This window comes from Gossypium arboreum, chromosome 13 (genome assembly GCF_025698485.1).
Source record: "Gossypium arboreum isolate Shixiya-1 chromosome 13, ASM2569848v2, whole genome shotgun sequence".
Taxonomy (NCBI): Eukaryota; Viridiplantae; Streptophyta; class Magnoliopsida; order Malvales; family Malvaceae; genus Gossypium; species Gossypium arboreum.
In genome coordinates, this window is record NC_069082.1 from 96676322 (window position 1) to 96748410 (window position 72089).

The 72089-nt window shown below is 35.0% G+C and overlaps 2 protein-coding genes, 1 long non-coding RNA gene and 1 other non-coding gene across 8 annotated transcripts; 3 read left to right on the forward strand and 1 right to left on the reverse strand.

Annotated features, from left to right (window-relative positions):
• Window positions 1-22785: 22785 nt before the first annotated feature.
• On the forward strand, window positions 22786-26771 carry LOC108467618 (pentatricopeptide repeat-containing protein At3g61360). 2 transcript variants are annotated; one of them, XM_053023840.1, is made up of 2 exons: window positions 22786-23011; window positions 23126-26771. In XM_053023840.1, exon 2 carries the CDS (start codon window positions 23735-23737, stop codon window positions 25271-25273), a length of 1539 nt encoding a protein of 512 aa, XP_052879800.1. In that variant the 5' UTR covers window positions 22786-23011; window positions 23126-23734; the 3' UTR covers window positions 25274-26771. The 2 variants fall into 2 exon arrangements, with proteins under 2 accessions (XP_052879800.1, XP_017623814.1); XM_017768325.2 differs by having other exon boundaries at window positions 23642-26771.
• A 1710-nt stretch (window positions 26772-28481) lies between these two features.
• Window positions 28482-34204, forward strand: LOC108470109 (uncharacterized protein C630.12). 4 transcript variants are annotated; one of them, XM_053024166.1, is made up of 13 exons: window positions 28482-29049; window positions 29867-29926; window positions 29994-30172; window positions 30638-30773; window positions 31406-31502; window positions 31965-32024; window positions 32121-32221; window positions 32415-32449; window positions 32540-32597; window positions 32876-32950; window positions 33020-33177; window positions 33272-33522; window positions 33760-34204. In XM_053024166.1, the coding sequence occupies exons 1-13, from the start codon at window positions 28903-28905 to the stop codon at window positions 33771-33773; spliced, it is 1371 nt and encodes a 456-aa protein (XP_052880126.1). In that variant the 5' UTR covers window positions 28482-28902; the 3' UTR covers window positions 33774-34204. The 4 variants fall into 4 exon arrangements, with proteins under 4 accessions (XP_052880126.1, XP_017626815.1, XP_017626816.1 ...); XM_017771326.2 differs by having other exon boundaries at window positions 28487-29049; window positions 33272-33535; XM_017771328.2 differs by having other exon boundaries at window positions 28968-29049; window positions 29862-29926; window positions 33272-33535.
• Window positions 34205-34487: 283 nt separating this feature from the next.
• Window positions 34488-36661, forward strand: LOC128286706 (uncharacterized). The gene is made up of 2 exons (XR_008277333.1): window positions 34488-35246; window positions 36126-36661. It is a non-coding gene; the product is annotated as an uncharacterized LOC128286706 (long non-coding RNA).
• Window positions 36662-38137: 1476 nt separating this feature from the next.
• On the reverse strand, window positions 38138-38244 carry LOC128287032 (small nucleolar RNA R71). The gene has a single exon (XR_008277732.1). It is a non-coding gene; the product is annotated as a small nucleolar RNA R71 (small nucleolar RNA).
• Between the last annotated feature and the right edge of the window lie 33845 nt (window positions 38245-72089).

The following is a 72089-nucleotide window of genomic DNA, read 5'->3' on the forward strand; positions in this document are numbered from 1 at the left end:
ACTCCTTCATGTTCAACCCAAAATCCTCGTTCTCACCACTCTTAACTTGTCAAACCAAGAGCTAATGAATCGTCCTTCAACTGCTTTTTCCTTAATCTTTCCACCAAGAGTAGGCCTTACTTGCGCTTACACAACAAGCTTCCATTGTCGCATGCAGACTTAATCGTGCGAACAAGGCTCTCAAATCAAGAACAACCCTTCGACTCAACGATCCGCCACCACATTAGCCTTTCTGGGTGGTACTCTATCGAACATCGTAGTCTTTAAGCAACTCCACCCATCTTCGTTGCCTAAGGTTCAACTACTTCTGAGTCAACAGATACTTTAAGCTCTTATGATCTGTGTATATGATGCACTTTTCCCCATATAAGTAGTGTCTCCAAATTTTTAACGTAAAAATCACCGCTGCTAGCTCCAAATCATGCGTAGGGTAATTCACCTTATGAGCCTTAAGCTGTCGCGATGCATAAGCGACCACCTTGCCCTCTTGCATCAGGATGCAACCTAACCCTACATGCGACACATCGTCAGATACAAGAAAGTCCTTCCCGCACACCGGTTGAATCAACACCGGCGCTTCGTCAATACCTTTTCAACCGATCAAAAGCTTTTTTGTTTCTCGGTCCGCATAAATGGTACTCCTTTCCTTATGAGTTTTGTCAAGGGTGCCGCCATTACCGAGAAACCCTCCACAAACCTTCAGAGTAATCGCCAACCCTAGAAACTCCAAATTTTCGACATCGACCTAGGTGGCTTCCATTCCGAATCGCTTCAATTTTACGAGGATCCACCTTAATCCCCTACAGAGACCACATGCCCTAAGAAGGTTACCTCTCTCAACCAGAATTCACACTTGATGAATTTCGCATAGAGCTCCTTTTCCCTTAACACTTGCAGCATAATACGGAGATGCTCATCATGCTTCGCCTTTGTTTCAGAGTATACCAGGATATCATCGATAAAGACGACTACGAACCGATCCAAGTAAGGTTGGAATACTCGATTCATCAGATCCATAAAAGCTGCAGGTGCGTTCATCAGCCTAAACGGCATGACCACAAACTCATAATGTCCATATCGAGTTCGGAATGCTGTCTTATGAATATCCCCTTCTTTTACGCTTAGCTGATAGTATCCAGAACGAAGATCGATTTTGGAGAATACCGAAGCTCCCCTCAGTTGATCGAACAGATCGTCAATCCTTGGTAGTGGATACTTATTCTTAATTGTCAGTTTGTTCAACTGGCGATAATCGATACACATGCGCATCGTTTCGTCCTTTTTCTTCACAAACAGGACCAGTGCTCCCCAAGGAGACACACTAGGCCTAATGAAGCCTCTATTTAACAACTCTTGAATTTGAGCCTTCAGTTCCACTAACTCCTTCGGTGTCATCCTATAGGGTGCAATAGATACTGGAGCTGTTCCAGACAACAAATTGATTCCAAACTCAACTTACCGATTCGGAGGTAATCCAGGAAGCTCTTCAGGAAAAACATCCCGGAATTCCCTAATAGTTCTGATGGTCTCCACAATCGATCCTCGCCACTTGGCTTACCAAAGCCAGATATGCCTCGCATCCCTTGCGCATCAGTTTCTCAGCCTTCAATGCCGATACTACATTGGATAAGTAATCCCTCCGTTCTCCAACAATCATTACCTCTTCATCATTGATAGTCCTTAACACCATCCTCTTAGCTGCACAATCCAAAGTTGCCTTATGCTTGGTCAACCAATCCATCCCTAGTATCAAATCGAATTCTTCAGCGGTAACTCCATCAAATCCCCACGAAAACCCCACCTTGAATCTCCAGAGGCACCTCCTTGAAGAGTTTCTCTACCTTAACCGAATGACCTAAAGGACTTATCACGACACCCCACATACGGTCTCCTGAGTGCACACCCAAGGCTCGTAAATGTTATATGCCACATATGAATGGGTTGATCCCACATCAATCGAGCAAGATAAGGTACACCATAAATAAAAACATACCAGTTATGACATCAAAAGTCCACCCTCCTCATGACGACGAGCAAGATACACCAAAGTCGGCCGACGAGCATCTGCGTTACCAATACCCTACCGGTGCCCCACGCCCACGGCCATTACCACCGCGACCTTGTCCACGACCTCTTGGCAATGGCGGTCCATCTCTCACAGTTGAGCCGGTCAATGACCCTTGTTCGCCCCCTAAGCCCGAGTGGCCCTCCTAGGACAATCCTTAATCCTATGCTCCTTAGACCCACAACGAAGACAAGCCCCAGAATGCTTCCAGCACTCTCCTTGATGCATTCTGCCGCAATCCCTACAAGCTTGCGGTCTACCTGTGTTCACTGGAACTGCTCGAACCGGTTCCTCTATCCTAGCTCTCTTAACATTTCGATTTGCAGCACTCGCTGGTTCAGCATCCCTCCTGAATCGATTCCGATCCCTATCACGATTCTTCCATTCAGTTTGCTTTACCTCCTCGACTATCTTAGCCTTCTCTACCAAGCAGCAAAAAATCTCGCTCTCTCGCAGAGCTATGAGCACCCTTAACTCATCTCGAGGCCATCCTCAAAACGAACGTTATGCCAGATTCGGTGGAAACGATGCCATTAGCATACCGACTCAATCGTAGAAACTCCGCCTCATATTCAAAGAATGGTCTTATTTCCCGAGTCGATTCAAGAACTCCTTTCTGCGTGCATTCACATAGCTAGCTCCAATATATTTTGCGTTAAAGGTCTATTTGAACAGCTCCCATGTTACCCTCTCACCGGGTACCCTCTCTCACAAGAATCCACCACCGATAGGCTTCATCCCGCAAAGAACGACACCGCCCTTTCAACTTCGTTTCTCTTGAAAGCCCAGTCATCCATGATCCGCTCTGTGGCATCCAACCAAGATTCACCACATTTGGGGCCACTCCAGATACGCCCCTAAAATCTCAGCTCCGTTGGCCCGAAGTCGTTCAGAAATGGACCCCCTATTCATGGGTCCGATGTTAGCTCCGGCCACTCTTTCCAAAACCCTCAACATGGCCTGAGACAAAGCGTCATCCCCTGCGGCCCGGTCATACAGCCCATTTTCATTAACCGGTGGTGGACGTGCCTCGCCAGCTGGCATGTGTTCAGATGACGCAGATCCAGCTTGAGTGCTACCCCGGCCTCGACCACGGCCTCTTCCTCGACTAACCCTTGTACTCATAACGATTTATCTGATTACAAATTTTATGACATTAATTTACTGGTTTCACTGTTTATTACAGAATGTCTTATGAACAGATAGAGTTTCAGAGTTATTTTCACGCAATCACAATTTAGCTACGGTCCCAGTTTTGTGGCCCTAATACTACATTATCAATAGCACTATCTCTAAGGCTCAAGATTATCTACATATTATTTCCATCCAGCCCATATAAATATTTAAAGCGTAAAAGAACACTTACAAACTTGGTGCCGGGATTCAAGCAGCTACTTCCTTATCATCCATTTAAAATTTTTTTAAAATACCCATGTTTTCGTTTTCCGAAAAAGATTTGATTTGAAAACACTTTTATTTTAAAACTATTGATTTAACCCCGTTTAACAATAGAAAAACTTTGAACATCTTCGAAAACTTATAGAAAAAACCTCTTTTTTTTTTAAAAGACTTTTGGACCCGATCCACAGCCAAGTTGTTGCAACCAGGCTCTGATACCACTAAATGTAACATCCCAAACCCGGCCCAGACGTTACGGCCGAATTTAGTATGTCACATGGAGACGTTTCAAAAAAAAGCATGTGTTTATCTAAATTCTTTGTTTAGAGTTAAGCAAAAATCTGTTCTTGTTTTAAGTTAAAGTGAATGGAAGTCATGCACCGTAGGAAGCCGTAAAAGAGGAGGTGAGTCTTATAGGACCGCTAAGTACCAAGCTCTTCCGGATCCAATCCTAGACATGCACACATCCATTGCCACACTTTAAGCAGGTTACGTGTCTACGAACATTAAAACAAGTTTAAGTCTGCTTAAAATATTTATTTTCTTGAGAAAACATTTACTTTGCGGAAACTTTGCGCGTCATCGTGATCTTTTAAAAATAAGTAGTTTTATAAAACGAACCCTAGTGCTAACCAGTTTAATAATCTCCAAAACAAAATTAATTAAAAAGAGCGGCCTTATTACAACTTTAAGCATAATAAAATAATCCAAATTAAATGCTAAACTTATTAAATCCGCAATCAATCTTCATGGCCACTCAATCCCGCCACTCCAAGTCCACCAACTAGGGCTCACCGCAAGGATGGAAGAGGAAGGGGTGAGTTTGGGAAACTCAAGCATCAGAAACCCATCCAAAGCCCAAATCACTCGAGCCCATTGGGCCTAAGCCTTATTCAGATAACAGACACAAGGGACCAAAGCCCTTTTCGTAATCACATAGCAAGGCCTTAGCCCTTTTTACATAACAAATGTGGCCCATAGGCCCGGTTCAAGAACATAGGTAACAATAGTAGTAATGCATGCAAACCCATCCGGGAGACTACTCGACCCACCAACCACTACACCGCCTGCACCAACCCTACACTCCATGTGGGGAATATCTCAACCCACCCAAATTTCTACACTCCACAGCTTAAAGAACGCACTCAAATATCAAGAATTGAGGCAAAGCCTCCAGTACATGGATGAACCACTTTCAATACTTCCTTCATCAATACCCCAATCCCATGCAACAGATATTAATAAAAGCATATCATGTAAAATACAGTATTAATCAATCATGCAGTTTAGTCAATTTAAACCCTAGGGGTATTTTGGTAATTATGCTCTTTAGGGGTAATTTTTGTAACTTAGAAACTACACAAGCTACTTCAGTAATTTCCAACAGTTTTATGCCATTTGGTTCCACCATCTAACTAACAGGCTAATTTGCCCATCTCTTACCCATATTGGTCCGTAAGCCCATTGGGCCCAGTTTTGGCCCATCGAGGCCCTTTTTTTGAAGTACGTTAAAACGTCACACGAATTCACTTACCACCTTGGGGTGCTAGATCTAACAGTTACTCTATGTCTTGAGAGCATTCGCATACTCACAAGCCCATGAAATGCCGAAATTTCGGCATTTCGCTTTTTAATTGAACTAAGAAAGGGTGTTCTTACACACCGATTCGCGATGACCGCTATCGAGATCTCTTCCGATGTCCTACAATTGATTAGCACAGTTCTTATTTACAAACCATAATCACTAAACCCACAACCTACTTATCCATGACCGAACCATGTCCCTAAAAGCCTTTGAAACCTTACATTTTGCCAAAATCGATAGCTAGCTCAATCCGATTGTCGCAACAACCCACGCCTTCAATCCAACACTTAAGAAGACACTAATCATTGATGAAAATGTCGGTTAAAACCCTTAGAGCCACATGCCCAAATCGATGACCTCCCTAGATTTTAGGGACTTCGGCTTTTCCTAACTTTGTAAAATATGACCAGACCTGAGATGATGAACACTTACCCCTTACTCTTTTTTGATCTCCATGCAATCTGATGCAGATTTATCTTTCAAACGACGGTAGAACTCGACTCCTGGAGTTTTGAAGTTTCGGCTATAAGCCCCCAAATCTATGGTTTTTCGGCTTTTGGGTGATGAAGGAGATGACAATATGAAACTATAACCTGGATGTAGAATTGCCGACAGGTCTCTAGAGTTTAGAAAGAATAATCGCTGATTAATGGAAACACAATGTTAAAGGGTTTGGCTTTGAAGAGATCGGTACCTGTAATGCGTGTTCAAGATTTCGGCTTTTATGGATTCGACAAAAGTATCGATGAACAGCAGAATTGATGAATGGTTTTGAAGAAGAAAAATAGAAAAAGAAGAATAGGGGAAGTGGTAGTTTCCGCTAGAGAGGAAAAAGAGATAAAAGAAAAACCTTGTGATGTCTGAGCAGAAGAGAACGGCACCACTCATAACCCTAGGTGCCGAAATACTAACCTCACAACCCTCTGTCGATTTTTCCCTCTTCAATTCCCAAAATTCGGCCAACTCCTAGCCTGTCTCCTAATCCCTTAAATCTCTCCCCTTATCACTCCTTAATCCAAGCATTTAGACTGATTCAAACTCTCCTCTAGCAGAATCCACCTAGACTCCAACACTACCCCTCCTACACTTAAAAAAAATAAATGCATCTATTTGTCACCACAGGGAATCGATCCCATGCCTTCCCCAATGCTCCACACGCCACCTTTTTAGGATCCTAGTGGCGTCACCCTTGCCACTTTACTAAGGCTCTTTTTGTGATGCAATTTGCCCATACCTCTATACAAGGGCCATCTAGCCAGAACCCCTAACTCCTAAGTCCAAAAATTTAAAAATTCAACCGGGTTTTGTGTGACACCCCTAATGTGACCCTAGTCGGAAAGTGGTTTCGGGACCGCTAAACCGAGTCACTGAAACGTTTGAATGTAATATTTAATGTCTAGAATATGTATTTATGAATGTGTGAAAATTTCAAGTTCTGATTTAGCCGATTGCATGTGCATTCAGTTAGTAGGACTTGTGTGACACTTTTGAAAAGTGAAAGGCTAATCTATAAGGACCTAATAGTGCATGTAGTCAAAGGGGAGGACTTGCATGTCAAATTTCCCCCCCAAGTTATAGTGGCCGGCCATGACAAGGGAATATGGGCAAGGAAAACATGTTATGACATGTTTTGTTAATGCATGATGTAATAAATGATAAAAAAATTAAGCATGTAGGAAGAGAAACAAAAAAATCAAAAATTTGCTCATCCTTTCCCCCCTTTTTTTGCCGTGAGTGAAAGAAAAGCAAAGAAAAAAATTTTGTTCATCCATTTTTCACTTCTTTGGCCGAAAGTACTAAGGAAAAAGGGAGGATTTTGCTCCATTTTTGGTTTAGAAGAGATCTAGAAGGAGATTTGGCTATACTTGCATCAAGATTAAGGTATGTATGAGGTTGTGTCATGAGATTCATGCATGTTTTAGTTGCTAACTTGATGTTCATGTTAGCCATGGTTCAAATCTTTGCTATGTCATGGGGATGAAATTCGGCCAAAGTAAATGTGGTGCTAATGCCATTGCATGCTAAATATCAAGCTTGATAATGATACATGTGATGGGGGATTGAGGACTCTTAGATTTTCTTTTAGCATTTTTGAATGAGATACTAAGTTCTTTGTTTAATCATGACCAAAATGATGGTGTTGTGATGTATTCGGCCATGGTACATCCATAAGTGTGATTTATGCTCATTGCATGGAAAGTAAGATTTGTGTATTGAAATTTTGTTCATGTTTAGTTACAATCAACTTGAGGTTCGGCTCTAGCATATATATATGTATATATGTTTGCACACGGTGTATTGGTATGACATATATGCTATTTCAAGGTGTATATTTGCTTGTGATGATGTCTCGATTATGAAGTAAATGAGAGATGTGCATTGAGCTACGATATGTAATGCGTTAGTAGTAAAATGTATGCTGTTTTTGTGTGGTATTAAGTGTATAATTGGCCTCAACATGGACATGTATATTCGCCACATGAGGGAAATTATTGTGCATGCATTCGGTTAGAGGCAAGCTTAATGGTGCCTATTCTTGACTTAGGTAATCGGCTACCTTGTTGTGAGCTAAGGCCGAATGTGAGCGTAATTAAAGAAAATTGACTAAAGTGCTTAGTTATGTGATGTTGAGTCAATGATATGTGTATTCGGCCAAGGCTAGCAAGCAAGACTTTAATAAATTGAATTTGTTTGAATTAGCTCAAGAGCTTAGAGGGCCACAATTGGATAAGGGGAAGGAAAAAGTGATCGAATAGCCGTTGAAGCCGTTCGACAACATCCGAGGTAAGTCTTCAAGTAATGACCCTACTTGAATTATGTGAAATGAAATTATGGATGTGTAATGATTACTGATATACGTGTGTATGAGTATTTGAATGGTACCCGGGCTAAGTCCCGAAGGCAATTATGCTAGTGATTATATTTGTGTTTGAACCTTAGTAACGAAAATGAAACATGAATGTGTAATGATTATTGATGTATGTGTGCATGAGCAATTGAATGATATCCGGTTAAGACCAAGGCAATTGTGCTAGTGACTTTATCTGGCTAAGACCAAGGCATTCGTGCAAGTTGTTATATCCGGCTAATACCAAGGCATTTGTGCGAGTCGGTATATCCGCTAAGACCAAGGCATTCGTGCGTGTGGTTATATCCGGTTGTATCCGAAGAAGCTTGGGTTGAAGGTGAGCATTGGTTGCTGTAATAAATTTAATTAGTACGCTCGAAAAGCCCAAAGGATAAGGTATGTTTACATGTGCAATGGAAAAGTCGATACGTTTGAATAATATTCGTCAATCGACTAACGAATTTTCAGCTCTTGAATTGGTTGATATCTTGTGAATGTATATGTTGATGAAGTGTGAAGTAAGTATGATTATGTGAATGTGTATTAATGAAATGATTCATTTGGCTATGTGAATGTAATGCTTTAGTTAAAGCCGATTTCATTGCTTGAGATTTACTAAGCATAAACATGCTTACCCCGTTGCTTTGGCTCTCTGTTTTATAGATTTTGCTCGCTAGCGATCGGATTCGGGATCATTGAAGTGAAGTCATCCACAATATCAAACCCCTTTGGTACTCTTTTAGTTGAACTTTGGATATGGCATGTATAGGACTACCCTCGGTTGTTTTCAAGTGCTTTTGTGATGTATATGTGTACGGCCATGCGAAAATGGTTCGTAAAAGTGGAGTACGGAATTAGACCATTTGTGGTTTGTAATTTTATATGGTTTCATGATGTTACTATGGATTGGAATGGGAGTGTTGGTCACATGATCAGCCATTGGAATGGCTAAACATGATCATAGGTGGACCTATGTATGACTAGACTATAGTTGGTCCATGGAAACTACAAAATAGGTAAGGCCTACCTTAAAAACAGATGCTGCCAGTTGCAGTGACGTAGATGTGAAAAATCACCAAAATTTGTAGGAAGGGTATTAAATTGTGAATAAGTTATGTAAACGAACCTTGACGAGTCTATTTTCATATGAAAGTAACGAAACGATCATATGAACAGTATACCGAGAGATATTAAAGTTCTCGTGAGACAGGGCCAGAACGGTTTCTGGGTCCCCTGTCGCGACTTTGAAAACTTACTATAAATTATCCAGAAATAATTAGAAGTCATGCCTTATATGTGCAGATTCCATTTTGAGTCTAGTTTCATTAGAAACAAACGGCACCAGTATTAAAGCCCTGTACAGAGAGATATTCAAGTTGTAACGCGCGAAGGTCAGTGTAGTCGACCCCTGTAACATGGGTGACTTTAACTAATAAAATGTACCAATTGGCCTGACCAAAAATTCTAGTAATAAATCCATGGATGGATATATGAGTCTAAATTCAGGGAAAATTTACGGAATCAGTTTCCGAGTTTTGAAACTCGAGATATGATTTTTAAGGCGACAGTGACGCAGTTTTCCAGCCTGTCTGAAAATGCCAAATTGGTCAGTACTTTAAGAGGATTTGTCTCGTTAACCCCTCGTGTCCGACACCGGCGATGGTCTCGGGTTCAGGGTGTTACATTTTGGCCAACACATGGGCCTTCTATAAGCCCATTTACCTACTCAAAATATTAATTTCACATCCAAATGCAAAATTTTAAAATCTTTACAAAATATTGAAAACCGCGAATAAATCCGAAAATCAGGATGTTACATTATCCTTCTCCAAGTTGCCTTCTTTGAATGTTGAATTGTGGATCATTTTATCTTGACTTTATTTTTAGTTTATCTTTTACACTCAATTCATTATCAATTTTTTAGAGATAAATTTGTATATAAGTTTGTTGCACAAAGGCACTAAAGGTATAATTGTCAAATATGATTATTATTATCATTGTGGATGGGATTTCAGCTTAATCAAAACGATAAAGTAAAAGTGGATTTTGAGTTCTTAGATTTAGGTCTTATTAGAGTGTATTCAAATTTTCTTCAATGATCGAACTTGAAATCAATATCAATTAAGAACTTGATTACTATTATTTAAAGTATTTTCTCTGCCTTTATTAGTTCAGTTAAAGTATTTTCCTGAACTTAGTCTTGTGTAGATTCTAAAGTTGAAATATTTTTAAATTTAGCCACTTGGTATGCATGGATCAACTTTATACAATTGTATATTATCTTTATTAAAACTTGTTTTATGTAGTTGATTTTGTTTTGGAGATGATGTTGATTGTGGTTTAATTGCGACATATGCATCCCAAGTTAATAGTTGAGAATAGTTCAAATCTGAGTGCGGCATCTCAGGTACATGTGCAAAACTTAATTCCACTATGCATTCACCAATCTGAAATTATGCATATGCATCTAACTGCTTGGGGTTTAATAAATTTAAATAACATGAATTAATATATATTAATGTCAATTTATCTTATCATTTATTTATTATGTTTTTTTTATTGAAACAGTGAATTGGATCCCTACAAAAGAAGCATTTGATAGGCTCATTTGAATTGCCTAATCAAACAACTCTATTTTAAGCTTTCCTTAATTGCATTTGTAAATGCCTCTTATTACTTACTTGTTTTAATTTAATTGAATTAAAATTTGAAATTTCTTGTTTATTTTGATTTGGTTGTGGTAAATTTATTATGTATATGTTTTAATTAGAAAAGAGAATTAGAAAACAACCAAATTAGATACTTGATATATAATATCTATTTTAGTACAATGACATGATTTAAATCTATTTAGAACACTTAAGTAACTGTAATTTATTGTCAACTTTAGACTTTAAGAGCTACAAAATGGATAAGAGTTTGATGGATTTGTCAAGGGTAAGCAACGACTATCCAAATGGAGTACAAACTTTTCTAAATTTTGCATTTCAAAATGCAAGCCAAGAGAGTATGATTCTTTGCCCGTGTAAGAAGTATGGCAATATCAATTGGCATATTCATGAAGTTGTCTACAAACATCTAATTGTTGATGGCTTTATTCGGGGGTATAAAAAATGGATTTTCCATGGAGAGTGTACACCTCGTAGAACCTCTTCAACGATTAATCCGACTTATCCTCATAATGCTCACCATCAGTCTGTTAGAGACTATGACATCAAAGGTGTGTTGTGGGATGCATTTAATATGCATAGTCATGGTTTGCAATCGTTTCCACCTGAAGTTATTGCATCCGATGATTATGATATTGGTGGAAATGTTTTTACCAAAACGAGAAGAAGTGCACCTGATCAAGCGCCAAATGGAGAAGCGGTGAAGTTCTTCAAGTTACTTAATGAAATGAATGAAGAAATTTATGAGGGATCGAAATTTTCAAAACTCTACTTCTGCATTTGTCTTTTTCACTTAAAATGTTTGGGAGAGTGGACCGAAAACTCTTTTATGCTACTGTTAGATTTTTTGAGAGATATGTTTTCATTTGCAAAAATCCCTCATTCATGCAAAGATATGAAGAAAATGATAAAGGATTTAGGCCTTAGGTACGAAGAAATTCATAATTGCCCAAAATAACTGCATGTTGTATTGGGGTGATCAGAAAAACCAATAGTTTTGTCATATTTGTAGTAAATCTCATTGGATGAATAGGAATACAGAAGATGTGAATGAGGATGACGGTGAGGCACAGTAAAAAAAGAAGCCAGTAAAGGTTTTGCGATATTTTCCACTAATACTAAGGCTTCAAAGGCTTTTCATGTCATTAAAGACAGCCGAGTCTATGAGGTGGCATCATGATGAACGAACCGATGATGGATTATTAAGGCATCACGGATTCTTTAGCTTGGAAATTATTTGACAGTAAATTTCCAAGCTTTGCAAGTGATCCTCAGAATGTGAGGCTTATGTTAGGATTTGATGGATATAATCATTTTAAAATCATGAGTACTTCGTGCAGTACTTGCCCTGTAGTGTTTGTTCCTTACAATTTGCCTCCGTGGATTTGTATGAAACAATATTCTTTTATCTTATCTATGATTATCCTTAGAAAGAAAGGTCTCGTGAATGATATTGACATTTATATGCAACCACTTATTGAAGAGTTGAAACAATTATGGGCATGTGTTGAAACTTATGATGCCTTGAAAAAGGAGAACTTTTATTTACGTGCAGCTTTGTTGTGGACTATTAATGATTTCTCGGCTTATGCCAATTTATCTGGTTGGAGTACCAAAGGACATTATACTTGTCCTTATTGTGCTGCACAAACATGATTGAAATGGTTATATAATAAGAAGAAGTTCTCTTATATGGGGCATTGTCGGTGGTTAGATGGAAATCATAGATTTAGATTTCAGAGGACTCTATTTGATGGTACTGAAAAGTTCAGAGAAGCTCATGAGCAGACCATTGGATCTAAAATCTTGTTCATGTTAAAAGATATCAATTTTAGTTATGGAAATATGAATCAACCACCAAAAACGCAAACAAATAAAAGACCGAGGGAGGCATATGTTGGCGATATTGACCGGCAGAGTGATGATGAATCTGATGAAGAAGATGATCCTATGAGGCGAACTTGTGGAAAAAAGAAGTATTTTTTTAGTTGACTTATTGGGAGCATCAAATTTTGTGACACAATCTTGATGTCATGCATATTGAAAAGAATGTTTACGAGAACATCATTGAGACAATTCTCAATGTCGATAAAAAATTGAAAGACAATCTTAAGAGTCGACTAGATCTAGTTGACATGCCCGTGTAGTCTTTATGACATGGCCGTGCTGATGGCTCGTGTGACACACATAGCCTAAGCATCTAGGGACACGCCCATGTCCCATACTGTGTGAATTTAATTCCAAATTCAAACCTACAGGGGTTTTCACATGGCCTGACACACGTCCGTGTCTATGGCCCGTGTCCCTCACACGGCCATGACACGCCTGTGTCCCTCACACGGCCATGACACGCCCGTGTCCTAGCCTGTATCTAAAAATCTTGACATTCTATTTCTAATGTCCGATCCAATAAGGGGCACACGGCCAAGGTACACGCCCGTGGCCAGAGGCCGTGTCCTTCACACAGCTGAGACACACGACCGTGTCTCTACCCATGTGTTTACTACTATGCATACTGACTTAAAATTTTTACGTGTAGGGGACACACGCCTGGACAACATGCCCATGGGGCTGGTCATGTGTCTCACACGGCCTAGACACATGTCCGTGTGTCTACTCGTGTGGACAATATAAGGCTATCTACCAAGCCCTTGCCACCCTGAGACACAAATTTAACACTAACCAACACATCAAAGTCTAAATTAATACGATTTCACAACCAAAAAACATAGCTAAGGCCTAAATACAATCCATGAACTCAACCATACCAACAATTTCACATTCATGAAAGACTATTTTGCATTCATACAATAACTTTCAATTTAGCCATATTTCATGGCCTTATACAAAATGAGTCAAATATTGAAGCAAGCTAACACATTTGGCCCCAAAATAATGTGACACTAAAACAAAATCAAAGAGTCCTATACATGCCATAATCAAAGTTTAAGAACTAGTTATACCAAGTGCTTCAAATGATAGTGTGATCGATGCCTCCAACGTCTGTTGATCCACGAGCTAATTAGGCGGCACTATAAGAAAATGGAAAGGAGAGGGAATAAGCATAAAGCTTAGTAAGTTGCATGCAAATAAACATAACAACAACTTTACCATTCATCATCATAATGCTCATAATACAAAAGTAGGCATAAGCACAACTTACTCATCACTATCCAATACAATTCACATAGCATATTTTGAGCTCACATCTCATACCTTTCAAATAGGTACATGTACCACTCACAACATGACTATACTTTTCTCATTTAACTTAAATTGTAACTCTCACCGTTGGACCATTTAGAAAGCTATTAAATATTCATTAAGTCTCAAACATAGGGTGTAATACCGATGCCATGTCCCAGACATGGTCTTACACTGGCTCATCCATCAAGTCGATGCCATGTCTCAGACATGGTCTTATACTGACTATTGAAATCGAGGCCGACGCTATGTCCCAGACATGGTCTTACTCTGGCTCTCACATCTCCGTGTCGATGCCATGTCCCAGAAATGGTCTTACACTGACACATCTCATAGCCGATGCATGTCCTAGACATGTCTTACACTGGCTTACATCTCGAGGCCGATGCATGTCCTAGAAATGTCTTACCCTAGCTCTTGTCTCAATTCCGATGCCATGTTCCAAACATGGTCTTACACTGGCTCTCATAATGTGGCCAATGCATGTCCTAGACATGTCTTACACTGGCGCACAAATGACCTAAATGTCATGGCACGAATATCCGATTTGTTCCTAAGGTTCACCCGGGAGTTCTATTATCTCAATTATCATTATGTATTTTCATTACCACAATTAAGCAATTTACGCTATATCAATTCAAACACATATAATAACAATGTATTTGTATTATTTACATACAACTTACCTCGGTACTCAAAATGTGGCGCTAGCTCGGCTTAGTCCACTTGCTTCGTTTTTCCCCGGTCTAGCCCGAATTTTGTAATTCTTGATCTAAATGATAAAAATTCAAAAATTTAATCATTTTATTAATCTATATACTCAACAATTTAAAATTAGGCAAAATAACCATTTTGCCCCTAGACTTTTACAAAATGACCATTTTACCCCTAGGTCCAAAAATCAATTTTTATCACATTTCCTCACTAACCTAGCCTAGATGATCACTTCTTATACTAAAATAATCCCACAATTCTCATAATTTCACACATTTATCACCTATTTTACAACTTATGCAAAATGGTCTGCGTTTTCATGGAAACTACTTCACAAAAGTTGTTTATTACACTACCATAACTTATTTTCTTCCATAAAATCTTAGAAAACAACATGAACACACTCATGGTAAAACCCTAGACTTTCAACCATTTTGCAAAACAGTCCCCTTATTTGAAAGCTCATGTTACAAGGGTTCTAAGAGTACAAAAATCATCAAGAAAAACCATCAAGATCACTTGCTTGTAAAGAGATTAAGTGGCTGAAATTTTCAAGCTTAAAAACTCTCCTATGGCTAATATTTTCGGTCAAAAAGAAGATGGGAAAAGGTATAATATCATCCTATGTTTATTTTATTTTCTTTTTAGTCAAATAAGTCACCAACTTCACCTAACATTTGACTAAATTAAAATCCTTGTCTCATGGCCGGCCAAGCATTATTTTAGGGCTTAATTTCACTTTAAAAACCCCCAATTTATGGTACATAGAAATTTAAGTCCCTTAGCTATAAAATTAAAACTTTTGAACTTTATGCGATTTAGTCCTTTTTCGCGATTAAGCTCACAAACGCTAAAATTAATTCACCAAAATATTCATGCATCTTTATAAGCATGCCATCATACATAAAATAATATTAAAAATAATTTCTCTGACCTCAGGTTAATGGTTTCAAAACCACTATTTCGGCTAGGCCCAAAATCGGGCTGTTACATGTAAAAGCCCAAGAGACTTGTTTGACATGGGCAATAGAAGTAGAGATGACATCGATGAAAGATCAGAAACTGTCTTTTCCAAAACAAAACTTAAATGAAACTATCCCTAGTACTAGTACACAATTTCAATGGGTTCACCAAGATGTGGATGAAGATATTTATGAATCATGTAGTAAGATTTAACCTTTTATTAATTATATGTAATATTATAATTTAAATCTTGATCTTTGTTAAATATATCCATTCTATTATTTTTGTAATTAGTTACTAATATTTCAACTATTTTATGTGTATTGCAGATAATATGCCTAGAAAAAGATTACGAGATCTAAGTATTATTCAAATTTCTCCAAATTCGGAAGAAACAAATAGTGATCAACAGACTGCTAATGGATCTTCAAATGTTCCGAATACAGTTGACGAACCTAGAAATTCAAAGTAATGTTAACTTTAATTTACATGCATGTTGACTTTTATTATTGATTTTTGTTTCAAATTCTTATATTATCATATACAATTTTTTTAGCTGAAAATGGTGAGAGGCGCAAAACTCGAGGACGTACGCTATTAAAGGATTTATACAATCTAAATTCTGTGAAGAGTGTTAAAGTATCTAAAAATAGTCATGGTCAGCCTATTGGATCAGAAGCTCGAGTTTTAGTAGGATACTTGGGCATTATAGCACGAAATGTCAATCTGTTGCCAATTAACTACGAGTCATGGCATCATATACCTGATAGTAACAAAAATCATACTCTGGATAATATTAAGGTAATAACGTGAATGTAATTTATAATACTTTGGTTTAATTTTCATTTATATTTACTTTCTAAACTTGTGTTATTTACAGGAGAGATTTGTTTTAAGGGTCTCGAATACTTATGTGAAGAAAGCATTAGCAAAGAAATGGAGAGACCATAAAAGTACTTTAAAAAAAAGGAATATTTTAAGAAAAATATAAGCCTCAAAGAGGAATTGTGAAATGTCCTGTCGGGAATGCTGAGGTACCAATGGGAAGATGCAGTTAGATTTTGGAATTCAAAGAAAGGAGAGGTATTACGTACTTCAAAAATCTTATAATTATTTCGGTTTATAGTATTTACTATACGTAATAATAATTTTATAATGTAGGATCGTGAGCGAGTTGGAACTATTAGGAAAAAAACAAAAATTCACGCACACAGCTGGGTCGAAAAGTTTTGCTTGTATAGTTGATGACGAGGTATTTTAAATTTATTAATTGTGTCAAATATTAATTACTTTCTACTAAATAATATTTTTCCTACTATATTGTAGGAACTGTTGTCTAGTCAAAAAGTTGGACGACTTCAGCTTTTTGACATTACACATAGAAAGAAAGATGGATCTTCTATGACTACTGAAGCTGCAGAAATTATGGTATATTTACTTAATAAAGTTTGAATTATTTTAAATATTTATCATGTTTAGTTATAATGGTTTAATTCATCGTTTGTAATGTAAATAATGCCAAGTTATGTTGCATTTGCTTGATTATATATTTTGTTTCTAACTCCTTAATTGATTTATTAGGAGAAACTAAAGGATAAAGGGGCGGAGTATGAAGCTATGGCTTTAAGTGATAGTTCTGTTAATCTAGATGACATTGATAATCGAGTTATTACTGAAGTTTTGGATCCTGAAAGGTATAGTCGGGTTCGATTTTAAGGATCTTTCAATAGCCCAACCTAATAATTTGGATCCATCTCGTAGCAATACGTGCCTTCGGCGAATTAGGCTCAAGCTGAAGTTCAAAAGTTAAGAGACCAGATGGCTCAGATGCAAGCGAGTACAGTTGAGCAAATTGCTAAACTTAAAGCGAAGGAAGCATTGAGAGAAACAAAGGCTAAAAGAAAATATGATGAACTCCAGCTACAACTTAAAGCGGAGGCGGCAGCAAAGGCAACAAGAAAATATAACGAACTTCAACTACAACTTCAAAATATGATGAAAATGTATTGGTAGAATCAATCGCAGCATCCGCCATCTTAGACTTTTGTTTTCTTATTGTGAGAATATCTTAACAATATAACTTTTGAATATATTTTGTTATTTCAATTATTAATTTAGATAATATACATAATTTTTTCATGATAGTATCATTTAGATTTGAAGTTTTTTGTTAGATTTGAAGTTACAGGAAAATATATTGAAAATTCGGGTTCTATATGAGATAAAATGGGTTGGTAATATCTGTTAATGTTAGTAGCATTTTCCTACAAGCGTCGCTATAGAACATGATCTTTAGCGGTGATTTTACAACAAGCATCGCTAAAGAACATGATATTTTGTGTCGATTCTAGCTACAAACACCAAAATTTGCTCAACTCTCTTGTAGCATTTGTAAAAAAAAAAAAAGGCGCCGCTAAAGATCATGTTCTATAGTGGCATTTTCCCACATAAACGCCACAAATTTTAGCGGCGAAAAAAACACCGCTAAAAACATGTTTTGTTGTAGTGCTAAAATGTAACATTTTAAACATAAGTAATTAAACATAACTTGAGACAAACAAAAGTGACAATTTTAATAATTATAAAATAGTTTTCCATTTCTCCATTTCTTTTAACATAGCTTTTCTATATTTTCCATTTGTTAAAACTAGTCCCTATACTTTTATTTTTTAAAACAATTTAATTTTTTCTTTTATTTGTTTATTTGTTAAAGCCAAATATATTTGATTACATACTTTGTGTGTAAACCCAGAGATCATTTTCAATTACTGCAAGATGAATAAAATCGATCCTACTAAATTAATCAATATCGATTCTTCTTCGATATATAATAGAATATCGAGCTAAATTCTACCAAAGACATTGATTTGCTTACCATATTAATGCCAAGAACTAGAAACCATGCTAACCCTAATAAGATTAGAAGGGTTAACCAAATTTATAAGAATCTTCATTGAAATACCAAGTCCAAGCAATTTTATAAAATCATCATAATAATCCATTTTTGGATTCTTTGTATAGCTTCAACAATAATTGTAAAAGATTAGAAACCCCTATTCACAATTTTCTATAATAAGCAAAAAAAAAGATTAAAAAAGAATCTTTATTCTAGGTTTTCATTGAAGATCAATACAAATTTATTATCCTAAGCTGAAAACATATTAAAAACTAATCAAAAAGGAAGATTAAACAGAACGTACAGGAAATACCCAATACCAAAATAAAAGTATAGAGACTAGTTTTAGCAAATGAAAAACATAAAAAAAAAACTATGTTAAAAGAAATGGAGAAAGGAGGAAAATAGAGTGAGAAGCAGAAGAAAATAGAAAATGGAAAATAAAAAAAAAGTTAAATACATAAAAGAAAAAACTAAATTGCTTAAAACGAAAAAATATAGGGACCGATTATATAATTAAACCTACAATTTTTGTTTAAAATGATTTAACGTACAATGTTAACTTACTGTTACACTATTAACAGCAATTAACGGTTTAGTTACTAAAATGTTACAATACGATAATATAAATGACTAAAACGTAATATTTCAAATATAAATAACTAAAATATAATTTGAATCAAACAAAAATAATTTTTAATAATTTATCCAAAATTCTATAGCAGTGGGACCATAATGAGGTCTACCTAAACTTATCAGTATCCCTTTTTCACAAAAACCAATAGTATTACAACATGTGAAACTCTGACAGGAATACTAATGGAACTTAAAACAATTATTCTGAAACTTTTATTTTATATAAAAATTAAATAAAACATAAAATGAAATTCAAAATAAAAACAAAAGTTCATAAAATTTGGCGTTGTTTAATTTTCCTTCATAAAAAAATTTAAAACACATTAATCAAAATTAAACAAAACGTAAAAAATAGAAACTAAAAATCAAACAAAAAAAACCCACAAATCATTAAAAATCAAACAAAAAACCCATAAATCATTCAAGAATTTTCACATTGAAAAAAATGAATCCAACGAATTCATCTTCATGCTCCCACGACTCTCCATTCATTTTTACAAGAAGCAAAGAATCACTTTCACCCTCTCATGCTTTGAAGCATGTTTGGTTGGATGTATGCAAGGATAGATCCGAGGGGGACGTGGGTCGTTTTTTAGAATTTTTAAATTTTTAAATTTTATATATAAATTATCATATATTTTAAATTTGGTGTCTATATTATTTAACATTCGTTTTTCTTGGCCAAATTGTATTTCATATAATTTGCCCTCTTAAGCCATAAGGATATACTTTATATTAACAAAGTATTTTTCAATTTTTAATTATATAACTTTAATAATAATAATCAAATATTAATGTATGATGGGTTTTGAAAGATTAAACTTAGAGTCCAATATTGACTTTAAAACCAAATTCAAAAATTAATTGGTTTGGCTCATAGCCCCCCTTGGAGTAAAATCCTGGATTTGTCGTTGAATGTATGACCATTCCATTTAGGCCTTATTCAATATCCTACAGTAATTCTAAAGTTCGGTTCACCAAATTAGCTATTCGATGCAATAACTATTACACCTCTATTTCTGACAATTCTATCATGAGCTCTTAAAAGAAAAACTAAGATAAGTTTAGGCAAATCTTCAAAAAATAGTCTTTAGATTATGTAAGAGTGAAACCTCATGTTAAAATCGAAATAATCAAATTTAAACTTAAAATTGTAAAGTAGGATCTATCATGTCAGATCATCAAGAATAAGAATATATGCAAAAGCGTACCTAAATCCATTGTTGGAGATTGCCCAGAAGATTTTGATCTTCCAAGAAAATAGTTTTCTTCTAGTATATCTCTCTGATGGGGATGGAAAAGAAATATGAGATAACCCTATTTCTTGGGGACCATTACCTTTTTAAATAACAAATTATTAATCAATTTTGAGTATTTATAATTTGGCCCCTCATCAAATTATAAATACAACTTATGGTATCTATACATTATTTCTATGACACTTATAACATAACTGGTCATTTTATTTTGTATCACACTTTATAATAGCATTATACATTATACATATGTGCCCATAATTGAGGATTTTAATCCAATAATCTCCCACTTGGGCAACATATATTTCCAGATAAATGTACAACCGTATGAGCTCAAAATTGCTATCATATAACGTGTATTTTGTAACAATCTCGTCCATCAACTATATCCATATAGGATAAAAGTAGTTTTTTTCATATTAATCATAAATAAACTCAGCAATGGTCACATATACAAATATAGTCAAATGACATAGATTAATCATGGATGCATAGCATGGAAATTACATGCGATGTGAATCAAACATGCCTATTTCCAACTAGTCCTCCTTAAACTTAAGTGAGGTCAGTATCAAAATAAGAAAACAGAGTGAATAAACTGAATACTTCATTTCTGATCAGAAAATAACTAAATACATAAATGTCTGAAAACAAACATAAAGTAAATAAAATATAAACTCTCATTAAACCATGATGTCTTCAATTAATAAAACACCCATACAAGCAGTGTGCTCGTGAAAGACCTTGGGTGGTAAACCTTTTGTGAGCGAATTCGCTATCATGGAGTTTTTCTCATTGTGTTCTATTGATATTTATCCACTTTGCACTCTTTCTTTCACAACTAGGAAATTTAGTCAATATACTTTGACTCAAATAAGCTCCTTTTGTTGTTGGGATACAACACTGCTGACTTATTATCACAAAATAATTTGAGTGGTCTTTCTACATTCTCCAAAATGCGTAGCTCGTGACAAAATTTTGCAATCGTATTCCATTGTTGCCTCATAGTATGCTACAAGCTCTGTTTCCATACATAACTTTCAATTTAAAGCCTAGGATTACAGTCCGATTTCACCAAAACTCATTAGGGACCTTCAATTTCTATTCTTACCAACAATTCATGAAATTTTTGCATTTTATTCAACTTGGTCCCTAATGTATGAAACTAATAACTAAGCTTTACAATTTAGTCATTTTCTTATACTAAGCTTAATTTCTAACAATTTCACACTAATTTCACTCAATTTTCAATAATCACAACTTCAAAAAACTTTAACAGTTTTACAAATTGGTACATGAGTTAGCTAAATCAAGCTCCCATGACCTCAAATCTATAAAAATAATGAAAATGGCTAGGGACTTACTTGGAATTAAGGCTGAAAGCTTTAAACCTAAGTTCATCATAAACGTGATTTTTCAAATAATTATAAAATATAGAAAATTATTTAAAAAATTAAGAATGAAAAGATATTGTAGAAAAATATTAAACTTATTAAAATTAATAAAATTATTTAAAATTAAAATAAATATTCAAATTGTAAATTCACTATAATCGAGTTACAATTTATTTAAATATTTAATAATTATTATGATGACTTACTATAAATGTAAAAAGTTGAAATGAAAATAACTAGAAAAATAATGTAAAATTTAATGGAAGTGAAAAGTTTTGTTCATTTGTCCCATATCTTATCCATTGTTAAGCTACGGATGACAATAGAGCGAAGCAGAAGAGGGGCAAATATTGCTAAATTCACCGTTTCACAGTTAGTACGTTCAGCTTCATTACTCGTCCTGCTCTATTATGAATGTATAATTTTGAAAATCATTACCAATTCCATGGACGTTAGATACATCCATCCAGGCCCTATCCTACACCACTTCAATTTATGATTTACTACTTATTTTTAATATTTCCAATATTACATTATTACATTTTTGCCTTTTTAAAAGTTTATATATATAATGATAAAATGATACTTTCATATAGTGGAGTGAGTTGAGGTGGGATAAGTAATTACCATAACTGCTTTATACTCACTATCCAAAAGAAAAAAATCCACCTCACATCCACTTTTCAAAAGCAAAAAAATTGTTTGAAGCGGATCGGTTTGGAATCTATTTATCGATTCGAGTTTTGCAATCCATATGCTAAGTGGATCAATTTGATAAAATATGTTACAGATTTGGATAAAAAAATGAACATTTAAGGAAATATGGTCAAAATAAATGAGGTGAAATATAAATACGACTCACTGAAAAATAAAAAAGTAATAGATTTTATTATTTTGGATTTGGGTTTTGTGAGTGTTATTTTAATTTTAGGTTAAGATTAAAATTTAATTTTATATTAAATTTTTAATAATTTAATAATTTTTCAAAAATTATCATTCTTATTAAATTTTAAATAATTATCTAAATATAAAAGAAATAAAATACTATCAGACTCCTCCATAATATTTAAAAAAAACAAACTTAATAGGTTAAAATTAAAATTCTAAAACTAAAATTTAAATTTCAAAAAATACAAGCCTCCGTAAATTTCAACCTAATCAATTTTCTAACCAGTGTCCTGCAGCACCCACCCGACCCACAACCCAACCCTACCGACCGCCCATACTCAAAATCTCCAAAATTATCTTCCATTCCCCGTTTCTTCCTGAAACTTCAAATAACTTCTCCTCTTTCACAATTAACAGCCCGCCCAGCATTACAACATCGAATCCTTTTTCTTTCCATGGAAGATCAATCATCACTGAACTTTAACGACCTATCAGGTTTCTTACTTGTTCTTTTATTGTTTTCTCTTTTTTGCTTCTTTTTCTTTCCCACTGCACTCCACTTTAGTTGCTACTCATCTTGAATCTGTTTAAATTTTCTTCACATTTCAGATATGAGGTACTTTCCAATTTACTTGAAAAAAGAAGAAACAACTTGGATTCCCCTTTTGTCAATTCTGCGTAATTGTAGTGCTTTCAGAAACAGCATTTTGCTTCGCTTTATCGTTCTATGATTGACTCGCCAGTCTTGGTTTTCCTTTTGGATTTAAATCATGACAGTAATGGGCCATTTGCCCATTCGGTTTATGTACTTTCTAGCAGTGTGCTTATTAGACAACTGGTCAATTGTGAAGTGGAAATTACATATCCCCTTTCACTTATAATTGAACCTTTTTTATTTGTAAATGTTTCGCTAGCAAGGGATTATGATAAATCCTAGTGAATATGCATTCAAGCTTCAATGATTCGGTAGTTTCAGACTTGAATTCACAATAGTTGATTCCGTTAGGAATGCAGTAAGCTACTGGGGTGGAATATCTCTTTGTGAGCTTGGTCTTATCGGTTTGTCATTTGAATTTTGAACAAAAATATCTTGATTACCTGATGTGCTTTGTTTTGTTTATGCAGGCAAAGGGATGAAAAAAGTGACCATTTTGGCACAAAATGAAAAGGTCGAATTGGGTTAAAAATTTCCTACCCTAGTTGATTTAGGAGAGAAAAATGATCTCATTATTGCAAATGATGAAATCTAGTCAACTTCTTCAACTTCCAAGAACAAATCTATGCCGTTTTCTCTCCGTTGCCTGCAAATCTTCCAGCCTCTCTCCTTTTGCCTCTGAAATAAAAACTGAAGTTGACAGAATCACTAGAATTATCAATGACCATTCGTTTCCAGATGAACCACTTGAACCGACCCTTCTCCGGCATATCCCACCTGTTTCTCTTTCCTCATATTTTGTGGAGAGTGTTCTTGGTCGTCTTTTTGCGGCACACTCAAATGGATTGAAAGCCTTAGAGTTCTTTAAGTACTCCATCCACCATTCTCAGCATGCTCCAAGTGTGGGTGCTTTTGAAAAAACACTCCATATCCTCACACGTATGCGCTATTTTGATAAAGCTTGGGAATTGATGATGGATATGCAGTGTTCGCACCCTTCCCTGCTTAGCCTTAAATCAATGAGCATCATGTTAGCAAAAATTGCTAAATTTCAATCCTATGAAGACACCCTTGAAGCATTCAAAAGGATGGAGACTGAAGTTTTTGCTGGGAGGAATTTTAGTACTGATGAGTTCAATGTTCTGCTTCGAGCTTTTTGCTCGCAGAGGGAGATGAAAGAGGCCAGATCAGTATTCCTGAAGATGTATTCTCGATTTCCAACTAATACCAAGACCATGAATATTCTGCTTTTGGGATTCAAGGAATCGGGCAATGTTACTGCAATGGAACTTTTTTACCATGAGATGATTCGAAGAGGTTTCAAGCCTAACAGTATGACATATAACATCCGAATCGATGCTTACTGTAAGAAGGGATGCTTGGGGGATGGTCTGCGGCTTCTTGAAGAAATGGAACGGGTCCACTGCTTGCCTACACTTGAAACAATCACTACTTTGATTCATGGAGCTGGTGTTGCTCGAAATATTCCAAAGGCGAGGCAGTTGTTTGATGAAATTCCTAAAAGAAATTTACAGCTTGATGTTGGAGCTTATAATGCTATGATCAGTTCCCTTATTAGGTCCAAAGATATACATTCTGCCATTGAATTGATGGATGAGATGGAGAGAAAGCAGATTGAGTATGATGGTGTGACGTATCATACAATGTTTTTAGGAATGATGAAGTTGAGTGGCATTGAAGGAGTTAGTGAGCTTTACTGTAAAATGCTAGAGAGAAATTTCATTCCTAGGACCCGGACAGTGGTGATGCTAATGAAATTTTTTTGTGGAAACCAGCATTTGCATTTTGCTTTAAATTTATGGGATTATTTATTACAGAAAGGGCATTGTCCTCATAGCCATGCACTGGATCTTTTGGCAACAGGTTTGTGTTCTCGGGGACGGTGGCAAGAAGCATATCAATGCTGCAAACAAATCTTGGAGAGAGGAAGGCATATGAGTGAATCAGTTAATCATCTGATGCAGAGAATTCTAAAGCAGTATGATGAAATGGAGAAGTTGATGGAGCTCAACAGGATGAAAATGAAACTGCAATCTGTTCTGCCACAATCTGGCAAGGAACCAATCTGCTCTACATGCTGAGTTATGGAAGTAACAATATTTCTTGCAAAATATATAGAAGCTGGATTCATTTTATCCAAGTTGATTTTGGACCTTTTTGACATTGAATTTGATGATAAAAAATTTCTTTAAAGATGCTATGTGAGTCCTATTTGATAAGGTTACTCCCAAGTCCTATTATGGTAATTGGACAGGCAAGCGCCCAGACTCAGCAATGCAGAAAGGTGTGCTGGGAGAGGCAAAAAGACATCACTTCAGTGAGAAGAGCGCAAGCAGATTCACAGGACCTCCCTAATCACCAAGTTGATTTTGACATCATGTTTGGTTGGTTAGGAGGGAGAATGGTTGCAGTATAGCTTGGCAAATTCGGAGAATGGATGGCGGATTATTGTCACGAGATGCACTAGAATTGTTACTGATGATAAGCACTTCATTGAGCCTTTTATGATTAGGGAGATTCCTTTAGAGACAATTGTCAGGAATCTGTGTGTATTCTGGGGTGAGGGGAAGTGGACCCTTAGCTTGGTTAAAAGACCAATGAATAAATCAAACTGGAGGTTTGAGCCCATGATATATGACTTTAGATCACTTGCAGGAAGGATGCCAGGATTGGGGTTTAGTGAATGACAATGTTAAACGCAGAGAAGGCTTAACAACCTGGCAAGGATGATAACTTTGAATGACAAGTATCGAGTTTAAAATGGCTCTTTCTTTTACTTTTGCTTATGCTTATAAGTTTATCTGCTGTTTAGTTTCTTGTTTTCAGAGTGTGACCCAGTGAAAAAGAGTTATTGAAATTTAAAAGAAGAATTCCTATCATATGTTACTAGTTTCAAAATAATTATCATTCCCTTATCTATTTTCCTTTCCTGCACACATTTTCACCTCATCTGCTTTAATCATGATCAACACTGAGTTCCTTTGGCCATTTGCCGTATCTAAGGATAAATTTTGTTATTGGAGGACATAAATGCAGTTCAGTTGAGTGGTGAAGTTCTTTTCACTCGAGTTCTCTTTGTTATTTTCTGTTTTTGCCCGTCTGCAAAATCACTGTAATCCTGAGTTCCATCCTCACCATTTTGGTGTTTCCTCCTACAGAGGCAAAATTTGTAGAATTGATGCTGTTTGTTTTTTTCCTTATTTGCTGATGTTTCTGTTGCTAATTTCCTATGATTTTGGAATAGGAAAGCTAACAAAATTGTTATATTAGTTGATGCTGGTTATGGAGTCAAGGCTTTTGTCATAAAATGGCTGGTGCTGACATTTCTATCGAAAATGTCAAATGCTATAAAATTTTTTTAGGATATTAATGTACCATTGCAAGAGATTTGGTTCCCAAGGATTTGTCATAGGATTAGATTTTGAGGAGTATGCAACGATGCGAATCCTGCTGTTGGAAGGACTTTTGGAGGTATTTGTTGAATGGGTGGTAGTTTATTTTATTTGAAAGACGTTTTGGTGTATAAGAATTAAGATAAATTTGCTATTGTGGATGGAAATTTGATTAAGCTATTAACTACACTTATTTTTAATATTCAATACCTTTATTATAACCTTTAACCATATCTTAGATACGTGTATGATTGGAGGGTTTCTTTAGGGATGACAATGCATCAAATATAAATAGTACTGTCCATTAAATACCTGCAATTATTAAGTAATAAAATAAAAATTTATATTCAATTTGTAAATTTGTTTTAAGATTTGAATCCATTTTTTTCGCATTAAATCTAAATTGTATTGTACATGAAATATCTGCAATTATTAAGTAAAAAGTAAAAAATTAAAAAGTATTTCAGATATTCAAATTCGAACAAATAAAGAGGATTTATATATCCATTATCTAAATTTGTATTTGTTATCTGCAAAAAAAAAAAAACAAAAACAAAATAGATTTACATGATGGATATCCAAAGGTTAATATTCATATTTTCTTTGAATCCTTATTACTAATAATTTGAATATCTAAATCTAAATATTATCCAAATTTATAAATATATGAATTTGTACTATTTATTTCCATCCCCATGTTTTCCTTGAATTACTGTAAATTGAATTGGTTAAATGCTCAAATTTGGAGTCAAATATTAAGGTTTTCAAATAAGTGCTTTTTTTTAAACAATGTTTTGTGAAAAAAATGAAATGATTAATAAAGCCTTTAGGGAGGGTAATAATGACACCCTTAATACACTTACTCCTAACATGTTTGAATTAGTTCTTTAGTACACCAAGACTTTTAGTGGCCCAAGGAAATGAAACTTTATGTTGGAATTTAAATCCTATAAATAGTTTCACTATGGCTAGTGCTAACACTTCTATTGTGAATAGAAGGAATCCTAGTGTTGAAAACCACTTGAACTCTTTACCCTAGTGAAAGCTTATTGGGAAATCTAAATACTTTCCTAAAATACGAATTTTTCTTTAGAAATGTTTCCTTTAAATTGTTCCAACTAGAGCATTCTTTGGTAGTAGGGGAATAAATATAGAAGACAAGAGTTCATTATGCCTAACACACTAGAAATACTTAGCCACTTACTAAGAGACTATGCAGTCATGAAACAATGATAGAATTGAATTTGGCCAAGGGAGACTAACTAAAGCGTAAATAATATTATACTTCACGAATGATTAGAGAAAAATGACAAGAATTGGCATCATCCCTATAGAATTTCTTAGAAAGTGATTTTTGCTTCTATGTTATGATAAATTTAATTGTCTCAAAATATCGTCATTTTTCATGAAAGAGTCGATACAAATCAAGTAGCCCCATAACTCTTTCTAAAGTTGTAGAATTTCATGCTTTATCTACACCTCTTCATAGATATAAACTACTCACAATAATAGATATCAAATAATAACCATCCCTCTCAAGATGATTTAAACTAAACACAGATAGTTTTGTTCTTGCTAATCTTGGAAAGGCAAAAACACATATGATCATTGGAGATAATATAATAAATTAGGTTATTAGAGCTTATAGTTACATCTCACATGTTATGAGTGTTCAAGCGGAGTTTTAAACTTTTAAAAGTAGTCTAATGCTTGTTAGGGACAAGAAGATAGCTAATATTATTGTAGAGCTTGATAGTTCGGTTATTATTAGTTTGATTTGTAATAAAAATTTGATGAATCCCTTTTTGTATACCCTTAAGTAGCCTAGTTAATATCCTCTAATCGTGGACTTTTCACTTTTGTTGTCGACAGCCACCGAACTATTTATTACCCATTATGCGTGCCGAGTCCATCAGAGTTATGTTTAATTAATCTATCAATGTTCTTTATGACAATAAAAAAAGCGAAGAAAATCCTGAGCCTGAGGGGTTGGTTTACTGTTAAGTTTTAACCGACAAATCTTACCATAGCTGACGAGCATCCCGCATACCTGCCCAAGTCGTAACATAGTCTACTGTGTCTAACAAAAATAAAGGGAAAAAAGAAGAAAAAAAAAGCGTATCTGAACGCTTGTTTATGTCTTGACTCTGTGGTGATCTTGTTAGGCTTAGGCTTTACTGCACTGATCCGCCTGATCTCGTGGCCGAGTCTCTTTCTCTCTCCATCGTCCCACCGAAAATCTTTATTATCCAGTTGTAGATCAAACATTCAACGCCAAAGGGTTTCTTAAGTGAATCCGAGCAAGAAAGAAAGAGTAGATGAAAGGGCACGAGAAATTGACTCTGCTTCTATGCCTAATATGGACTGCAACCATCATTTACGGCGAGATGTTCTCCTTTTACATGCCCTTTCTCTTCTCTTGCTCTTGGCCTCACCTTTCCTCATCCTCTTCTTCCGATTCCACTGTAATTTTCTTGTCGTCTCTTTTCACTAATTTGATCTTCATTTTTATTTTTGTTTTATTGATATTTGAATTGATCTCATTTCCATTACTATTATTAACATGTTCCAAGCTGAGAATATGTTGATTTTAGAAGATGCAATTATAAAAGCAAATTTACTTTTGAAAGGGTTGAAATATGCAGAAATTTGAGTTCTATTTAGCCACAACAACAACAAAAAAAGACTGAAAGCAATCAGTGGTGGGGTTTAGTATCTTTTTAATAAAATTTACGTTTTAACTTTCAGCATTGGGATATTTTTGGTATTAACAATTGTGCTGTCGATTCCTGAGGCTTTTTGCTTTCAGAAGATATGGTGAAACCCAAACTTCAATGATTCAAAGCTAATTCCCTATATTTGATTAAATTTTAATTACCCTAAAAGATTACTTATTTATCTGTGAAATGCTCTACTCATTTTTATCTTTCCGAATGAAAGAAAGTAGCAAAAGCATCAAATTAACATTTGTTATCAGATCATTTTTCTTTTGGTTTTTTACTTAGATAAACTGGAATGATGCTTATTTAGTGCTAATCTGTTACACCTAGTACAAAGGAATCTAGTGTTTGAACTACACTCATTATACATTTCAGGAATTCTTGGCACCTGTTTAAGTTCCTTAAAACTATAGTGTGCTCAATTAATGATTCTCTGGGTGTGATTATGGATGATAACACTGTATAACTCAAATAGAACACATTGATGCAGTTTATTGCGCATTTTATCATGCTCATGAGCGAATCAACAGAGGAACTAACAGTTTTTGTTTTGCAAGTTTAGATGAATGGAAAAGGTTATGCGGCTGATTATGTCAAAGTGGCTGTTATTGCTGATCCACAGGTACGCTTGTCCTCGTCCTGTTATTCATCCTTGTTGCATTCTAACATATATTTGTTGTCTTTAACAGATCATGGACAAAACCTCCCTTCGCCTGCCGTCTAAATCACTTGCTTTGGAGTTTGTACAATTCTATACAGATTTGTTCATGCGCAGAGCCTTTTTCTCATCCATCCTTCCTTTCAAACCAGAAGTGATTTTGTTTTTGGGTGATTATTTTGATGGAGGTCCTTATTTATCAGATGATGAGTAAGGCTTGTAACTATCTGTTTTTACTTGAAACTTCATTTTAGCTACTTTGTTTGAAGTTAAATCATCCATGGAAGTATGCCTTTTCTGGATCTGGCAAGCTTTGCCAGATGAAATTACGTAACATCTTTATTTCAAAATGAAATTCAAGGCATTAAACACATTCTGGTAAATAAAAAATTTTAAGTGTAACATCATGTTGTCTCACATGGATGCTTTACAATAAAATTTTCTTCTTCTTTTTTCCCCCAAATTTCTGTTTGGGAGTTTGAATATTTCCACCATGCTTATGCTTTTATATGCATAGTATGAGGCATTACTAGTACTACTACTAACACCATCAAGATCACCTCTTTGTATCTTTGCTTCACTATTTTCTTTGTCTAATGAGGAACAGGTTTTGCTTTGAAACTCTTCAGTTACCTTTCTAATTTAGAGTGCCCTTGACATTGTTTAGTTGATCAGATGGCAGGAATCGTTAAGCCGTCTGAAGCATATGTTTGGTCTAAATACAGAAGAAATACATTCCACTGTTAAAGTTTACCACCTTCCTGGAAACCATGATATTGGTTATGCAACTCTTCAGTCTCATAAACCAGAGGTATTTACTCGTGTTAATATTAAAAATGAGGTTTACGTTTTTAGAACTAAGCATGATTTAGTTTCAGTACTTTTATTTGCATTATGTGCATGGAATGACTGTGATATGGAAAAGAAAGAATTGAAGCAAGAAAAAGATTAAAACTAAAGGAGGGCCAAAATGATAAATTTCTGAGTAATTTTGGCAGCATTCATTTAAGTTAAAGGAATGGCTCAGAGGGTCCAAATATGATTGATGTTAAATGTATCTAGCTTACTGCTGTGATAGAATATGATAAAGAGAGAATTGGAGTGTGGAAGTGACTGAAAATGAATGGAGATCTTAGGTCAGGCTAAGTTAAGTGTTACATTTAATAGGAAGTGTACGTCTAATAGAGAGTTAAATTGTTATAGATGTGACCTTTACACTTTTCACTTTGAAATTTTCTGAATATGCAGTTCTAATTTGCTTCAAGTTGTTGGGTTAAGGGATTTCTTGGGTTCAGTTGACTAAAATTCATTGTCTGTGACTCTTTATGTTATTCATGAAAATTATATGTTGCTTTTTTGACAAATATGGTTGCTCCACTGTCTTATGCTTTTGGTTCTTTTTTCTTCAGAAATAGATTAGCTTATAGTTTTACATCCATGTAGGTGGTTAGACGGTATGAAAAAGAATTTGGGAGCAGAAATTATCAATTCATGGTTGGAAAAGTGGAGTTTGTAGCTATTGATGCTCAAACTGTGGATGGTAAACAAGAAGGCATCTGATTCTTGCCTATCTATTGTAATTTTTTGTGCTAGGGATCTGATAGCATAAAACTTGAATTTCTTTGATCTCTCCTCATTTTTCACTTTCTCCTTTTTTCCCTAACATATAACTATACGAATGCCTGTAATTCTACTAGGAAGTTGTTTTATCTTCCAAGTTGAACGAGACTGTTTCTCAAGACAAGAAGTAATGCTTCTGCAATATTGCATGTTTTATGCCTTAGTTTGTCCGTCATAAATTGTCTTGTGTGTTCTCTTTAGTTGCTATCACTTATGAAGTAATTGAGTCATTAATATGTTATCAAATGTCTCAAATGAAATTTATAGACAAATATATTGCGTTCTAATTGAGACACTAAAAATATAGGGACATTTAATTTTCTGGGTTGATATATGTCCCCTCGTGTTTGAAAAAGGCTCTCTAACTTTGTACCCTTTGCAGCGACTCAAGAAGGAAGTGTTGCTTCAGCAACTTGGAATTTTGTTGGCAACGTCTCATCAGGTTTATGACATTGACATTTGACTTGCATTCCCATGTTTTGTCAAGTTTGGACTCAACTGTATAAATGATTTTTATCCATTTATCACATTTCTTTAGATCGTCAATTACACCCAAGAGTTTTGTTGAGCCATATTCCATTATATCGGCGGGATTGGACTGATTGTGGACCACATCGTGGCTCTCCAATTATCAATCAGGTATTCTGGTTTATTATTATTATCATCATCATCATCATCATCACCATATCTGCGTTTTGTTGAATGAACATTTTTTTTTTGTTGTATGCGTTTTATACAATTCAAGAGGTATTATTTGTCCCTCTGTAGTGTTTCTCAAATTTGAATCTAATTGGTATTAAAACTTACGTATTCCTACACTTTTCATTCTCAGCGAATACGGCATAATATTTATGATAAAGAAGTAAGGTAAGCCTCTTCCACTTTTCTTCTTCCTATAACAGGAATCTACTGGCTTTTGAAGGTTATACTCTCTTGATGGTTGAAATCATAATGCAGTTATCAGAACTACATCACTGAGGAATCATCTAACCAATTGCTAAACTTAATCAGACCTGTATGTTTAATCCTTTCCTGAGCTGATCTTGTACGTGGGCATGCTCATTCATGGATATAAATTCGTATGTATGAATGCTTGCATGTATGTACATAATGCTTGCACGTATATATATATGTTTGTGTGCGCATATACATATATGTATGCATGCACACACACTTACATGCATATATGCATACATATGTACATAGAGAGAATTTTTTCGGACTTGCATTAGAAAACTAATGTTTTAAGCCATTTCCAACAACTTGCCTGAGACATTTTTGTGGTTTTGGCAGGTTATTGTTTTATCTGGTCATGATCATGATCAGTGTACAGTGACTCATGAGTCAAAGGGTGGACCTGTAACAGAGGTGAGCATATGATGTCTAACATATTTACCTTTTATTCAGGACTTGACATGTTTAGCTGATAACATGCAGCACACTTTAGGGACTATAAGCTGGCAGCAAGGGAACCTCTATCCATCTTTCATGCTGTTATCTGCTAGAAAAACTCCACTCTCAGATACATCGTTGCCAGAAGAAGCTGTACTTACTCGTCTGTGCTTTCTTCCAATGCAAACACACATTTACATATGGTAACTATTTTATAAGGAATAAATGGTTGTAGTTTCCACTTATGAGCTTTAATATAGGTCTGAGTAATATTTCTTTGAAAATTTCAAATTTCAGGTATATAGTACTATTTGTTTTGACCATCCTTTCTCTCCTTCTGTGGCCAACAAGTGGTCTGAGCTTTTGTCATCATCAATTTGATGATATGGTGGAATGTGTCAGAAAGTTGATAAACATCTATAGAGATGGGACAAAAGAGAAAAATGAAGACGAAAATTACGAGTATGAGATGATTTGGGGTGCAGATGGATCGATGCATCTTGTCAAAAAAGTTTTAGCCCAACCTGTCACACGCACAAATAATATAGGTCCAGTAGAGAGGTGCTTCAGATCAATATCTCCATATTTTTCAGTCCCATTAATAAGTACCTTTAGATGAAAACTGTAGCATTACTGTATTAGTATATTTTGGCTTTTATTCGATTAGTTTTATGTTACTCATTGCATACCGCCATTTGTAAATTTACTTGGTATTCCCTTTTGAGATTGATATTTTCAGAACTCTTATTCTTTCTGATTCCTTCTCTTTGTTTCCATTGTTACAGGGGCAATGCTGTGATGAGAGCAACTGCTAAGAAGAGTGTTAATCAGCTGACAGAGGTCTGCTTGAGTATGGAAACAAATGCAGATTCTGAGGTTGATCCAAAGAAGCTACCACCTAGAGCAAGCAAATCAAAGGCGAAGATGGTAATACAGAGGTTTGTTCGCACATTCCGAATGCTTATTCTCATTGCTGCGGTGAACGTTCCTCTATACATGATGTTCTTGTTCAAAGATTGGATTGACAAATAATCGTATCAAACATAGTGATATTCTGCAAAACTGAGTTTGTCCTTTATACAGTTAGGCATATCAGGCTAGTAGTAAGCTTCAATTTGAATTGCAAGTTGATCTTTTGTTTTTCTCTAATATTCTAACTAGTAGCTAGAAGCGAGTCCTCTTTTTTGCATTATGTGGTTTATAATTTAAAGCTTGAGAATGTGAAGATAATTTCTTAATGCTTCAATTTTATTAGGGAAAATCCCAAAATTACACATGGATTTTGGATATGCAATTTGATATAGAAATTTGATTTTGATTTAACTTTTGGATATTAACATAGTTAAATATGTGCACTTATGACAAAAAGAAGGTTTTATTCACAATTTAACTTTCAAAATTTACATATTTTTTCATATTGGTATTAAATTTTTTTATCCTATATCAGTATCCAAACTTTGTTTTAGTCATACATTTTGGTCCAAAATTGAAATTGGACCTTACGGAAAGGACCCAAGCAGAAATTAACATGTGGATGATATTATCCTATGTCATGATAATTATTTTGTCAATGAACAAATTAAAAATGGAAATGCTTATTTTTGGAAAAGCTTTCTTATTGGTTGGATTTCTATGGATCCACTACACCTACTTTGATTTGGCCTTCGGGCCTATTCTTTTGTCCAGTCTTACAGTTTTATTTTTGATAAGACAAAATCCATATGCCTGCTTGATTTGGATAGAGCCTCTGATCTTCTCAACAAAATGATATCCATCCAAGGTGGATATGATAGGATTTGTCTGGATATTGAATTTCAATGTCCTTTTCTCGGTTAAAAATGCTTATAAGCATTTTTATCAAATAAATTACAGTACTTTTATGCGGGATCTTCAACAAGCTCCATGGAAAATTTTTTGGCATTTCAAGATCCTCTTTAAGATGAAAAATGGAAGATATGTAAAAATAACCTTCCCACAAAAGATCCTCTACCCAGGAGGCTCTCAACCAACGACTCCTTTTGTCCCCTATGTAAAGAAAATGGAAAAATCGTTGATCATCTTTACCTAAGTTGCACCTTTGCAAGACTAGTTTGGTTCGGATCCCCACTTGTTCTCCACACGAATTCCTTGAATGGCACTTTTATTTTCAACTGGATACTTTAGTGGCTTCAAGATAATGATATTTCAACTGAGTTCTTAAGAAGTTTCTGCACGAATATGTCTTGCACCCTTTGCATTATTTGGAAGTCAAGAAACCACCTCATCCTTCAAGGTACAAGTCCTTGCCCCTTCGTTGTGACAAAAAAACTCTCATATATGTTTCAATCAATCCTCAATTTCTTGTCACAGAACGTCAGCCATTCTCAATAGCAGGGACTTCAATTAACCCACCCTTTAGATGCCATTAACATTCAATGGTCGTTTTCTCTCATCATTGTTCACAGCAGACAAAATAATTTAATTGGAGGATTAACAATTGCTTAGAATACCAATATATTTCAACTCATATTTGTTCATAGTTTCAGATTTGCCAACAAGCTTCTTGCCCATATCCTCATCCTTTGTACTATACTCCTGCTTTTTAGAACTCATAACATCAAATCTTGTAGGTTGTTGAGTATTGACAAGAAATAGAGTAACATAATCCTTGGACGCTCTAAAGTAAGATGGAAACTTCAACCTGCCTTTAAAGATATTAATCTCTCATTTAGGACATAACATTGTTTTGCATCTAGTGAACACATGTCAATTAAAGAGCGAGGCTTTCCATTGGGCTAAGATCGCTTCTAAATCTTTCATTAGCAATTACTTGACCTTAATTATTCTTGTCCTTATACAAAAAAAAAAAAAAATCCTAAACTTGTTTTCATCTATGGTAAAAACTTCTCCAAAAAAAAAAAAAAATCGAAGTTATTTTAGGCTAAATCATTCACCACTCAACAATTTATATTTGATTTGCCGTAATTTGGTGTAACAGATTAAATTAGTTTTCGCATTTGAAGAGCTTGAATACAAGCATTTTTATTATGTTTTAATCAAGTTTCTTAGTTTCGTTTACATTCAATAAAAAGTGTAATTTCAGTCTTTTATTGACCTTAAGGGCTGAATGAGGCCTAAAGGTGAGCTAACATACTTTGTGAGTGTGTGTAAGATCATTAGAAGGTGTACCAACTCAATATTGGTCACTATGTTGGAACACGGGGAGTTTGATGTCGCAACTTAGGGAGCAGAGAGCAAGAATTCCAAGACTGCCTTTAGTGTCGTGACACCACCAAGGGATGTCACGACATACCCCTGAAGCAACCTTGAATAAGAGCATACTACCTTCGATGTCGCGACGCAGGCACTAGGGTGTCACAACACCAGTCTTGTATGAAAAATACTTACAAGCCAAGGGCATTTTGGTCTGCACAATCAAATATTAAACACGAGAGCGTTAGCTAACCTAGGGTTGAGGACGATGACAACCCTAACTCTATAAATAGGCTCATTTAACACTTGTTATGGACAACTTTTCATACTGTATAATTTTCCTTATAGTTTCAGTTTTTAGTTTTTCCCTTTTCTTAGGTTTTAGGCTATTTTCAGTTTTGCACTTGTTGGAAGATCTGATTTGTGGAACTCAATCAACTCTTTTTGGATTTCGTGCTTCAATTAAATACAATTCAGGCTTCTCTTAAACTTTCATCTCTTGATTTTCTATTAATATTCATCTTTTATATCAAGGTTATTATGTTTTTGAGATCCATGAGGAACTAATCTTCTTATGGGCAATTAGCGAGTAGATGTATGATTAATTGATTGTTGTACAGAGTTTTCTTAGCAGATCAACTATTTGGGAGAGGAAGAAATTAAACTCTAGGTTTGATGACCCTAGGAAGTCATCTAGGTGAGAATTAACCTAAAATTGGTATGGCCTATCCGTGAACACCGTAACCCTAAATTAGTTTAGACTGTGAGGTCGAGAGATAAGTAGTTCTTGATAACTCGTAATTCTAGTGGAAGATCGAGAGATACTGTTAGGGTAACGACTAGTTGGTTGAACAAGGAACATGAAGAAACAATTAGTTATGACTACTGAAGTGAGTTAGTCATCTATGCTTATATTTGATTAAGTTTCCATAGCAAATTTCCCAAAGTTTTTCCATTTATATTATTTTATTTGTTTAGTTATTAAAAACTCTCTCTTTATGTTTAGTTGTAATATAATTTATTTAAAATACTAATTAGCTCTATTTGTGCTTAGGTTAGGATTAATTTAATGCTCGTCTCCCTTGGGTACGATCCTAAGAGTGCTCACTTACTTTGTTATAGCTATATTACAACCTGACCTGTATACTTATGTATACCACTTATTTAACAAAATTTGTGTAGGATTTCTACTCTAGATGTTGGTAGGTCCGGAGGCAGTCAAGTTGTTAGTACCGTTGCCGAGGAGGCAACATTACTAGATTAATTTTAATTTATGCAATTAATAGGATAATTAGGAAATTCTTAAATTATAGATACAATTTTATTTTTTTCTTTTCTAATTTTTGTTAACATATTGTATTCCCTCGTTAGGTTTAAAGTATGACTCACAGTAGGGGAGCACCTATAGAGCCAACCACAAATCTAGAAAGAATAATTTGTAGGAATCATCGACAACAACAACAATAACAGCAACAATAGATGCAGAACCCACCACCTGTTGTGGGCAATATACCTCGTGAGAACCCACTGTTCAACGAAGCTAACGGTAACCCACTAGACTTACCACCACTGCCACAGCTACCTACAAATATGGCGCGTAACGGAAGAACTCTAAGAGAATATATGTTACCAAATCTAGACATGGTTCCAGGGAGTATAATAAGGCCTACTATTACGACCAATAATTTTGAGATCAAATTAGCAATAATTCAAATGATTCAAAATAATCTCTAGTTTACGGGTACAATGACAAATGATCCAAACCATAATTTAAAACAACTCCTTCAACTTTGTTACACATTTAAATACAATGGGGTCACCGGTAACGCTATTCGTTTTCAATTGTTCCTCTTCTCCTTAATAGATAACTCTTTCTCATGGTTAGATTTGCAGCCATTGGGATCCATTACGAAATAGGACGAGCTCACAATAAAATTCCTACCAAAGTTCTTCCTTATTAGCAAGACAGTCCAACTAAGGAGAGAGATTTCTATGTTTAAGCAATTAGATGGAGGAAATTTCTATGAAGCTTGAGAGTGCTTTAAAACATTGATTCAAGAATGTCCATACCACGGACTACCTAAGTAGTTATGATAGCAAATGTTTTATAATGGGTTGGATGCATATGCACCATCAGGGTTAGATGGAACAGCATGAAGAGCTTTGATGAATAGGACATATGAGGACACATATGAACTGATAGAAAACATGGTGATGAACTCATGCCAGTAGCTAACTGAACGCTATACATATGGCCAAAGACCATTTATGGTGAAGACTGTCTAGAAGGATGACATATACCAACAATTATAGGATAGACTTAACTACATTGAGGCTTCGAATAATGCACTATCTATATTTAGAGGAGACAAACCACTCTTCCACTATATTAACAATCCCACCGAAGATGTGAATTACATTGAGAATAGAGGTGGAAACCCTTATTTGGATACATACAATCCTGGATGGAGAAATCACCCGAACCTAAGTTGGGGAGGAAATCAAAGAGGAGGTAATAGTTCTAATCAGGTTAAAAATGCTAATTACCAACCTCTTTATTTGCAAAACTTCAGAGAGGGTCAGAACACCCTACAACTCAGAATCATCACGAGAGAGGTTATGAAGAGTTACCAAACCAAAACACTACATTTGTACATTCACATATACATAATTTTATTAGCAATTATATGCATAGTCAAACAAAATTAAAGATCGAAATTCAGACTTATACCGACATTCAAAAGTTGCTATATTCACATGGCTTATATACAACATCTCAAAATATAAGTCACTTAAGTCTATACTATACATGCCATACTAGCTCCAAAATATAGTAATACCAAAAAGATAGATAGAGTGACGAGTTGCTGACGATCCCTCTCCAAGCAGGTGACTAGAGTCAACAATCTATAAAACAGAGAAACGTAACAAACGGAGTAAGCTTTCATAAGCTTAGTAAGTTTTAAGCAATGCAACAAATGCACTCAATTATACATCAATTATTCAATTTCTCAAGAGGTCATTTTCTAGATATATTACCATTTGGCCGAATATACACAAGCACATATTGCACAATTAGCATTCTAATTTCACTTAATCTGAATTCATATGGCATAAATAAATCAAATATTTTCGCATACTTTCACACCTTGACCGAATATATCATGATCATAAATATAGATATAACATTCATATGGCATAAATAAATCAAATATTTTCGCATACTTTCACACCTTGACCGAATATATCATGATCATAAATATAGATATAACATTTATTCACATATGTATCACATTATACACTTATGATTCAATTCAAATCATACTCACATATAAGTACATAATACGTACCTGGCCAACTTATCGTATTGAACGTATTCATTTGTCATTCTAACACGAGGTATCTTCATTTTAGACTTTTATCAAATCACCGACATTCAGCCTGCTAGGTTTTAAACCCGAATTCATTCACCGGCATTTCGCCTGCTAGGCTCGAAGCCCGATATCATTTCACTGGCATTATAGCCTGCTAGGCTCGAAGGCCCGAATAGTATCTCACTGGCATTATAGCCTGCTAGGCTCAAATGCCCGAATAGTATATCACCGGCATTATAGCCTGCTAGGCTCGAAGGCCCGAATAGTATCTCACCGACATTATAGCCTGCTAGGCTCAAAGGCCCGAATAGTATATCACCGGCATTATAGCCTGCTAGGCTCAAAGGCCCAAATAGTACTGTACGATATTCAATTCAACAAGTTTCATATAACACAATCACACCAAATTAGGTACAAGCATCATTCGAATATATCATCCTACATTTTATTCACTTTTATTTTATTTCATCACTCACATTTATCATTTGATAGTTTACACATAACATCTTACTCATATTCATCTAACATTATCATTTGATCATAAAAGTATATCACATTTTACTTCCGTTACAATTGCCATTCGGCCATATACATATATGAAAAGTAATACTTAATTCTCATAATCTATCATGTCATTATCGAATATTATTTATATTAAACTACTTAAAGCTTACCTCGAATATTTTCGAACAGTCTCGGATCGGCTATTCAACTACTTTCTCTTTTCTCCTGTCCAACCTTGGTTCTCTATGCTCTTGAGCTAATTCAAACAAAATTTAATTTATTTAGGTCCCATCAAGCTAGCTTATAGTCGAATATTCATTGTATACTTAGCTCACATACCCAAACACAAAACTCATAAGGCTCATATTTTTATATATATATATCTTTACCATATAGCCGAATATATATATATAGCTCATCAAATAGGTATTTATTTACATTTCCCTTTTAACACATATTGATCAACTAGTCCATGCATTAGCCATTGACACATTCGGTCATTAAAGCAATAACCTGTTAACATTCAAGCATTTTATACCAAATTTCTCCCAAGGCCGAATTCATCTACAACTTTTAGTACATATACAAAGTTTATATTAATTTATACATACACCATTAACCTAATATCAATTAACTAAATACTTTAAAATTTTATTTAATTAACTTATTCGGAAATGATAAGGGAAAATTTAACCGGAAATATTAAGAGAAAATTTAACCGGAATTATTAAGAGCAAATTTAACCAAAATTATTAAGAGCAAATTATCAAGCTTTAAATTCAACTATAATTTGAGCATAACTCATCCAAAGTATCCACTCCATTCCATCATTTTAAAACACAAACATTACTCAATATTATCCAAGTTCACATTCGGCAATTTCACAAATACACAAGCCAATTTTGCTATCATTCAAACCACCTATATGAACATTAAACTAGTTCAAACATCACCCATTCACAATTATTCATTAAAACATAAAGAGAACAACCATTCTCTTTAACATCTTCCATAGCCGAACACTCATATCACCACCAAATTCAAAATTTTGACATGGGCTAAGTAAGGGACTTAGTATCTAGCTTAAACTATGCTAAAATTTCAAAAACTAACATGAATTTCTTACCTTAATTCCAACTCAAAAGTGACTGAATGTAGTTTGAGTTTCTTTTCCTCTCCTAATTTCGGCTATGAAGAACCAAGATGAACAAGCTTTTTCCTTTACCTTATTTTTGTTATTTTATTTATCTTTATTTTATGATAATAAAGCCATCAAATTTAATAATGTTAATTTAAAAAGCATATTTTATTTATCATCATCATTATGGCCGGCCACTACTCATTAAAGTGGGAAATTTGACATGCAAATCCACCTATTTTACACCATAAATTATTTGGCCACTACAAAATTAACCTATCACATTTTCAAAAATTTTCACACAAGTCCTATTTAATAATTTCACTCACAAATGACAAAATCAAAGCATGAAATTTTCACACATGCACTTTCACATATAATAAGCACAGAATATAACATCTAATTATTTTTATGACTCGGTTTTGTGGTCCTGAAACCACTTTCCGACTAGGGTCAAATTAGGGCTATCACAACTCTCCCCCCCTTAGGAATTTTCGTCCTCAAAAATCTTACCAGCGAAAAGGTTAGGAAAACATTCTTTCATTGAGTCCTCTAGCTCCCAAGTCGCTTCTTCAACCCCGTGTTTGAGCCACAGTACTTTCACTAATGAGATTTTCTTATTTCGTGGTTCTTTTACTTCACGAGCCAAAATATGAACTGGTTCTTCTTCATAACTCAAATCAGACTGAATTTCAATTTCTGATGGATTAATTACATGAGAAGGATCGAATTTGTACCGACGGAGCATCGAAACATGAAAAACATCGTGGATCTTTCAAGTTGAGGTGGCAAAAGTAGTCTATAAGCAACTGGCCCAATCCGTTCTGAAATCTCGTATGGTCCGATAAATCTCAGGCTCAATTTGCCTTTACGGCCAAATCTAAGTACTTTTTTCTACGGTGAAACTTTAAGAAACACTTTGTCTCTGACTTGATACTCTATATTTTTCCGTTTCAAGTCTGCATACGATTTCTGACGATCTGATGCTGCTTTAGACTTTCACGGATCACTTTTACTTTCTGTTCAGCCTCTTTAATCAAATCAACTCCATAAATTTTATTCTCACTGAGTTCGGTCCAAAACAAAGGTTTACGACATTTACGACCGTACAAAGCCTCGTACGGTGCCATCTTGATGCTTGATTGATAACTACTATTATATGCGAATTCAACCAAAGGCAAGTATCGTTCTCACGAGGCACTAAACTCAAGGATGCAACATTTCAACATATCTTCGAGTATCTGAATAATTCGCTCGGATTGACCATCGGTCTGGGGATGAAAAGCGGTGCTAAAATACAACTTAGTACCCAATGCTTCTTGTAATTTCTTTCAAAACCGCGATGTGAATCTCGAATCTCTATCCGACATAATAGAAGAAGGTACCCCGTGTAACCTTACAATCTGAGAAACATACAATTCGGCTAACTTATCAAGTGAATAATCTGTACGTACGGGAATAAAATGAGCCGACTTTGTCAATCTATCAACCACTACCTAGATCACATCTTTCTTGCTAGGAGACAATGGCAACCCAGATACAAAATCCATCGTGATTCGGTTCCACTTCCACTCGGGTATCATGATCGGCTGAAGTAATCCCGAAGGCACTTGATGTTTCGCTTTCACTTGTTGACATATCAAACACTTCAAAACAAAGTCAGAAATGTCTCGTTTCATACCATGCCACCAATACTGACGTTTCAGATCGTTGTACATTTTCGTACTACCTGGGTGAACTGACATTCGACTGTTATGAGCCTCGTTCAAAATCATCGGAATAAGCTCTAAATTTCTTGGAACACATAATCGATTTCTGAACCTCAAACAATCATTGCTATCAATCAAAAACTCTGAATCCTCTTTCGAAACACATAATGCTCGCTTTGCAACTAATTCATCATCAACTTTTTTGAGCTTCACGGATTTGTTGCATTAATAACAGTTTTGCTTTTAACTCCGCTATTAACACATCATCAACGGATACAGACAGGTGCACATTCATTGCTCGCAACATAAATAGTGATTTAAGGCTTAAAGCATCAGCAACCACGTTAGCCTTTCCTGGATGGTAATCAATGACAAGCTCGTAATCTTTCAATAATTCTAGCCAACGTCTTTGTCTCAACTTCAAATCTCTCTGAGTCATCAAGTACTTGAGACTTTTGTGATCGGAATACACATGGCATTTTTCCCCAAACAAATAGTGGCGCCAAATTTTCAAAGCGAAAACAATTGCAGCTACAACTCTACCCTCTTGCATCAACACACAACCCAAACCATTCAGAGACGCATCACTGTAGATCACAAATTCTTTACCGGATTCTGGCTGAACTAACACTGGGGCTTTAGTCAAAAGAGTTTTCAATTGAGCAAAAATTTTCTGGCACTTTTCCGACCACTCAAACTTGATATCTTTCTGAAGCAGCTTTGTCATAAGTGTTGCTATCATCGAGAAACCTTTCACAAACCGCCTGTAGTACCCGGCAAGTCCCAAAAAACTTCAAACTTCTGAAACATTTCTCAGAGGCTTCCAATTGAGTATAGCTGAAATTTTACTCAGATCAACTCGGATGCCTGATGCAGATACAATATGCCCCCAAAAGCTGACTTCCCTCAACCAGAACTCACATTTACTGAACTTCGCATATAATTGCTTGTCTCGCAAAATCTGCAACACTAACTTCAAGTGCTCGGCATGTTTAGTTTCATCGCGTGAATGGATCAAAATGTCATCTATAAACACAACTACAAACTGATCCAAATATTGTCTAAAAATCTGATTCATTAAATCCATGAAAACAACAGGGGCATTAGTAAGCCCAAACGGCATCACTAGAAACTCATAATGTCTATACCTCATTCTAAAAGCAGTTTTAGGCACGTCAGAGTCTCTAACTCGCAACTGATAATAACCCGATCTCAAGTCTACCTTCGAAAATACTGAGGCTCCTTTCAATTGATCAAACAAATCATTGATTCGCGATAACGGATATTTATTCTTTATCGTTACTATATCAAGCTGGTGATAATCAACACACATTCTCATGGTTCTGTCTTTCTTTTTCACAAACAACACTGGTGCACCCTAGGGAGGAAAACTCGGTCGAGCAAAACCTCTATCTGTCAACTCTTGCAACTGAGATTTCAATTCTTTTAATTCGGTTGGTGCCATGCGATACAGAGCTATCGAAATAGGTGTAGTCTCTAGTACTAATTCAATACCAAACTCTACCTCTCGAACAGGTGGTAATCCAGGTAATTCCTCAGGGAACACATCCGGATATTCACAAACCACAGGCACAATCTCAAGTTTCTTTTCTGATTCTTTACTATCCAGTACGTACGCAAGATATACTTCACACCCCTTTTTCACATATTTTTGAGCTAACATTGAGGATATCACTGCCAGTAATCCATTCAAATCAGTGGACTCAACTCGAATTATCTCATTATTTGAACATCTCAAATCAATTGTCTTTCGCTTGTAATTCACTACTGCATCATGCACAGTTAACCAATCCATACCGAGAATGACATCAAAGTCGTCAAACGGTAATAACATTAAATCAGCCGGAAAGCAAGAATCTCGGATCATTAGGGGACATTTCTTACATAATTTGTCAACTAGTACATAACGGCCCAAAGGATTCGACACCCGAATCACAAACTCAGTAGACTCAACAGGTAGAGTCTTACTGGATGCCAAAGTTTCACACACATACGAATGAGTAGAACCGGGATCAATCAAAGCAATAACATCAGTATCAAAAAGAGTGAAAGTACCATTAATAACATATGGCGAAGAAGCATCCTCGCGTGCGCGTATAGCATAGGCTCTGGAATAGCAGTATCTTTGGTCCTTCTCTAATTTCCACTAGCATTACCTGCATGCCTAGGTGGTCTACCTCGTGTTGCAGTGTTACTAGGTCTTCCACTCGGATCAGTATTCTGTTCAGCTAATTTTGGACAATCTCTGATAAAGTGATCAGCTGATCCACACTTGAAACAAGAGCAGTCATGAAATCTACAACTTCCTGAATACCATTTACCATAATGCTTGCACTCAGATCTGTCCTGACGATCATTACCGACACTAGCAACAGAGGTGGCTCGCGCACTCACAGGGGGTCTATCTCGGTCACGTCTGGAAAAACCCGAAGTATTCCTAGATCAGCCTGAGTCATCTCTAAATTTCTTCGATGACTGGTGAAAGAATTTTCCCGAAGATCTTTTACGGAACTCTCTAGCTCTATCATCAGCTTTTCTTTTCTCTTTACAGAGCTCTTCGGCTTTATAAGCTCGCTCGACAAGTACTACAAACTCTTTGATTTCCAAAATACCCACCAACAGTTTGATATCTTCATTCAACCCGTCCTCGAAGCGTTTACACATGATAGCCTCAGACAAAACACATTCCTGAGCATATCTACTAAGTCTGACAAACTTTCGCAGAATCGGTAATCATCATAGAACCTCGCTGAGCTTGAGAAATTCCTTTCGTTTCTGATCGATGAATCTTTGACTGATATATTTCTTATTGAACTCAGTTTGAAAGAATTCCCAAGTAATCCATCCTCTCGGCACAGCTGAAACCAATGTATTCCACCAATAGTATGCAGAATCACGTAACAGAGATATAAGACATTTTAAGCACTTATTGGGTGTGCACGGAAATTCATCAAACACACGAATGGTATTATCGATCCAAAACTCAGCCTGCTCGACATCATCACTGTCAGTAGCCTTGAATTCAGTAGCCCCGTGCTTTCGAATTCTATCTGCCGGGGGCTTACTCAACCTCAACGGGTCAACTACTGGAGATACTATTGGTACAGGGGTTGTATTAGTCGGTGGTGGAGGATGTGAAACAGCCAGATTAGTCCGAATATACTGATTAAACCAATCATTCATCATAGCATAGAAGGCTTGTTTAGCCTCATTATTTTGATTACTAGCATTCGGTTGAGAGTCCAACGGTGCTGTCCCTAGCGCGAGAGCAGGCACTACGCTCTTTACATCATCAATTACTGCTCAATCGAGATCGGGATTCATTACTATACGAAAAAAACATGTTTCAACTGTCAGAAATCATCACACTATCATATTAACACTTTATGGCATGCATAGCTAGACTCACATACGCTACGTTAGTCCTAGAATCGACTAAACCGTAACTCTGATACCAATAAAATGTAACACCCCTATAACCCGTAACCGTCGCCGGAGAGGGTTATGAAGAGTTACCAAACCAAAACACTACATTTGTACATTCACATATACATAATTTCATTAGCAATTATATGCATAGTCAAACACAATCAAAGATCGAAATTCAGACTTATACCGACATTCAAAAGTTTCCATATTCAGATGGCTTATATACAACAACATCTCAAAATATAAGTCACTTAAGTCTATTTTATACATGCCATACTAGCTCCAAAATATAGTAATACCAAGAAGATAGATAGTGTGACGAGTTGTTGACGATCCCTCTCCGAGCAGGTGACTGGAGTCAACAATCTATAAAACAGAGAAACGTAACAAACGGAGTAAGCTTTCATAAGCTTAGTAAGTTTTAAGCAATGCAACAAATGCACTCAATTATACATCAATTATTCAATTTCTCAAGAGGTCATTTTCTAGATATATTACCATTTGGCCGAATATACACAAGCACATATTGCACAATTAGCATTCTAATTTCACTTAATCTGAATTCATATGGCATAAATAAATCAAATATTTTCGCATACTTTCACACCTTGACCGAATATATCACGATCATAAATATAGATATAACATTTATTCACATATGTATCACATTATACACTTATGATTCAATTCAAATCATACTCACATATAAGTACATAATACGTACCTGGCCAACTTATCATATTGAACATATTCATTTGTCGTTCTAACACGAGGTATCTTAATTTTAGACTTTTATCAAATCACCGGCATTCAGCCTGCTAAGTTTTAAACCCGAATTTATTCACCGACATTTCGCCTGCTAGGCTCGAAGCCCGATATCATTTTACCGGCATTATAGCCTGCTAGGCTTGAAGGCCCGAATAGTATGTCACCGGCATTATAGCCTGCTAGGCTCAAATGCCCGAATAGTATATCACCGTCATTATAGCCTGCTAGGCTCGAAGGCCCGAATAGTATCTCACTGGCATTATAGCCTACTAGGCTCAAAGGCCCGAATAGTATATCACTGGTATTATAGCCTGCTAGGCTCAAAGGCCCGAATAGTATTGTACGATATTCAATTCAACAAGTTTCATATAAGACAATCACACCAAATTAGGTACAAGCATCATTCGAATATATCATCCTACATTTTATTCATTTTTATTTTATTTTATCACTCACATTTATCATTTGATAGTTTACACATAACATCTTACTCATATTCATCTAACATTATCATTTGATCATAAAAGCATATCACATTTTACTTCCATTACAATTGCCATTCGGCCATATACATATATGACAAGTAATACTTAATTCTCATAATCTGTCATGTCATTACCGAATATTATTTATATTTAACTACTTAAAACTTACCTCGAATATTTTTGAACAGTCTTGGATCGGCTATTCAACTACGTTCTCTTTTCCCCTGTCCAACCTTGGTCCTCTATGCTCTTGAGCTAATTCAAACAAAATTTAATTTATTTAGGTCCCATCAAGCTAGCTTATAGTCGAATATTCATTGTATACTTAGCTCACATACACAAACACAAAACTCATAAGGCTTATCATATTTTCATATATATATATATATTTACCATATAGCCGAATATATATATATATATATAGCTCATCAAATAGGTATTTATTTACGTTTCCCTTTTAACACATATTGATCAACTAGTCCATGCATTAGCCATTGACACATTCGGTCATTAAAGCAATAACCTGTTAACAGTCAAACATTTTATACCAAAATTTCTCCCAAGGCCGAATTCATCTACAACCTTTAGTACATATACAAAGTTTATATTAGTTTATACACACACCATTAACCTAATATCAATTAACTAAGTACTTTAAAATTTTTTTTAACTAAGTAACTTATTTGGAAATGATAAGGGCAAATTTAACTGGAAATATTAAGAGCAAATTTAACCGGAATTATTAAGAGCAAATTTAACCGAAATTATTAAGAGTAAATTATCAAGCTTTAAATTCAACTATAATTTGAGCATAACTCATCCAAAGTATCCACTCCATTCCATCATTTTAAAACAAAAACATTACTCAATATTATCCAAGTTCACATTCGGCAATTTCAGAAATACATAAGCCGATTTTTCTATCATTCAAACCACCTATATGAACATTAAACTAGTTCAAACATCACCCATTCACAATTATTCATTAAAACATAAAGAAAACAACCATTCTCTTTAACATCTTCCATAGCTGAATACTCATATCACCACCAAATTCAAAATTTTGACATGGGCTAAGTAAGGGACTTAGTATCTAGCTTAAACTATGCTAAAATTTCAAAAACTAACACGAATTTCTTACCTTAATTCCAATTCAAAAGTGACCGAATGTAGCTTGAGTTTCTTTTCCTCTCTTAATTTCGGCTATGAGGAACAAAGATGAACAAGCTTTTTCCTTTACCTCATTTTTGTTATTTTATTTATCTTTATTTTATGATAATAAAGCCATCAAATTTAGTAATGCTAATTTAAAAAGCATATTTTATTTATCACCATCATTATGGCAGGCCACTACTCATTAAAGTGGGAAATTTGACATGCAAATCCACCTATTTTACACCATAAATTATTTGGCCACTACAAAATTAACCTATCACATTTTCAAAAATTTTCACACAAGTTCTATTTAATAATTTCACTCACAAATGACAAAATCAAAGCATGAAATTTTCACACATGCACTTTCACATATAATAAGCATAGAATATAACATCTAATTATTTTTATGACTCGATTTTGTGGTCCTGAAACCACTTTCCGACTAGGGTCAAATTAGGGCTGTCACAAGGGCCAACCTAAATGACCATACTGTATGTGCTCAACATTTGGATTGAATCAAAGGGTAAATGTAGCCAATGATGTAACGCCCCAAAATCGACCTAGATGTTATGGTTGAATCTAGTGATGTCACATGATAGTGCTTTGGAAATCGCAATGACGTTAAAACCATTTCTCCGTAGGTAACTCTTTTGTAACAGCTCGATTTTGGGCCTAGTCGGAACAATGGTTTCGGGACCACTAATCCGAGGTTGGAGAAATTATTTTTAATATTATTTTATGTGTTGTGGCATGATTATATGAGAGTCTGAAAATTTTGGTGAATTAATATTTAGCGATTTCATGCTTAATTGTGAAAAAGGGATAAATCGCATAAAATGCAAAAGTCTTATTTTGATAGCTAAGGGTGTCAAATAGCTAGAGAACCAAAATTTGGGGTCTTTAAAGGGCAAATAGACCCTTAAAATAGAGGTGGCCGGCCAAAGGGACAAAAAGGGATGAGAAAGTCAAAGTTAGGTGGCCTAATTTGATTAAAATAAAACCTAAGAAAAAGGCTATCATCTTTTTTTGTTTTTCTCCTTCTTCTTCACCAATTTTTCCTCCAATAAAATGGCCATGGAAGCTTGAAATATTTTAGAAACTTAAATCCTTTGCAAATAAGTGATTTTGAAGGTTTTCTTGAATATTTTTGTACTTTTAGAACCCTTGTAGCATGAGCTTTCAAATAAGGCGACTTTTGCAAAATGATTGAAAGTCTAGGGTTTTACCATGAGAGTGTTGATTTTTTTTTGAAATTTTATGAAAGAAAATGGATCATGGTTGTGAAATAAACAACTTTTGTGAAGTAGTTTTCATGGAAACCCTAACCAAGGACCATTTTGCATAAGTTGTAAAATAGTTGATAAATGTGTGAAATAATGAGAATTGTGGGATGCTCCTAGTATAAAAAGTATTCGACTAGGCTTGAGTAATGAGAAAATGCGATAAAAATCAATTTTTGGACCTAGGGGTAAAATGATCATTTTGCCCAATTATGTGTCTAAATTAATATGCTGATGAAATGAATGAATTTCTATCATTTTAGATCAAGAATTACATAATCTGGGCTTAGATCGGGGAAAAACAAAGCTAGTGGACTAAGCCGAACTAGTCGCCTGCATTTTGTATACCAAGGTATGTTATATGTAAATAATACAACTATATTGTTATTATATGTGTTTGAATTGATATAGCATAAATTGCTTGTTTTTGGAAATGATTATGTATGATGAATATTGAGATAGTAGAACTCCTGCTTGAACTTTAGGAAATAAATCAGATATTCATGCCATGACATTCGGGTTAATTGTGTGCCAGTGTAAGACATGTCTGGGGCATGCATTGGCCACATTATAAGAGCCAATGTAAGACCATGTTTGGGACATGGCATCGGTATTGAGATGAGAGCTAGTGTAAGACATGTCTGGGACATGCATCAACCTCGGGATGTAAGCCAGTGTAAGACATGTCTGGGACATGCATCAGCTACGAGATGTGCCAGTGTAAGACCAAGTCTGGGACATGGCATCGGCACGTATAGAGGTGTCAGTGTAAGACCATGTCTGGGACATGGCATTGGCTTCAATTTCGATAGTCAGTGTAAGACCATGTTTGGGACATGCCATTGACTTGATGGATGAGCCCGTGTAAGACCATGTCTGGGACATGGCATCAACATTATACCCTATGTTTAAGGTTTAGTGAATATCTGATAGCATTCCAAATGGTTCAATGGTGAGAGTTACAGTTTGAGTTAAACAAGAAAAGTATAACCATGTTGTGAGTGGTACAAGTACCTATTTGAAATGTATGAGATGTGAGCTCAATATATGCTATGTGAATCGTATTGGATAGTGATGAGTAAGTTGTGCTTATGCCTACTTTTGTATTATGAGCATGATGATGAATGGTAAAGTTGTTGTTATATTTATTTGCATGCAACTTACTATGCTTTATGCTTACTCTCTCTCCTTTCCATTTTCTTCTAGTGTCGCCAAAGTAGCTCGAGGATCATTGCCTACGTTGGGGAAGCCAGTCACACTATCATCTGAAGCACTTGGTATAGTTAGATCTTTTATTTTGATTATTACATGTATAGGACCCTGACTTTTGAGTTTTGCGTCATTGTTAATTGGCCAAATGTGTTGGCTTACTTTAGCATTTGATTCATTTTGTATAAGGCCATAGAAGATGGCTAATATTGAAAGTTTATATATGAATGCAAGATAGTCTTTCATGAATGTGAAATTGTTGGCATGGTTGAATATAAGAAATGTATAATTGTCTTAGCTATAGTTGTTTGGTTGAGTAATCATATTAAGTTAGACTTTGATATGTTGGTTGTCATTAGATGGTGTTTTAGGGTGGCAAAAGGCTTAGTAGATAGCCTTATATGGTCCATACGGTAGACACACAGGGCATTTGTCTAGGCCGTATGTGACACACGTTAGCCCCGTGGGCGTGTTGTTCGACCGTGTGTCCCCTGTACGTTAATTTTACAAGTCAGTATGCATGGTAGTAAACACATGGGAAGAGACACGGCCGTGTGTTTCAGCCATGTGGAAGACACGAATCTGGCCACGGGCGTATGCCTTGGCCGTGTGCCCCTTATTGGATGCTAACCTCAAAAAAAATGTCAAGGTTTTTAGACACAGGCTAGGACACGGGCTTGTTATGGCCGTGTGAGGGACACGGGTCATAGACACGGGCGTGTGTCAGGCCGTGTGAAAACCCCTGTAGGTTCGAATTTAGAATTTAATTCACACGGGCATGGGACACGGGCGTGTCCCAAGATGCTTAGGCCGTGTGTGTCATACAGGCCATCAGAACGTCCATGTTATAATGACCACACGGGCGTATTGCCTTCCACACGAGCGTGTGCCCTGTTTCAAGTGTTATTTTCCTAAAGTTAGTTAAAGGACCTGGGCTGGTCTCGATTTGTTTCTAATGGATGTTTGGAGCCTCGTATATAACAGTCCGATTTTGACCCTAGTTGGAACAGTGGTTTCGCGAGCACATATCCGAGTCAGAAAAATAGTTCAATATTATTTTCCGTGCTTATGATGTGTGAATTAGCATATGTGAAAGTTTCTTCTAAAAATTTGAATGTTTGTGTGCTTAATTGAAAAATGACCTAATCGCGTAAAATGTAAAAGCAACCTTCTATTTGTTAAAGTACTTATTTGATTTGGCTTTCGAAAGCAAGGGCCCTCATATTGCAATTGGACCATTAACATGGTTAATGGACATTTAAGGACAACCATTATAAGGCTTTATTATTATTTCATTAATGGAAAAATTGGAATTTGGTTATTTAAGTTAATAATAAGTAAATAAAACATAAAATTTGGCCATTTTGTGTTCATCCACAACTAAAAATAAAAAGTAAAAGAAAAGAAAAGAGTTAGCTAGGGTTCGACCATACTAAAGCTCAATTGAAGATTCTTTTTGCTCCATTTTCGATAATTTCTATGTTTTTGTGATCGTTGCTTGTGTTTTACTAAGCCCATGCCTCAATTTCTGATTTTGATGATGAATTTGAAATGTGCCATGGATAAATTCATGAGCTTTATATTATTATATGATGAAATATGAAAGTTTGATGTTGGGTTTATATGTTTTGTCTTTGGATTTTTGATGATTTTGTGTAAAATGGGCTAAATTGTGAAATTTGTAAATTGAGGGAGTAAAATGTGAAATAAATGAAATGTGTGGACTTGTATGAGTGCTATGAATATTCGGCCAAGCATGAGTATATGCAAATTTTGTGTATTTTGTGATTTTGTGAATTAGGGACTAAAGTGTCAAAATGTGAAAATGTGAGGGCTAGTTTGGAAATTACCCTAAATATGTATCTATGGATTGTTTTGAATGAATTTGTTATTGAATAAGTTAAATTTGAATTTATTTAGATCAAGAATTAAAGAAAACAGAGTTAGGTCGAGGAAAGTCAAAAGTTGTCGAGTAATCGATTTCATTCATCCGAATCCGTACGAGGTAAGTCAATATACAATAAACATGTTTAAATTGAATTATTATTGTTCATATGATATTGAATTGTGATGAATGAATAATCAAGCTCAAAATGCGCTAATTAAGAAAGTATCGACAAAGTTCCGATGTCTAAAAAGCCCTGTATGAACCTTAGGAATAGTTAGGATACATATGTAATGACATAGGATTCCGTTATGTGATTTCGTGTAAGACCACGTCTGGGATGTTGGCATCGACTTCTATTTTACATGTAAGACCATGTCTAGGACATTGGCATCGTATTTGATTTCATGTAAGACCCTGTCTGGGACAGTGGCATCGATGTTTGATTACATGTAAGACCACGTCTAGGATGTTGACATTGTATATGTTCTCTGAGCTATCCGCGTATCATTACATTTTTGAACGGTTCAACGGGCATTCTGAGAAAATGAATGAATAAGTGAATATGTATCTGATTCAGGTACGTTCAAATTGTGTACTATATTTAAAAATGAAAGGTAAGTATATGTGTAAATGATGATCTATGATCCAAGTATATGGATAAGAGGTTTGTGTTGGTATTTGGCTCCAAAGAATAAATAATTTGATGATGTTTATATGCTTTAAATGATAAGTTTAATTGTATATGGCTTCTAAGCTTTTGAAAGCTTACTTTGTGTGTGTTTACATTGTTTTATAGATATCGAAGCTACTATGAGCTCGGGGATCGTCGAGGACCGTCACCACACTATCAAACCTTATTTTGGTACTTTGAAAATGTATATATTAAAGTATGACATGTATAGGCTAGAAGTTGTGGGATTATGTTTTGTGATGTATATATTTAGCCATGTGATACGGCTAGTTTGTGTTTGAACTTATAGTTTGATAATGGTATATGATATGTGATGCTAATGTGAAATTGTGGTATGTTTTGGTTGGCCAAAAGAAATGGTCAATGTTGAGAAGTTTAGGTAAGTTTTAAGCATTTGATTAAATGATGTATGGATCATATGTTTAGGTATGATTTTAGTTTAAGTTTTGGTATGAATTTATTTATGAATTGAGATTTGAAATGATTGGTAATGTTATAGCATGAATTATGTATGGTTTAGTATAGATATTGGTTGAAATGGTTAAGCATATATGCTTGGTTTGGTGCTTGTAGGCTGACCCAAATTGGGGTGGCAAATTGGCTATTCAAATGGCCTATTTTTGTCCACATGGACAAAGACACGGACGTGTGTCTCAGCCGTGTGTGACACACGATCATGTTACACGGCTGTGTGTCCCCTGGGGTACCCTACGAATTAAAGTCAGTATACCCTCCAGTTTTGACACGGCCTAGACATACGGGGTGTCTATTGGTCGTGTGTGACACATGGGCTAGCACACGGGCTTGTGGTCGGTCGTGTGACCAAGTCAGTAGCCTCCTTAATTTTCATACGGCTTGAAACACGGGCGTGTCTTGTGGCCGTGTGGATAAGTCAGTATGTATGCCCATATTTTCACATTTTAGCACTTTAGTCCTTCATTCATAAAATCACAAAATAACCAAAATTTCCTTATACATATGCTTAGCCGAATTTTTATATAGTTCATAGAAGTCCACATATTTCATTTATTTCACATTCTAGTCTCTCAATTTCTCATTTTCACCATTTAGCCCAAATTACTCAAATTCATCAAAAATTCAAAGACAAAATATATTAACCCAACATCAAGCTTCCATATACTATCATAAAACTTCATAAAACTCATAATTTCATCAATGGCATAACTCAAAATCATCAACAAAATCAGAAATTGAGACATGGGCTTGATAGAACACTAAGCAACAATCACAAAAACATAGAAATCATCAAAAACCGAACAAAACATATACCTTAATCAAGCCAAACCATAGCCGAACCCTAGCAAGCTTTTATCTTTTCTCTTTCCTTTGATTTTCGACAAAACAAGATGATAATGGCCTTATTTTATGTTTTTTTATTCAATTAACATTAATACATCAATTACCATTTTACGCTTGGCTTAATAACTTATAAAACATTAAAGGCCATAAATGTCCACTTACCATGTAAATGGCATATTAACAACATAAGGACCTCTCTTTTAAAAAGACATAGTGAATAGGCACTTTTAACATATGGAACCTCACTTTTGCATTTTCTGCGATTAGGTCTTATTTATCAAATCGGTACACAAACAATAAAATTTTTACCCGAAACTTTCACAGATATTAATTCACATATTTTAAGTACAAAAAATAATATTAAAATATTTTTTAGACTCGAATTTGTGGTCCTAAAACCCTATTCTAACTAGGGTCTAAATTGGATTGTTACAACTCTTCCCCCTTAGGGATTTTCCTCCCCAAAAATCTTACCGTTGAACAGGTTTGGATATTGTTGTCTCATAGCATCTTCGGGCTCCCACGTAGCCTCTTCAACACTGTGTCGATGCCACAATATTTTAACTAACGAAATTTTCTTATTTCACAATTCTTTAACCTTACGAGCTAAGATACGGATCGGTTCTTCTTCATAAGTCATATCAGACTGGATCTCAATCTCAAACGGAGAAATTACATGCGAGGGATCAGTTCAGTATCGTCGAAGCATCGATACATGAAACACATTATGATTCTTTTCTAACTCATGTGGCAACAATAATCTATATGCAACCGGCCTGATACACGTGATAATCTCATATGACCCGATGAACCTCGGACTCAATTTGCCTTTTCTGCTAAATCGGAGTAGTTTCTTCCACGGGGACACTTTCAAAAACACTTTATCACCGATCTCAAATTCTATATCTTTTTGTTTCAAATCTACGTAAGATTTCTGACGATCGGAAGCTGCTTTTAGACTATTTCAGATCACTTTTACTATCTGCTCAGTCTCTTGTATCAAGTCAACCCCATGAATCTTATTCTCGCTGAGCTCAGTCCAATACAAAGGTGTTCTGCATTTTCTACCATATAAGGCTTCGTATGGTGCCATTTTAATGCTCGATTGAAAACTGTTATTGTATGCAAATTCAATCAATGGAAAATACTGTTCCCACGTAGCTTCAAACTCAAGAATGCAACATCTTAACATATCCTCGAGTATCTGAATAATCCGCTCGGATTGACCATCTGTTTGCGGGTGAAAAGCAGTACTGAAATGCAATTTTATACCTAAAGCCTATTGCAGTTTCTTCCAAAATCGCGAAATAAATCTCGGATCTCTATCTAACATAATAGACAATGACTCACCGTGCAATCTCACAATATCAGAAATATATAACTCAGCTAATTTATCAAGCGAGTAATTAGATTGTACCAGAATAAAATGAGTTGATTTCATCAATCGGTCAACTGCAACCCAAATCACATCTTTCTTTCTCAGAGATAGGGGCAAACTCAAAACAAAATCCATTGTCACTTTATTCCACTTCCACTCTGGAATCATAACTAGTTGTAACAAACCGGATGGCACTTGATCTTCAACTTTAACTTGCTGACAGATTAAACATTTCGAAACAAAATCAGAGATATCCCTTTTCATTCCAAACCACCAGTAATGTTATTTCAAATCATTATACGTTTTCATACTGCCCGAATGTACAGATAATCGACTGTTGTGAGCTTCATTCAAAATTATCTGAATCAACTCTGAATTTATATGAACACAAATCTGATCTCGAAATTTCAAACAATCATTATCATCAACTCTAAATTCTGAATCAGAATTCGATTCACACTGAGCTTGATTTGCTATAATCTCATTATCAACTTTTTGAGCATTAATAATCTATTGTAAAAAAAACAGTCTCACTTTCAATTTAGCTAAAATTGAACCATCATCAAACAGAACCAAATGAGTATTCATTGCACATAATGCAAACAGTGACTTTCGATTCAAAGCATCAGCAACAACATTTGCTTTTCTGGATGATAATCAATAACAAGCTCGTAGTCTTTCATCAACTCTAACCATCTTGTCTATCGCAGATTCAAATCTTTCTGAGTCATTAGATATTTCAAACTTTTATGATCAGAATATACGTGACATTTCTCACCAAACAGATAATGTCACCAGATTTTCAAAGTGAACATAAAAGCTGCTAGTTTAGGGTTGTGTGTCGGATAATTCCTTTCATGTGGCTTTAACTGTCTCGAGCCATAAGCTATGACTTTACCTTTTAGCATCAAAACACATCTCAGACGGTTCAACGAAGCATCACTGTAGATCACAAATTCTTTACCCGATTCTGGTTGTACTAACACCGGAGCTTCAGTCAATAGGGCTTTCAACTGATCAAAGCTTTTCTGACACTTTTCAAACCATTCAAATTTCACATCTTTCTAAAGAAATTTCATTAACGGAATAGCAATCATTGAAAGCCTTTTACGAATCTTTGGTAATAACCAGCAAGACCCAGAAAACTGTGGACTTCAGAAACATTTCTCGGAGGCTTCCAATCCAGAATATCTGAAATCTTGCTCGGATCAACTCAGATACCTGATGCTGACACAATATGGCCTAAAAAATCGACTTCTTGTAACCAAGATTCACATTTTCTAAACTTCACATACATTTGCTTATCTTGCAAAGTCTGTAGCACCAATCTCAAATGCTCGACATGTTCAGTTTCATCGCATGAATAAATCAAAATGTCATCAATGAATACAACAAAAAATCGATCTAAATATAGTCTAAAAGTTCTATTAATCAAATCCATAAAGATAGCAGGTGCATTAGTCAATTTGAAAGGCAAAACTAAAATCTCATAGTGTCAGTATCTTGTTCAGAAAGCAGTTTTCGAAATGTTTGAATCTTTTACTCGCAACTGATAGTAACCTGATCTCTGATCTATCTTTGAAAACAAAGTACCTCCGTTCAATTGATCAAAAAAATCATCAATTCGAGGCAGAGGATATTTGTTCTTGATAGTTACTTTGTTCAATTGATGATTATCAATACACAATCTCATTGTGCCGTCTTTTTTTTCATAAACAAAATAGGTGCACCCTAAGGTGAAAAACTCGGTCTTGCGAACCTTCTATCGGTTAACTCTTGCAATTGAGACTTTAATTCTTTTAATTCAATTAGAGCCATTCTATATGGAGCTATCAAAATCAGAGTAGTTCCTGGTACTAACTCAATGCTGAATTCAACTTCTCAAATCGGAGGTAATCCTAAAAGTTCTTTAGGAAACACATCATGGAATTCACAGAAAACAGACACTGATTCGACTTTCTTTTTAGATACTTTCGAATCAATCACATAAGCCAATTAGGTTTCACAACCCTTTTTCACCAAACTCAGAGCTTTCATCGAAGATCTCACAGCCGGTAATCCATTCAAATCACTAGATTCAATTCAGACTATTTCATCATTCTTGCATCTTAAATAAATTGTTTTCCATTTGCAATTCACAATAGCATCGTGCAAAGTTAGCCAATCCATACCCAGAATTATATCAAATCCATCAAATGGTAATAACATCAGATCGACTGGAAAACAAATATCTCGAAACATTAACGGACAATTCTTGCACACCTTGTCTACCAAAACACACCGACCTAAGGGGTTCGATACTTTAACTACAAATTCAGTAGACTCTACAGGCAAAGTCTTATTGGATACTAAATTCATGCATATATACGAATGTGTTGATCTAGATCTATCAATGCAATCACAAAAGTATCATAAAGAGTAAAAGTACCAGTTATAACATTAGGAGATGAAGCTTCCTCACGTGAGCGAATAGCATAGGCTCTGGCAGGTGCACAAGCCTCCGATCTAACAGCCATGTCTATAGTTCCCCTCTGATTGCTACTCACATTTCCCGTATTTCTGGGAGTTATACCTCGAGCTGAGGTGTTACTCGGTCTCGGATTTTGCACAATCTCTTGTTCAACAGATTCAGGACAATCATGGATAAAATGATCTAAAGATCCACATTTGAAACAAGCTCGATCATACAATCTAAAATTGTTGGGATGTCTTTTACCATAGTGTTTACACTCGGGTCGATCAGATCGGACATTTCCAACACTTGCAAAAGAAGTAGTTGGAGTTCTAAAGCTCGAATGCGATCTAGTACGATCTCTGCTCGACTGCCCACATTAGCCTTTGAATGGCTATAATCATCACGAAATTTCTTTGCCCAGACTGAAATGATTTACTTGTAGATCTCTTTCTCTCATTTCTAGCTTCTGAGTCAGCTTTTCTTTTCTCTTTCCCGAGCTCTTCAGCTTTACATGACCGCTCAACAAGTACAACAAACTCTTTTATTTCCAGAATCCTAACTAATAATTTGATGCCTTCATTCAAACCATTCTCGAATCTCTTGCACATAATTGCTTCAGTCAAGACACATTCCCATGCATACTGGCTCAATCTCACAAATTCTTGCTCGTATTCCATAACAAACATACGACCTTGTTTAAACTCAAGAAACTATTTGCATTTCTGATCAATGAATCTCTGACAGATGTATTTTTTTTAGAATTTGGCTTGAAAGAAATTCCAGGTAACTCATTCTCTCGAAACCACAGATATTAGTGTTTTCCACCAATGATATGCCATATCTATCAAAAGTGAAACGACACACTTAAGGTATTCATCCTGAGTCAATAACAATTCATTGAACACTCTTATCGTATTCTCTAGCCAAAATTTAGCTCTCTCAGCATCATGATTAGTAGTGGCACGGAACTCTTCAGCCCCATATTTTCTAATTTTATTGACCGGAGGTTTATTCAACAGAATCGGATTAGCTTGTGGCATAACGGGGACTTGCGGAGGGTTGAGCGGAGGTGAAGGTTGTGGCACAGTTGGATTAGTTCAGATATATTGGGTGAACCAATTGTCCATCATTTGGTAAAAGGCTTGCTTAGCCTCTTTGTCATGACTACTAGTAGCAGGTCTAGAGTCGGATGGTGCTATCCTTGCGCGGGAGCTGGCGCATTACTCTCAACACCGTCAGTTACGGCTAGTTCGGGATCCATTTACTATATAAAAACACATTTTCATTGTCAGGATTCATCACACTATCGCAGTTCATAAATATGGCATGTATAGCTAGACTCACATACGCTATGTTAGTCCTAGAATCGACCAAACTGTAGCTCTGATACCAACCAAATGTAACACCCCTAACTCATATCCTTCACCGGACTAGGGTTAAGAGGCATTACCAGACATATCCAACATTTAGCATTCAATTCACAATCATCATAGCATCATAGGTCATACATCAATACCGACTCCCTTACATAGGTCAACGAGACCTTAAACATGATTTAGAAAGGGGTCGGGACTAAACCAAACGTATACAAATTTTTTTGAAACTTAAACATTTTTCAAAGTTATAAAGATCACACGCCCGTGTGAACAGGTCGTGTGCCTCACACGGCATTAGACACGCCCGTTGTTTAGGCCATGACAAAGTAGGGCATACATACTGACTTGTCTACAAGGCCATAAGACACGCCTGTGTGCCAGGCCGGTGAAAATTAGGGAGGCTACTGACTTGGGTCACACGGTCAGTCACACGCCCTTGTGTCTAGCCCGTGCTCGAAACTGACTTGGCTACGCGGCCTAGCACACGCCCGTGTGTGTGACGTGTGGTCTGCCTAGGCTCATTTTGAAATGGCCCTCGAGCAACATGGCTGAGACACACGCCCGTACCCTTGACTGTGTGGGCAAAAATAGGCCATTTATAAGGCCAAAATGCCACCCTTTAAGGGTCCTCCCTACAAGTATCAAAACCAATTCATTTCATACCAAATTTTCAACCAATTCATAACCAAAACATACACCATTCATGACATATCATTATCAACAATTTCATGCTTGTAATCCATACCAAATCATGCCAAATCCTAAGCTAAAAATCATACCAAAATATATAATTCATAATCTCAATTTACTTCATTCATTCTCATGCTAAAATATTACCAAATTCTAAAATAGGTACATACCAAAACTTACCAAATTGACCAATTCACTTAGCCATTCAAGAATGCATCAAAAGATACCATTTTTGAACACAAAACATATACCAAAATTCATTCATAATCATATCCATAACCAAGCCATAGCACATGGATAGATATACACATTACAAAACATATTCAAATACTTCTAGCCTATACATGCCATACTTTATATATACATTTTCAAAAGGTACCAAAATAGAGTTCGATAGTGTGGTGATGATCCTCGACAATCCCTGAGCTCCCAGTAGCTTTGATATCTATAAAATAGTTAAAAACACACACAAAGTAAGATTTCAAAAGCTTATTAAGCCATATACAAATAAACTTAACACATAACATCAATCTATATCAATTCATTCATATAACTCAAGACAAAATACATTCACATAGTCATATATCTCTTATAGTTCATTTGATCATGACTCACATATATATACACATCATATCTCATTCTTCTAGCAACTCATACTTATATCATATGTTCACAAAGGTACATGTACTTACTTTTCATTCTTAATCATAATTTACATTTCAAACGTACTTGAATTTGGATACATATTCTCATATTCATTCATTTCTACAAATGCCCGTTGAACCGTTCAGAATCAATAAGGATACTCAGATAGGATGAAAAGCTCGTACAATGCCAACGTCCCAGACGTGGTCTTACATGTAATCAAATATCGATGCCATTGTCCTAGATAGGGTCTTACACGAAATCAAATACGATGTCGATATCTCAGACATGGTCTTACACATAAATCATAGGTCGATGCCAATATCCCAGACATGATCTTACACGAAAACACATATCGGATCCTATGTCATGACATATGTATCCGAACTATTCCTATGGTTCGTACGAGACTTTTCGACCGTCAAAAATTTGTTGATACTTTCTCGGATATAGCATACTCAACTCATATAATCATTCATCATTTTTCAAGAGCATATAAACAATAATAATTCAATTCAAAACACATTTATTTGTATATTAAATTACCTCATACGGATTCGAACGAACGAAATCGACTACTCGACGACTTTCGACTTTCCCCGATCTAATTCACTTTTCTTTGGTTCTTGATCTAATCATATTCAAATTTAACTCTTTTATTCACCAAACCATTCAATTCAATCTATATATACATATTTATGGCATTTTACAAATTAGCCCTCACATTTTCACATTTTCACATTTTAACACTTTAGTTTTTAATTCATAAAATCACAAAATACACAAAATTTCCTTATACATATGCTTAGCCGAATTTTTATATAGTTCATAGAAGTCCACATATTTCATTTATTTCATATTTTAGTCCCCCAATTTCTCATTTTCATAGTTTAGCCCAAATTACTCAAATTCATCAAAAATTCAAAGACAAAACATATTAACCCAACATCAAGCTTCCATATATTATCATAAAACTTCATAAAACTCATAATTTCATCAATTGCATAACTCAAAGTCATTAACAAAATCAGAAACTGAGACATGGGCTTGAAAGAACTGTAACACCCCTACCCGAGACCGTTGCCGGAGTCGAACACGAGGTGTTAACGGACTTAATTCATTAATTAAACAGCTCATACAATTCATTTTAAAATTTCCAGACAAGCTGGCTAACTGCATCACAGTCGCTTTAAAAATCATATCTCGAGTTACGAAACTCGAAATCCAATTCCGTAAATTTTTCCTGAAACTAGACACATATATATATCTACTGATTTTTTTCTAAAATTTTTGGTTGGGCCAATTAGTACAGTTTATTAGTTAAAGTCTCCCCTGTTTCAGGGTTCAACTACTCTGACCTCTGTGTATTACGAATCAGATATCTCCCTGTACAGAGATTCAATGACTATGCCGTTTGTCTCTAATAAAACTAGACTCAATAAGGAATCTGTACATATAAAGCGTGACTTCTAATTATCTTTGTAAAATTTATGGTGAATTTCCAAAGTCAGAACAGGGATCCAGAAATCGCTCTGGCCCTGTTTCACAAAAATTTAAACATCTCATAAAATATAGCTCATATACCTGTTTCGCTTATTCCATATGAAAATAGACTCATCAAGCTTCGATTCCATAACTTATTAATTATTTAATTCCATTTCTACTATTTTAGTGATTTTTCAAACTCACGTCACTGCTGTTGTCTGAATCTATTTTATGGTAAATTTTACCTATTTCATGGTTTCCATGGATTAGCTAGCAATTTGACATACATAATACCAAATATGATCATGATTAGCCATTCCAATGGCTAATCATTACCAAGCATTTCTATTTCCATACCACTCAATAACCATATCATAAGACCATACATATAAAATGATTATAATGCTATACATGCCATACTCAAAATATACAAGCCATTATGCCAAGATGGTATACGGATAGTGTGAGCGTGCCTCCGACCGCTTCCGATTTCCGAGCTGGCTTGTCAACACTACAAGGAATGAAAAGGAGGAGTAAGCATAAATGCTTAGTAAGCTCACATGCAAATAGCAAGTAACATAACCATATAAGCAAACATAAAACATCATTTGCATAATCATCACCAAGACATTCATATCACCTTTTCATTTATCATCTTACCATATTGTTGTTATATCGAGTTTTCAACCCGAGGGTTAAGTACATACCTGTTCAAAGTATCCATTTCACAACACTTACCAATACGTCCCTTTCATCTTGAGTATTCCTCCATTTGAGTAGAACTTTACCCGTTGAACACATCGAATATAATTGGATACATGGAAAGTTTGCACATAAGTGCCACATATGTAGCCAAGCTACCATGTAACCCGCCCATAAGTGAACTCGGACTCAACTCAACGAGCTCGGCGTTCGCATCCATAAGTGAACTCGGACTCAACTCAACGAGCTCGGGCGTTCGATCCATAAGTGAACTCGGACTCAACTCAACGAGTTCGGACGCTCGCATCCATAAGTGAACTCGGACTCAACTCAACGAGTTCGGACGTCGCATCCATAAGTGAACTCGGACTCAACTCAACGAGTTCGGATGCCCAAATATCCCAGTGACATGTCACTTGTATCCTAATCCATTCTTGAGGTTCAACGGACCTTTTTCCCAATCATGTGTCTCAACCATCTTCTACGGAATGCCGATACTGATACTCGGTAGTATTTCACATTTTCCAAGTATATCACATAATTTGACATATTATCAAACAATTATCACAAGTATAATATTTCATAATAATTATCATATCATTTAAAAACATTAAAACATTTAAAATAATAACTATGTTACCAACATTTACATATGAACTTACCTCGTATGCTAAAATGGCTATTTTACCATTTCGTCCACAACTTGGTATTTTCCCCATTTTAGCCCAATTTCAGTTTTCCTTGCTCTATCATTTAAAATATATTCTAATTAGGACTCACATTATTCAAATTGACCCAAAATCATATTTTGGAAAAATTACAATTTTGCCCCTAAACTTTTGCATATTTACACTTTTGCCCCAAAGCTCGTAAATTAAAATTCAGCCTATTTTCTTATGTTTTATGACATGCTGATCATTTTTCCCTTCTATGGAAACATCAAATTCTCACTCTAACATGTACTTATGACTATTAGGTATTTTTACCGATTAAGCCCTTTTGCTCGTTTTCACTTAAAACCGAGTAGCACAAGTTGTCTAACATAATTTAAAACCTCACATTCTATCATAAAACACCAAAATACACAAATTTCACCTATGGGTATTTTTCCAAATATAAACCCTAGGTTAAATTATTGCTAGCATAAGCTAAATCGAGCTACGGGACTCCAAAAACGTAAAAATCATTAAAACGCGAGGCTAGAACGGACTTACAATCGAGCTTGGAAGCTTGAAAACCCTAGCCATGGTTTCTCCTTGCTATATTCGGCCATGGGGTTGAAGATGAGCAAAATTGGCTTTTAATTTTGTATTTTAATTCATTTTACCCTAAATGACCAAAATGCCCTTACTACTAAACTTTCCAAAAATTCCTTCCATGTCCTAATTTTTGTCCATAGACTTAGAAATTGGTAAAATTACTCTTTAAGGACCTCTAATTAATAATCTAATTCAATTTTATGCAAAATACTTCTAGAACACAAGTTTTGCAATTTATTCAATTTAGTCCCAAATTTCAAATTAAGCACTTTATGCATAAAATTTCTTCACGAAATTTTCACACAATCATGCAATCATATCATAGACCTTAAAATAATCATAAAATAATTATTTATATCTCAGATTTTGTGGTCACGAAACCACTATTTCGACTAGGCCCAAAATCAGGATATTACAAGAACACTAAGCAACAATCACAAAAACTAGAAATCATCAAAAATTGAACAAAACACATACCTTAATCAAGCCAAACCATAGCCGAACCTTAGAAAGCTTTTATCTTTTATTTTTCCTTTTATTTTCGGCAAAAAAAGATGATAATGGCCTTATTTTATGTTTTTTTTTACTTAACATTCATACATCAATAACCATTTTACGCTTGGCTTAATAACTTATAAAACATTAATATTAAGGCCATAAATGTCCACTTACCATGTAAATGGTATATTAACAACATAAGGACCTGTGTTTTAAAAAGACATAGCGAATAGGCACTTTTAACATATGGAACCTCACTTTTGCATTTTCTGCGATTAGGTCCTTTTTATCAAATTGGCACACAAACAATAAAATTTTCACACGAAACTTTCACAGGTATTAATTCACATATTTTAAGCATGGAAAATAATATTAAAATATTTTTAGATTCATATTTATAGTCCCGAAACCACTATTCCAACTAGGGTCTAAACCGGGTTGTTACATATGCATATGGCAATGTTTTGTGATGTGATTTATATTTGCTTGATATATATAATGGATATGAATTTTTTCATATTTTAATGCCTTTTGAATGTGAATTTAGCATGAAGTGATTTGGTAAGGCATGATGTTATAATGCATGATAGATGATGGTGTGAAAATGATATGTTATTGCCTGATGGTAGTTTATTTATGCCATGAAATGTACTATTGTAGTTGTGTTTAAGTATGTGAAAATAAGGGTGAAAATTGGCTCGGTAAATAGCCTTTTTCTTCGTAAAACGGGCAGAGAAACGACCATGTGTCTCAGCCTGGTGGAGGACATGGCCTAGCACACAGGCAAGTGACTTGGTCGTGTGACCCTTATTTGTTGATGTCGTTATAAACAGAGAGTTACACGGGCTGAGGACACGAGCGTGTTCCAAGCCATATGGGTGTGTGACTCTCCAAACATGGAAAATTTCTTAAGTGTTGTAAAATTTTTAGAAATTCTCGATTTAGTCCCGAATCACCTCCGGTTTTGGGCCTCGTAGGCCCGTATAAGGGACAATGTACATGTGTTTGATTCATTTTAAATTGAATGAAATTTTATCGCCTGATTTTATGAAATTGTGTATGTTTAAGTTAGGTAATGCCTCGTATCCTATCCCGGCCTCGGGTACGGATAAGGGGTGTTACAAAAACAAAAGGAAGTGCTTTATCTAATCAAGTATGAAATCCAAAAGAATGAAGAAATGCTCTAAATCCATTTTAGACCTAAAGCATAGGAAAGATTATTTAATGCATATCTTGTAATTGCAGTTCAAAATTATGGATATTAGAGATAGAGGTTTTTGTCGAGTATGACTCATATTTAAGTCAAATTTGAGAGATACTCTCCCAGTTAAACTCTATTTATTTATTTCAGTCAAACTCTGATTAGTTAAGGTTATTTTATTATTATTTGAACTACGAATTTAGCCTATAAATAAGCTCTTTTAGAACCAAAGAAAATACTTACATTAAAAAGATTAAAACTCATAACACTTTTGGAGAATTTTGTGTTTATGTTTTGGTGGTTATTTGTTTTCAGGTTTCGGGATTTAGTTTTTATCTTCATTTTTTGTACTATTTGTTCTTTTTCCATTATAGTAAAATTATCTTTGCTCATGGTTTTTTTATCCTCTTTAGAGGAGTTTTTCCATGTTAAATTTGTGTGTTCAGTTTTTCAATTCCTTCTGCTATTTTTTACTTTTTCATTGTTTAATCAGTCGACCCCCAACAAGTGGTATTAAGATTTAGTTCAATTTTCGTAGATCAACCCGTTCAGAGATGGTAGCAACAAGGTTTGATATTGAGAAGTTCGATGGTGTCATAAGTTTCAATCTATGGCAAGTTTGGATGATGACAATTCTAGTTCAAATCTGCTTAAAAAAGGTCGTTACCAGGAAAAAGCCTGAGAATCTAGATTAGATGAAATGGGAAGAACTTGATGAAAAGGCCCTGTTCGCAATCCAGTTGTGCCTCGCGAATAGAGTATTGTAGGATGTATTGATGGAGAAAACTTCATCTGCCTTATGGAAATGGTTAGAAATTATTTATGTAACTAAGTCTCTGGCTAACCATCTAGTGTTGAAATAATGTCCATTTACGTTTTGCATGAACGAATCCGAGTTTCCTAGATATCATATTAGTTAATCTATTACTCTTTTGAATGATTTAAAGAATGTTGAGATTAAGATTGACGATGAAGATCAAGCTATGTTATTATTGTACTCTTTACACTTTTTATACAAGTCTTTTAGGGAGACCCTGATTTATGTCAGAGAAAAACTCTCATTCGAGGATATGAAGGGTCATTTGTTGAGTAAAGACAAACTTGACAATGAGTTGGTTCGGATAGCAAGGCATATATGTAAGTTTCTGTTTTGGTGGCATTAAAGAAGCGAGACAAAATGTGTTGCTATTGTAAGAAGTTAGGTCACGTCAAAGCAGATTGTTATAACCTGCGAAATAAAAAGGATGCTGAGAGTAACGAGGAAGATGTAGCTGGTGCTAATTTGGCTAATAAAATTGGTGATGATATCTTGTTAGCGTCAATGAGCGATAGCTCTGAGCTTACATCCGAGTAGATCCTAGATTTGGGATGTTCTGTCCACATGTGTCCCAACAGAGAATGGTTCTTTACATATTGTTCGATTAAATGTGAAGTTGTGCGCATGGAAAATGATTCATACAATAAGGTAATCATATTGGTACTGTTCAAATTAAGATGCACGACGGGACGATTAGGACACTTTCAGATGTCAGGTATGTGCCTAATTTACAAAAGAATCTCATATCCTTGAGTATTTTAGACTCAAAAGGTTGTAGAATCAACATCAATTCGAGCAGCATTAAGGTGTCTTTAGGGCTCTCATTTTGTTAAAAGGTAAAATGATTGATAGTCTTTATATTTTGAAAGGTTCTACAGTGACTGGTGAAATCGAATGTCCCTCATCTGTTACAGAGTCGAAGTCAACTCGTTTAGAGTGGAGGCAACTTGGTCATAGGAGGTATGACCATTTTGTTGAAGAGAGGTTCTCTTTAGGATGTAGGTTTGAAAAATTAGGGCACTGCGTTCGTGAAAATAAGATTCGGATTAGTTTTGCTTTGGCAGTGCACAAGACAGAGGCTAGAAGTCTTCCAGTTTCTAAGCATAGATTCGACTTAGTTAATTCCTTGCATAGCTTAAGATAGGCTCGTGGAAGGCTTTGGCAATGATGGTGTTGTGAAAATACGAGTTAAGGTGGAGATTTGTTGAGTATGACTCATATTTTAGTCAAATTTGAGAGATAATCTCCTAGTTAAACTTTGTTTATTTATTTCAGTCGAACTCTGATTAGTCTAGATTATTTTATTATTATTTGACATACGGATTTAGCCTATAAATAGACTTTTTAACAACCTTAGAAAATACACCTATTAAAAAGATTAGAACTCATAACACTTTTGGAGAATTTTGTGTTTACGTTTTGAGGGTTCTTTGTTTTCAGGTTTCGGGGTTTAGTTTTTATCTCCATCTTTTGTACTCTTCATTCTTTTGCCATTTTAGTAAAATTATTTTTAGTCGTGGTTTTTTATCCTCTTTAGAAGGGTTTTTCCACGTTAAATTTGTGTGTTAAATTTCTCAATTTCTTCTACTATTTTTAATTGTTCGTTGTTTAACCATGTTGATCCCTAACAGCTTTTAAATATGATGAATAAATTATTGTAAGTTTATTGATCAATTAAAACTTCAATATTTATACATCAAGAAAAGCTAATGAATCTTAACTAATGTAGTGAATTTTAATGAATCTCAATAAAAGTCCTAATAGATAAATGACTAATTTAAAACAAAACAAAGTTTATTCAAGAATTAATGTTGGGAAATGTGTCCATATTTTAGTAAACATGTAATTGATTTCTATGTATCTGAATGATGAATAAATAAATAAAGTTAATTTCACATTTCACTATTATATATTTTGTGTTTTTGTCTTTCATGTTTTGCATACATAGTGGAATTGTGACAAGCAAATGTTAGATCATTAATTGTCTAAATTCAAACTAATGATAAGTAGCATTGTAAGAATATTTATAGTGCGAGAAAAATAGCTTACTTTAGTAGATAATCTAAATGAACCTGTAACTGCACAAAAGAATCAAATTGAGCATTTTATTGAAATACTTAGAAGGATTATTATGTCATCTACAATTTTAATTAGGGAGATGGCTAGTCATGGCTATTAGAGTAGTTGACTCCATAGTTAGAGCATAGATGTACTCATTGGAAAAATAATACATTGGACCATACCCAAGTTAAATTAATTTTGAATCTATTTGTGAATTAATTCACTTGTGACGTTCATGTTGTGACTTACCTAAATCTTGAGTTAGTCATTGACCATGCGTTTGTTACTCATGTGCTTTTATATAAGTGGAGACTTATGCTATAAAGATGATCGAATGGATAGCCGGTATGTTGGGTACATGACTTGTATATGATATGAATTTACTAGCAAAAATGGAATTCATAAATTGATTAAAGAATTAACAATATCCTCTTATTGACATTGTGTTGATTGATAGATATGGAATGTAACCACGAGTTTTTGGTTCTCGAATGAGTATTTATCATAGTAATTAGTTTTCAGTGATCATATTAATTATTAAAAAGACTCAATGGTGACAATTAGATAAAATATGATTGTATTGAGTAAACAAGTTTAACTCATAGGAACAAATGATATCATATGAGGGTAACACACACATGGCGAGGTCATTAGACAAGATGGATGAATTACTTTCGTAATGAGTACAAAATAATGAGTTTTTAATCATGATACTTCTTATGGACTGACTCCATGATTAAGTGAATTGCAAATTATTAGAATGATGCTTCTAGACATAATTGCAATTACTTAAGCCTAATTGTATATTTTTTATTGGTCCCTCTGCTAACTCAATAAAAACTCGATCGGACTACATTTGATTAGAAGAAAATTCTGTAACAGCCTGTTTTCAGTGAAATTAGAATAGTGATTTTGGGACCACAAATCCGATGCAAAATATTGATTTTATTATTATTTTAATGTCTATGGTATGTTAGAAGTGTCGTAAAAAAAATTCGTTAAAAAATTTTGTCGTTCGCATGCTTTTCGGTAAAAGGTGCAAAAGTAGAGTTCTAGTAGCTAAAGATATCAAATAGCTATGAAACTTTAAAGTTAAAGGGTTAAATGGTAATTAGACCAGTCATATAGTCAGTGGACATTCATGGATTGGTTTTATTGAAATTATTAAAATTTTTAAATGTTATTTTGGTAATTAGGTAATTAAGGTTAAAATTAATAAAACAAATTCTATTTTCTTTCATTCATCTTCTACCTCCACCGATTGTGAAGATTAAGAACACCATTTTAGGGTTCAAAGCATTCAACCAACTCTTTAGCTTGCATGCAAGTGGTTTTTGTCCAATTTCTAATGATTTCTATGTTTTTGAAATCGTTGTAGCTTAATCTAGTTAGCCTATGGACTAATTTGCAAAATTGTTAAAGGTTTAGGGTTTTTCCATGAATGTTCTTGCATGATTTATGATGTTTGATGAAAGATTATGAGTCTTTATTGTTAAATAAAAAATTTTTGTAAACTGATTTTTGATGAAATTATCATTTAGGGATTATATGTAAAAATAGTAAAATACCACGATAAAATTGTGAAATGTTGAGTTGTATGAGGTTGTATAAGTCCCTCGGTAATTTGGCTAGCTTGTAATGTGGTTGAATTTGCATAAATGTTAATTTACGAGCTTAAGGAGTAATTTATAAATAAGTTAAAACATTAGGGGAAAAATGTAAATTTACAAAAGTATGAAATTTGGATTGAATTGAATAGAATATATATTAAATGGCTTGAATTTTCTTATTTAGATCAAGTTAAGCATCAGATTAGTTAAACCTATTTCGACATCTTTAAAATCGAGGTAAGTTTGTATGTTTAAATAGTGTTTTAATGTTATTTGATTTATATGCTATTATGCTATTTATCATATCATGTTATGATGAAAACCCAATGACATTTCAACAACTATCAAATCCCGTTTGAACCTTAGGAATATATAGATACAAATGACATGTCATTAGGGTTACCATGTTTCGGGTGCTGGTCCTGAATGTCCTATCGATGGCTGAGTTTTGACATTTGTTGCGAATACTCATCAGCTTGTGTGATTGGTATCGTGTAGCTATATTCTGACCATTAGCTTGTCTGAGCATCAATGTAAAGGAAAAGGAAAAGGAATGGTTTCAACCATTTGTTAGCACACTTTGTGTGAGCTTCCAGTGTATCCAATATTATTCTAAGTAGTTCAACGGGCATGAAAAGGGAAGGAATGGTAAGTGTTCCAATGGCTAAGTTATGAACTTATGGAAAGATATGAATTGATGATGATCAAAGTATGTATAACCATGTTTATAGAAAGTATGAATTTAAATGTGCTATGTTCATGAAATTTATCT

Excerpts from the sequence above, each read along its gene's own strand:
- LOC108467618 (XM_053023840.1), top strand. The coding sequence starts at position 23,735 with ATGATCTCATTATTGCAAATGATGAAATCTAGTCAACTTCTTCAACTT.
- LOC108470109 (XM_017771326.2), top strand. The coding sequence starts at position 28,903 with ATGAAAGGGCACGAGAAATTGACTCTGCTTCTATGCCTAATATGGACT. Across the intron at positions 31,503-31,964 it reads TGATGCTCAAACTGTGGATG|CGACTCAAGAAGGAAGTGTT; the intron begins GTAAACAAGAAG and ends TACCCTTTGCAG. Across the intron at positions 33,178-33,271 it reads CAAACACACATTTACATATG|GTATATAGTACTATTTGTTT; the intron begins GTAACTATTTTA and ends TTCAAATTTCAG.